This window comes from Salvelinus alpinus, chromosome 21 (assembly GCF_045679555.1).
Source record: "Salvelinus alpinus chromosome 21, SLU_Salpinus.1, whole genome shotgun sequence".
In the NCBI taxonomy this organism is placed as follows: domain Eukaryota; kingdom Metazoa; phylum Chordata; class Actinopteri; order Salmoniformes; family Salmonidae; genus Salvelinus; species Salvelinus alpinus.
Genome location: NC_092106.1, coordinates 9,557,563 through 9,610,696, shown reverse-complemented (window position 1 = coordinate 9,610,696; position 53,134 = coordinate 9,557,563). Strand labels below are relative to the sequence as shown.

The window sequence follows — 53,134 nt, the reverse complement described above, 5'->3', positions numbered from 1 at the left end:
TCTTTCTATTCTGGTTAGAGCTAGTTTGCGCTGTTCTGTGAAGGGAGTAGTACACAGCGTTGTACGAGATCTTCAGTTTCTTGGCAATTTCTCGCATGGAATAGCCTCAATTTCTCAGAACGAGAATAGACTGTCGAGTTTCAGAAGAAAGTACTTTGTTTCTGGCCATTTTGAGCCTGTAATCGAACCCACAAATGCTGATGCTCCAGATACTCAACTATTCTAAAGGACAGTTTTATTGCTTCTTTAATCAGAACAACAGTTTTCAGCTGTGCTAACATAATTGCAAAAGGGTTTTCTAATGATCAATTAGCCTTTTAAAATGATATGTTGTGTTAGCTAATCCAAGTTTGTCATTGGAACACAGGAGTGATGGTTGCTGATAATGGGCCTCTGTACGCCTATGTAGATATTCCATAAAAAAATCTGCCGTTTCCAGCTACAATAGTCATTTACAACTTAACAATGTCTACACTGTCACGATCGTTGGTTGAATTTATGGACCAAGGCGCAGCGTGCATAGAGCATAGAGGATGACACTCACAGAAAACAATAAAGCGCAAACCGAAACGTGAAACTAATGTAGTGCTCGCAGGCAACTAGACATAGACAAGATCCCACAAAAACCCAGTGGGAAAAGGCTGCCTAAATATGATCCCCAATCAGAGACAACGATAGACAGCTGCCTCTGATTGGGAACCATACCAGGCCAACATAGAAATGAAAAAACTAGACTACCCACCCTAGTCACACCCTGACCTAACCAAAATAGAGAAAAAAAAGGATCTCTAAGGTCAGGGCGTAACATACACTGTATTTCTGAACTATTTAATGTTATTTTAATGGACAAAATATTTGCTTTTCTTTCAAAAACAAGGACATTTCTAAGTGAGCTCAAACTTTTGAACAGTAGTGTATGTACGGTGGGGCAAAAAAGTATTTAGTCAGCCACCAATTGTGCAAGTTCTCCCACTTAAAAAGATGAGAGAGGCCTGTAATTTTCATCATAGGTACACTTCAACTATGACAGACAAAATGAGAAAAAAAATCCAGAAAATCACATTGTAGGATTTTTAATGAATTTATTTGCAAATTATGGTGGAAAATAAGTATTTGGTCAATAACAAAAGTTTATCTCAATACTTTGTTATATACCCTTTGTTGGCAATGACAGAGGTCAAACGTTTTCTGTAAGTCTTCACAAGGTTTTCACACACTGTTGCTGGTATTTTGGCCCATTCCTCCATGCAGATCTCCTCTAGAGCAGTGATGTTTTGGGGCTGTTGCTGGGCAACACGGACTTTTAACTCCCTCCAAAGATTTTCTATGGGGTTGAGATCTGGAGACTGGCTAGGCCACTCCAGGACCTTGAAATGCTTCTTACGAAGCCACTCCTTCGTTGCCCGGGCGGTGTGTTTGGGATCATTGTCATGCTGAAAGACCCAGCCACGTTTCATCTTCAATGCCCTTGCTGATGGAAGGAGGTTTTCACTCAAAATCTCATGATACATGGCCCCATTCATTCTGTCCTTTACATGGATCAGTCGTCCTGGTCCCTTTGCAGAAAAACAGCCCCAAAGCATGATGTTTCCACCCCCATGCTTCACAGTAGGTATGGTGTTCTTTGGATGCAACTCAGCATTCTTTGTCCTCCAAACACGACGAGTTGAGTTTTTACCAAAATGTGACATGTGATATGACATTCTCCCAATCTTCTTCTGGATCATCCAAATGCTCTCTAGCAAACTTCAGACGGGCCTGGACATGTACTGGCTTAAGCAGGGGGACACGTCTGGCACTGCAGGATTTGAGTCCCTGGCGGCGTAGTGTGTTACTGATGGTAGGCTTTGTTACTTTGGTCCCAGCTCTCTGCAGGTCATTCACTAGGTCCCCCCGTGTGGTTCTGGGATTTTTGCTTACCGTTCTTGTGATCATTTTGACCCCACGGGGTGAGATCTTGCATGGAGCCCCAGATCGAGGGAGATTATCAGTGGTCTTGTATGTCTTCCATTTCCTAATAATTGCTCCCACAGTTGATTTCTTCAAACCAAGCTGCTTACCTATTGCAGATTCAGTCTTCCCAGCCTGGTGCAGGTCTACAATTTTGTTTCTGGTGTCCTTTGACAGCTCTTTGGTCTTGGCCATAGTGGAGTTTGGAGTGTGACTGTTTGAGGTTGTGGACAGGTGTCTTTTATACTGATAACAAGTTCAAACAGGTGCCATTAATACAGGTAACGAGTGGAGGACAGAGGAGCCTCTTAAAGAAGAAGTTACAGGTCTGTGAGAGCCAGAAATCTTGCTTGTTTGTAGGTGACCAAATACTTATTTTCCACCATAATTTGCAAATAAATTCATTAAAAATCCTACAATGTGATTTTCTGGATTCTTTTTCCTCATTTTGTCTGTCATAGTTGAAGTGTACCTATGATGAAAATTACAGGCCTCTCTCATCTTTTTAAGTGGGAGAACTTGCACAATTGGTGGCTGACTAAATACTTTTTTGCCCCACTGTAAATTATGTAAATATTTTTTTTTTAATTTGCTAAAATTTCTAAACCTGTTTTTGCTTTGTCATTTTGGGGTATTTATTGTGTGTCGATGGATGAGGGGGAAAAAGCGTTGAAATGATTTAATTACAACAACAAATAATATTATGCCCAGCTCACGAGCCAGGCCCCTTGATAATGTGATCCTAATGGTAAGTCCACCATTGGTTAAACCTCCGCACTACAAAACCAGACAGAGCACTTTGCCAGGACCTGCCTCTCCCTCCAGGACCCCATGGGTAACGTTTGTTTTGTAATCAGTGTAACTGAGATACATTATTCTGTAATCGGTTTAACTGTATACATAATTCTCAGTATATTATCTTCAGCAAGGTTTTCACGTAAACATGTCATTGAAAAGGTACCATTTTACATTAAAATACATGGAAAAACGAGTTGTTGCTTCTCACAGCTATTTCTAAAAGTTTCACCATCACAATATTATATATGGATAACCAATCAGGTATTTTAAAAGTATTTGTGTGTTCTTGCCTTCCTTCTCTAATCTAGATTCAGTTGTCAATCCCAAAGAATTGCTTTGCAATTGTGTTGGCAATGTGATCTGCTCCATAGTCTTTGGGCACAGGTTTGAAAATGACGACCCAATGTTTCAGCTCATCCAAAAGGCTGTTGAGGCCTACTTCAATGTCCTCAGCAGCCCTATTGGAGCGGTACAGTAACTTTTCAGCTCATCTCTTTTCATAGAATCTTCCATTGCTCTCAACGCCCTGCTAAATTGAAGCTCTATCACAGTAATTGCACAAAATGGTCTTGGGCTGACCAAGCCATTGTTTTCACTAACAAAACCCCCCCCATCCTTTTTCTTTCAGATGTACAACATGTTCCCTAGAATCGTTTGGTGCTTTCCAGGCAAACACCATGAGGCGTTTGCTATCGTAAACAAGGCCAAAGCTTACATACAAGGGCAAGCAGAAATCCGTCTTAAAACCCTTGACACCTCTGAACCTCAGGACTTCATCGAGGCCTTCCTGGTTAAAATGCTGGAGGTAGAAAACACGGCATGATCCTCACATTGGAGGGTGAACCTCTTACACATTATGAAAATATGGAATGTGGCTGGAATTAAGATACTATCCATGTCCACTTATGCTAGTTCGGCTATCATGAGTAAATAGACAAGTGAGAGGCCAATCTCTGGTTTTCCAACGTAATTAGTGGCAATAGGTATGTGGAGATGGCAACAACTAGCCACCAGATGTCGATGTTTACTTACATAACTGATGGTGACTTATTCTCTTCTCTTAGGACAAAGATGATCCCAACACTGAGTTCAACAATGATAATATGGTGATGACTGCATGGACCCTGTTTGCTGCTGGAACAGAAACCACATCATCCACCCTAAGACAATCATTTCTGATGATGATAAAGTACCCTCACATTCAAGGTACCCTGCTACCCAAGTCTTTATCGATTGCGTCCAAATCTCCTAGACCTATTAGAAAACACTGTAATCCCCCAAAAAGTATAATTCTGGACTATGAATTGTTTGAAATGTGTTATTACGATGTAGTGACATGTAATAACTCCAACAACAATCTGTACATGGTATCAGTGGAACGTAATGTAAAGTGTGACTTAAATCTTCCTAAGAGAGTGTTCAGAAGGAGATAGACGAGGTGATTGGCTCAAGAGTGCCCACGGTTGACGACAGAGTTAAAATGCCCTACACGGATGCTGTCATTCACGAAGTCCAGCGATACATGGACCTCACTCCCACCTCTATACCCCACAAAGTGATGAGAGATACAGAGTTCTACAACTACCACATTCCAGAGGTGACCACAATTATGAAACTGTACAAACACTGAATGTTCAATTTCACTGTATCTTGTTCGACGTGGTGGAACTGTTGTTTAAAAAAGATGATTTACATTTTACGGATCAACATGCAGTTTTCATAGCAAGTGATGGGTGGTATTTTGTCATTCTTTCAGGGTACCATGGTCCTGCCTCTGCTGTCCTCTGTGCTTACTGATCCCAAATTGTTTAAAAACCCAGATGAGTTTGACCCAGAGAACTTCCTGGATGAAAATGGAGTCTTTAAGAAAAATGATGGATTCTTTGCTTTTGGAGTGGGTAAGATCATGCTCCAAGTAGTTTGTGGATTATGTGAGTTAAAAACAAGAAACCTAGTGGCCTGGGGTGGTCTTGCAGTCTACAGTAAGCCGCTGCCTCTCTGGAGGTACTATGTTCCGCTGCCAGCATGGGTTTGGTTTGAATCTGACCCGCTGCTTTTCAGCACACTCCTAATAACTTTCCTGTATCTCTCTATATCCTATCCACAAAAAACTTTAAAAGATATGAGAGGATTGGGCCTTTCCTAGCCTGGTGGAGCTAGCCTGATCCACCAGCCTAGGGTTTCCCCACTCATTTAAAAAAAAATTAACAAGAAACCTGAGAACCTCTGGTCAACTTCAATTCAGTTATAGGCTCAGCTGACTGACAATGACCTCTATCCTTTCTCTTGTTTCTCAGGGAAGCGGGCGTGTCCTGGGGAGGCTCTAGCCAGAGTGGAGCTCTTTCTCTTCTTTACCTCCCTCCTGCAGCGCTTCACTTTCACCGGCACCAAACCTCCAGAGGAGATCAACATCGAGCCAGCGTGCTGCAGCTTTGGCCGCATGCCACGTTCCTATGATTGCTACATCAAACTCAGGACTGAGGAGTGACCACTTTACTGTGGAGAGGTCACAGGCTCAGCTTCACAGGCAGCTGCTTGTCATTATACAGTAACCATAGCCTTACATTTACCACCTTTTTTCTTGTAGACAACTATATAAGTGTTAGTGAGTTGTATGCATCTTGCTATTATCCTCAGGTAGGATCTCTAAGGTATGTTTTGATATTTCAAGGCTAATTTCTGTCTACATTAACATCTTTTAAAGCTTGTTTTTGTTCAGGTTTCAAGAATTGCCATCAGAGTTGGTCACCATATGCTGTATATCAAACTCCCCTGCTTTGTACCCTTGTAAAATAGGACAATATTTTTGGCACAGACCTATAGGTTCATATTAAATTGTCTATTGAAACGTTATGGTGAAAGGACCAAATGTTTCAGGTGTTAAAATGTAAGCAACTGAAATGGGTCTTGTTTTGTAGGTTGCTATGTGGTTAGGACTGTACATCTATACTGGAAGAGCACTTAGGGGTACTGTACACTATGTATACTGTGGGGTCACTATGTTATTCTGCCTTTGTTTTCAACATGACTGATGTATTGTAACACAACATTTGGTTGTAACTTTTGCTTCAACTAATAAATAGTACTGCACACTTCAGCCAGATTCAAACAATATCTTGTGTGTCCAGACCTGTCATTAAAAACGAGCTTTGTGTTCGGATTACCTGCTCACATAGAACTGTCGTATTAGACTTGTGTAGACACATAAGTATATCCATGTACACATATATATTATCTGTTTCACAGAAGAAGAACGCTGTTACTGGAATGTTAGTGGTTACCAGAAAAATGTATCAATTAACTCATGAAAATAGAGACTTGGGCCCTGTACATTTTCGGAAAGTATTCAGACCCCTTCACTTTTTCTGAAAATGTTTACGTAACAGCCTCATTCTAGAATTGTTTCAGCGGACCAAGTAATTTGGCGTCACTCTAAAGCGGAAAGGTGGAATAAACGAGTCAGGAGTTGGTTTCTTGATTGAACACAGTTCTCTATTGAGGGATTTTGGTCAATACAAACACTCCAACATAATCAATGAAAATCTCCCAAGGAAAAACATACATCTTCTCCAGATGAAACAGGAACACAATACGATTATCTTTAAACTACAACAAAAGTCACGGGTTCTTCGTGGTTAGCTTCTCTCTCTTGGTAGCCTTCTTCCAGAGATAGGTTTTTCCTCCCTTCTTGCTGGTTCCCGCCTCTCTCTTGTAGGGAAAAGATCATAGGTCATTAGTACCATCAGCTGTGCTTAATTGCCTCAGGTCCCCTTGACTCACATGCCTAGTTGGGCTACTATCCGTGAGTCCAGCCTGCCCTCTGGTGGTCCTTCCACAATTGATTAACAAAAATCTAACCAATCTACACACAATACCCCAGAATGACAAAGTGAAAACAGGATTTTAGACATTTTTGCAAATCTATTTATCACATTACCTAAGTATTCATACCCTTTACTCAGTACTTTGTTGAAGCACCTTTGGTAGCAATTACAGCCTCAAGTCTTCTTGGGTATGACGCTACAAGCTTGGCACACCTGTATTTGGGGAGTTTGTCCTATTCTCTGCAGATCCTCTCAAGCTCTGTCAGGTTGGATGGGGACTGTCACTGCACAGCTATTTTCAGGTCTTTCCAGAGATGTTCGATCGGGTTCAAGTCCGGGCTCTGGCTGAGCCACTCAAGGACATTCAGAGACTTGTCCCAAAGCTGCTCATGTGTTGTCTTGGCTGTGTGCTTAGGGTCGTTGTCCTGTTGGAAGGTAAACCAGCGCCCCAGTCTGTCACGCCCTGGCCTTAGTTATCTTTGTTTTCTTTATTATTTTAGTTAGGTCAGGGTGTGACATGGGGGATGTTTGTGTGTTTTTTGTCTAGTCTAGGGTGTGTGTATTGTCTAGGGGGTTTTGGTAGAGTTCATGGGGTTGTGTTCAGTGTAGGTGTTTATGTAAGTCTATGGTTGCCTGGATTGGTTCTCAATTAGAGACAGCTGTCTATCGTTGTCTCTGATTGAGAGTCATATTTAGGCAGCCATAGGCATTAGGTAGGTTGTGGTTAATTGTCTATGTTTGACGTTAGTAGTTTGTGTCTGCACTTTCGTTTGTAGCTTCACGGTCGTTTGTTGTTTTTGTTTAGTTTGTATTAGTGTTCGTGTTTGTTTCATCTTCTCAAATAAATAGAAGATGTATCTATATCACGCTGCGCCTTGGTCCTCTCTTTCACCTAAAGACGATCGTGACACAGTCTAAGGTCCTGAGCACTCTGGAGCAGGTTTTTTATCAAGGATCTCCCTGTACTTTGCTCTGTTCATCTTTCCCTCGATACTGCGTAGTCACCCAGTCCCAGACTTATTTGGGGAAATGAGGGGATAAGAAAGTTGTAAGTTCATGAAGCAGTTATAAGTTATATTCTTCAAGAATCAATGGGTTCGTCTCATCTCTCATCGGCTCAGTAAGAAATATGGCTGTGTTTACTAGGCAGCTTCTATTTGATGTCCATGAAAAACCTCTGAATAGGATACAGGAGCCTCGAGTAGAGGGTCCAAGAGTAAGGTTTGTGTGTGCATGTGTGTTTATGCTTGTTTCCAAAGCATAGCTTGATTGCGTCGTAAGATTGCCTGCCAAAATGACAAAAGAATATGTGTTACCATTAAGTGATAATGCCTGAGAACCCGGTGTTTGGAGGACATATTGACATGGGTGTTGCAAACCGTGTCAATATATCCTCCAAACACCGGCTTAGAGGGCATTATCACCTTTATATAACAGGTTACCAACATATTTAAAATAATGATTGACATAGTTTCATAAACAAAATTATTTTGATGAATTTATTCATACTATTTAATTCTTCCACAAGATATAGTCCCGACACAAATCTAGGGTTGCTACCCAAGCCGGTTGGTCGTTAGTTCAATCGGTTCAGTTGCTAGAGACGCGACCCAGCAGTTCCTTCTAAATGCTCCATTGCCAAACTGGCTGGCAGTTTTTATCACTTGCTTGCTAGCTAGCCAACTACGGCTAACTTAGTCGGGTCAAAAAGTGCATCCAGAATAACAGCAAAGTCGCATCATTTGCATTTGTTTAAGCTGTTTTCTAGTGACATTTATTTGGATACATCCATAACAATGAGCTAATGAGGTGTGATTTCACCTGGCTTAGAAAATGTCCTCACTTGTCAGGACACTTGTTCAGAGGAGCTAGCCAACAACACAGCTAACACAATCCCTTGAAACCGAAGCTGTAAAGACTGAAAACTAGCTGCACTTCGTTTCGTTTGACCTTTTTTCAATTGACATTTTCTTTGTTAGTATCCATAAAAATGATGCCAGCTGATTCATTATTTCGACTGGCTGAGAAACGCTGCCTGCCTGTATGTCTCGTCACGACTCCCAAAAACTTGAGTTGTTGCATCTTGTGTTGTTGTCAACCGGTGGCTGGCTAGCTAGCTAGCTAAAATTGTCCCTTTCCTAAATTAGCCATTGGACTTGTGGTTTTACTTAATTCTCCGTACTGGCCAATGATTATAATGTCAATTCTGATCCAACTATTAATTCATACATTGTTGTGCCCCTGGCCTGAGAGGATGGAAGTTCAATATGTAGCTAGATGTTGAAGGCTAATGTTAACTAGCTAACGTTGGAAGTTAGACTAGCAAGCATGCATTTTAGCCAGATAGCCTAGGACAACAAAAATAAAAGTGTGTACTGTATGACTGTTTCGTCAACATGAAAGAGAGGAGAATGGCATTGGCATTTCTCTACAAGTAGGGGGAGTCCACATGTTTTTCTACTTGCGCGCACGCACACTCAGATTTAAAAAAAACAGATAAAAACTGTACTGTACATGCAATATGCTTTGTGGAAAACACTGGACAGAAGTGGAACAGAGCATGCTGGGCGATCTCCATCTCAGAGAAGATCAGCTTGAGAGAAGTCAAGTGAGAAAGTTCCAGCCATCCTTGTGTTTTCATACCATTTAGCTTTCATTGTATTAGCCAAGGCCAGTGTGCGTCCGTGTTGACATGTAAGTACATATTTCATATCTTTCAGGTGTTATGTTTGAAGATGCGCTCTGCGCCGATGTCATATTTATGGTTATGCTAATTAGCCATTTCTACCGCAAGCTAGCTATTGTGAGCTGGCTAGCTCTGTTTTGGTTGTCATATCATTTCAGACATTTACTAGTAACCCTGTAATTATTTGTATAGGATACTGTCCCCCAGTGCGTTGTTTATATGCCTTGTAATTGTATACGTATATGGTACATCATTATATGGGTATAACATCGTATTTCACTGTTTAGAGGTATTCAAGTAAATTGTGCAATTGTAGCCTTGTACTGAAGATGATGGTGCTATGCTTTGTAGTCAGTGGCTATTTTAGCATGTAAATCTTGGTGGGGCAAACTCACCGCAAAATGTTTTTAGATGGAAAGCAGCAACACAAAACTAAACAATACATTCATTTCACTATAATGGTGACAAATGGTGCCCACAAACTGTTAGGACCTACATAAAGATGTCCCAACAGCAGTCCCAACACCTTCAGCGGAGCCTTGTCTGGCAGCGAAACAGTTCATTCAGCCTCATTTACTGCCTTTAAAAAAAACATAGCTGATTTGGCTGACTTGCTTAGCAAATGTGGTTTCTACTGACAATTGAGATTGCGTAAGGGGACAATTGAGATAGCGTAAGGGGACGACGAGCAGATTAGAGGAAATCTTATTGATTCAGCCAGCAAGGACGGACATAGTCAATATAACTATTTGTTCAGCACTTTTGAAATGTACAGCGACAGAATTCCGAACATGTGCCGTTCATACAGTATTCATCCTGTACACCAAGTCAGAACCGTAGGATAAATAAAGGGGCCATACAAGCAGACAATGAAAGCTCTTACAATATTCAATGATTACATTTCTCTGAAACAAACTATGTGCACCATGAAGTCAGAACAGTAGGCGGAATTATGACGGGAAAGGAGACCAAATTACTAGGGTAAGGCACATGGGCTACTAACAGCTTACTACACAACATACACTTAATATTACTTTCTTAGCTACATATAGTATACATATCTCCCTGGCAATTTACTTCATTTATGCAGCAGCATACAAGACATTCTTGGACTCACCTTGTTGTGCTATGCTCACTTGAACTGGAAGGTGGCCCGGCGGTCCTTCGTGGGCAAATTTTGTCATCAAAGTCTGGCATTCTCTGGATTTATGGTGCTTTCAAGACAACTGGGAACTCAGACAAAAACAAGGTTGAATCATGATGACGTTAGAGATCTTCAGGTCGGAGCTCTAGAAAGAGGCCCGAGTTTAAAACTTATTTTCCCAGTCGGAGCTCATTTCTTTCAGAGTTCTCAGTTGTCTTGAACTCACTGAAGTCAGATTTCCCAGTTTCGAGTTTACAGTCGTTTGGAGCGCAGCAGAAGTCATGCTGGATTGACAGTGTTGAATGTTTATCCTTTTAAGCTTGGAAAAGAGACCCTTTAACCCAGACTTAGCACCACATACCCACTTCACTGAATAGCAGGCAAGTGATTGGTTTGCAATGTAATGCCACTGATGCCTTCCAAACCACTCATTGTTGAATTTGAGATTTCTAACTTTTTGTGTAATGTTTATCAAATCAAATTAAATGTTATTTGTCACATGCGCCGAATACAACAGTGAAATGTTTACTTACAAGCCCTTAACCAACAATGCAGTTTCAAGAAAAATAAGTGTTAAGTAAAAATTTGATAAAAAATAAAAGTAACAAATAATTAATTAAAGAGCAGCAGTACAAAGGTACCCCTATATACAGGGGTACCGGTACAAAGTCAATATGCTGGTGCACCGGTTAGTTGAGGTAATTGAGGTAATATGTACATGTAGGTAGGGGTAAAGTGACTATGCATAGATAATAAACAGAGAGTAGCAGCAGCGTGCAAGGGCGGGGGGGAGTGGTCAATGCAAATAGTCTGGGTAGCCATTTGATTAGCTGTTCAGGCGGCCTGTCAGGAAGTCCAGTTGCAGAGGGAGGTGTTTAGTCCCAGGGTCCTTAGCTTAGTGATGATCTTTGAGTGCACTATGGTGTTAAACGCTGAGCTGTAGTCAATGAATAGCATTCTCAAATAGGTGTTCCTTTTGTCCAGGTGGGAAAGGGCAGTGTGGAGTGCAATAGAGATTGCATCATCTGTGGATCTGTTGGGGCGGTATGCAAATTGGAGTGGGTCTAGTGTTTCTGGGATAATGTTGTTGTGAGCCATGACCAGCCTTTCAAAGCACTTCATGGCTACAGACGTGTGTGCTACAGGTCGGTAGTCATTTAGGCAGGTTACCTTAGTGTTCTTGGGCACAGGGACTATGGTGGTCTGCTTGAAATATGTTGGTATTACAGACTCTGTCAGGGACAGGTTGAAAATGTCAGTGAAGACATTGCCAGTTGGTCAGCGCATGCTTGGAGTACACATCCTGGTAATCCATCTGGCCCTGCAGCCTTGTGAATGTTGACCTGTTTAAAGGTCTTACTCACATTGGCTACGGAGAGCGTGATCACACAGTTGTCCGGAACAGCTGATGCTCTCATGCATGTTTCATTGTTACTTACCTCGAAGCGAGCAAAATTACTTCTATGCTCGTCTTGTAGGCTCGTGTCACTGGATAGCTTGCGGCTGTGCTTCTCTTTGTAGTCTGTAATAGTTTGCAAGCCATGCCACATCCAACGAGCGTCGGAGCTGGTGTAGTACGATTCAATCTTAGTCCTGTGTTGACTCTTTGCCTGTTTGATGGTTCATCTGGGGAAATAGCGGGATTTCTTATAAGCTTCCGGGCTAGAGTCCCGCTCCTTGAAAGCGGCAGCTCTACCCTTTAGCTCAGTGCGGATGTTGCCTGTAATCCATGGCTTCTGGTTGGGGTATGTGCGCACAGTCACTGTTGGGACGACGTCATTGATGGACTAATTGATGAAGCCAGTGACTGATGTGGTGTACTCCTCATTGCCTTCGGAAGAATCCCGGAACATTTTCTAGTCTGTGCTATGTCCAGTGGCCGACCAATACGTTTTATCTATAATTTCTCATAATTATTTCTCTTCATATGACAAGGATTGAAAAGGATTTGCCAGTAGATTGTCGACTTGATTCATGATGATGACTGCAAGCTTGCTTGTTAAGATTTTGAAAGTAGGATGTTGATATGATCAGTCCAATCAAAGCTACTGTAGATATAACATGATTTGACGTAATTTTATCTGTGGCCAATGACCTTGAGCCTTATTGGACAGGCACTTCTTTGCAACTTTGGGATGGGGCGCAGGAGCATCGAAGAACAGGTCCAAGAAGAGGCTAAAATGCTAGTGAAAGCTTTCAGTGAATATGGAGGTAGATTGTTTTCTGAGTATTTTTCTTGCATTTGAAATATATTTTATAATATTGGCAATATCCTCGAGCGGAGCATGGGGGGCCTCAAGCGTAGAAATGATTTAATTATACATTTATTTTTTTTGCCAACTCACGAGCGAGGCCCCTTGATTAGGGAATTGTCTCTTCTGCCTAATGGTAAGTCCGCCACTGGTAAAACCTCCCCAGTACAAAACCAGACAGAGCACTTTGCCAGGACCTGCCTCTCCCTCCAGGACCCTAGGGATAAATTACAAGGGAGTTTAACATTTGTTTTGTAATCAGTGTAACTGAGAACTGGGGCAGGGTGAATGTCATCACAGATAAGGAAGTAACTGTATACATTATTCTCAGTATATTATCTTCAGCAAGATTTTAACACTAAACATGTAATTGAAAAGGTAACATTTTACTTTAAAAGACATGGAAAAACTAGTGTTTAATTCAAACGTAGTTGTTGCTTCTCACAGCTATTTCTAAAAGTTTCACCATCATAATATTACATACTTCATGGATAACCAATCAGGTATTTTAAAGTATTTGTCTGTCCTTGCCTTCCTTTTCTAATCTAGATTCAGTTGTCAATCCCAAAGAATTGCTTTGCAATTGTGTTGGCAATGTGATCTGCTCCATAGTCTTTGGGCACAGGTTTGAACATGACGACCCAATGTTTCAGCTCATCCAAAAGGCTGTTGATGCCTACTTCAATGTCCTCAGCAGCCCTATTGGAGCGGTACAGTAACTTTTCAGCTCATCTCTTTTCATAGAATCTTCCATTGCTCTCAACGCCCTGCTAAATTGAAGCTCTATCACAGTAATTGCACAAAATGGCCTTGAGCTGACCAAGCCATTGTTTTCACTAACAAAACCTCCTCCCATCCCTTTTCTTTCAGATGTACAACATGTTCCCTAGAATTGTTTGGTACTTTCCAGAAAATCACCATGAGATGTTTGGTATCATAAACAAGGCCAAAGATTACACACAAGGGCAAGCAGAAATCCATCTTAAAACCCTTTGTATTTATGGAACTTCAACTTGAAATGTATAATATACAGCTACAGTATGTCGATGTGAATTGAATACTAAAGTATATTCTTTTCTGTATTTTGCAGTTTCACAACATAAACGTTTTCAATATATTAATTCAAGAAAATTCACGCCTTGGGAGTTTTATTGAAGACTTAGTTGTTTTGCATGGGAACGCAATTCAAAGGCAGAATAACACCTCTGAACCTCAGGACTTCATCGAGGCCTTCCTGGTTAAAATGCTGGAGGTAGAAAACACAGCATGATCCTCACATTGGAGGGTGAACCTCTTACACATTATGAAAATATGGAATGTGGCTGGAATTAAGATACCATCCATGTTCACTTATGTGAGTTTGGCTATCATGAGTGAATAGACAAGTGAGAGGCCAATGTCTGGTTTTTCAATGTATTTAGTGGCAATAGGTATGTGGAGATGGCAACAACTAGCCACCAGATGTCGCTGTTTACTTACATAACTGATGGTGACTTATTCTCTTCTCTTAGGACAAAGATGATCCCAACACTGAGTTCAACAATGATAATATGGTGATGACTGCATGGAGCCTGTTTGCTGCTGGAACAGAAACCACATCATCCACCCTAAGACAGTCATTTCTGATGATGATAAAGTACCCTCACATTCAAGGTACCCTGATACCCAGCTCTTTATCGATTGCATCCAAGTCTCCTAGACCTATTAGATAACATTGTAATCCCAAAAAGAATAGTCCTGGACTATAAATAGTTTGACATTTGTTATTACGATGTAGTGACATGTAATAACTCCAACAACAATCCGTACATAGTATCAGTGCAACGTAATGTAAAGTGTGACTTAAATCTTCTTAAATCTAAATCTTCCTAAGAGAATGTTCAGGAGATAGACGAGGTGATTGGCTCAAGAGTGCCCACGGTTGATGACAGAGTTAAAATGTCCTACACGGATGCTGTCATTCACAAAATCCAGAGATACATGGACCTCAGTCCCACCTCTATCCCCCACAAAGTGATCAGAGATACAGAGTTCTACAACTACCACATTCCAGAGGTGAACCCAATTATGTAACTGTACCAACACTGAATGTTACATTTCACCATCTTTTGTTTAACATGGTGGAACTGTTGTTAAAATTGTTTTACTGATCAACATGCAGTTTTCATTGCAAGTGAAGGATGTTATTTTGTAATTCATTCAGGGTACCATGGTCCTGCCTCTGCTGTGCTTGTTGATCCCAAACTGTTTAAAAACCCAGATGAGTTTGACTCAGAACTTTCTGAATGAGAATGGATTCTTCGCTTTGAGTAAGATCATGCTGCAAGTAGTTTGTGGATTAAGTGAGTTCCTGTATCTATCCTAGCCACAAAAAAACATTAAAATATATGAGAGGATTGTGACTGCCCTTATCATGACACAAGGCGAGACCCAGATACAGGAGGCAGATGGTTGGAGTCTTACAATATTTAATAATCCAATAGGGTAAAGCAAGAGAATGGTCATGGACAGGCAAAAGGTCAAAACCAGTTCAGAGTTAACCGAAGGGCAGGCAGAATCAAGGTCAGGGCAGGCAGTCCAGAGTCAGGCAGGGGTCAAATCCAGGAAGACTAGCAAATAGAGAATATCAATAGGAGAACAGGAAAAACACACTGGTTGACTTGACAAACATACAAGACAAACTGGCACAGAGAGACAGGTAACACAGGGATAAATACACTGGGGGAAATAAGCGACACCTGGAGGGGGTGGAGACAATCACAAGGACAGGTGAAACAGATCAGGGTGTGACAGCCCTAGCCTGGTGGAGCTAGCCTGATCCACCAGCCTAGGATTTCCCCACTCATTTAAAAAACTTAACCAGTTCTCAGGTTTCTTGTTAACTTAAATTCAGTTATAGGCTCAGCTGACTGACAATTACCTCTCCCTTCTCCTTTCTCTTGTCTCTCAGGGAAGCGGGCGTGTCTGGGTGAGGCTCTAGCCAGAGTGGAGCTCTTTCTCTTCTTTACCTCCCTCCTGCAGCGCTTCACTTTCACCGGCACCAAACCTCCAGAGGAGATCAACATCGAGCCAGCGTGCTCCTGCTTTGGCTGCATGCCACGTTCCTATGATTGCTACATCAAACTCAGGACTGAGGAGTGACCACTTTACTGTGGAGCAGTCACAGGCTCAGCTTCACAGGCAGCTGCTTGTCATTATACAGTAACCATAGCATTACATTTACCACCTTTTTTCTTGTAGACAACTATATAAGCGTTAGTGAGTTGCATGTATCTTGCTATTATCCTCAGGTAGGAGGATCTCTAAGGTATGGGTTGATATTTCAAGGCAAATTTCTGTCCACATTCATGTATTTTTAAGCTTCTTTTTGGTCAGGTTTCAAGAATTCCCATCAGAGATGTTGCTTACCATATCTCTATACTTTTTATCACACTCCCCTGCTTTGTGCCCTTGTTAAACAGGACAACATTTCTGCACAGGCCTATAGGTTCATATTCAATTCTCAATTGAAATGTTATGGTGGAAGGACCAAAAGTTCAGGTGTTAAAATGTAAGCAACTGAAATTGGTCTTGTTGTGTAGGTTGCTATGTGGTTAGGACTGTACATCTATACTGGCAGAGCACTTCGGGGTACTGTACACTATGTATACAGTGGGGTCACTATGTTATTCTGCCTTTGTATTCTACTTAGCTGATGTATTGTAACACAACATTTGGTTTTAACTTTTGCTTCAACTAATAAATAGTACTGCACACTTCAGCCAGATTCAAACAATATCTTGTGTGTCCAGACCTGTCATTAAAAAGCGAGCTTTGTGTTCGGATTACCTGCTCACATAGAACTGTCGTATTAGACTTGTGTAGACACATAAGTATATCCATGTACACATATATAATATCTGTTTCACAGAAGAAGAACGCTGTTACTGGAATGTTAGTGGTTACCAGAAAAATAAATCAATTTACTCATGAAAATAGTATTGTGATGGTACAACACATTTTGCAAATGCTTTTGACACAATGGTTTTGTTTGGCTCAACTGATATTGAGTTTGTTTGCAAACTTAAACCTACAGTGCTGTGAAAGTTTTTGCCCCCTTCCTAATTTTCTCTACTTTTACATATTTTTGATATTGAATGTACTCAGATCTTCAACCAAAATCTATTAGATAAAGGGAACACATAACACAACGATTACATACTTACTTCATAAACAAAGTTATCCAACACCCAATGCCCCTGTGTGAAAAAGTAATTGCCCTCTTACACTCATAACTGGTTGTGCCAGATTTAGCTGCAATGACTCCAACCAAACTCTTACTATAGTTTTCATGTACACTTATGTGTTTTGAAACACTGTCTTGCTGCATGATTCAGCTTCAGCTCACAGATGTATGGCCCGACGTTCTCCTGTAGAATTCTCTGATACAGAGCAGAAATCATGGTTCCTTCTATTAAGGCAAGTCGTCCAGGTCCTGAGGCAGCAAAGCATCCCCAAACCAGCACACTACCACCACCATGCTGATCGCTGGTATGAGGTTCTTACTGTGGAATGCAGTGTTTGGTTTTCGCCCGGCATAATGGAACCCATGTCGTCCATCTGTGAGCTGATGCGCAGCTGGATCATGCAGGAAGACAATGATCCAAAACACATAATCAAGTCTACACGAGAATGGTTAAAAAGCAAAAAAAATGACATTTTGGAATGGCCTAGTCAAAGTCCTGACCTAATCCCAATTGAGATGTGGCAGGACTTGAAACGAGCAGTTCATGCTTGAAAACCCACAAATGTTGCTGAGTTAAAGCAGTTCTGCATGCAAGTGTGGGCCAGAATTCCTCCACAGATGTAAGAGACTTATCTACAGGAAGCATTTGGTTGCAGTCATTGCAGCTAAATCTGGCACAACCAGTTATTAAGTTCAAGGGGGCAATTACTTTTTCACACAAGGGAATTGGGTGTTGGACAACTTTGTTAATTAAATAAAATAAGTATACATTTTGTTTGTTATTTGTAAATTCAGGTTTCCTTTATCTAATAAGATCTGATAATAATCTGTTTTTAAAAAATTGCAAAAATAGAGAAAATCAGAAAGGGAGCAAATACTTTTTCACTGTCAGTGATACTGGCAAGAAAATAGATTGGCTAGCTAACAACATCATGAAAACAATGTGCGCTTCAAATGGACAGAAAGCTGTATGTTATGGTTCTGGATGGCCAGATAGCTAACAACAATGACACGAAACTGCCATGTCGTGAACCGTAAGTGGCTCGTTTCAGCTCATTTGATCTTGCTGTTGATACCATATCTTGTTTTGAGGTGTTTTGACTGTCACATTTCTGCTAATATGGCTAATAATTAGCTATCTAGCTAGCTACCAACAACCATAACAATGTATTTAAGAGACCAGTGCTCACAAAATATAGTTTACATGTCATCAACAATCTAAGCCAATCCAGTCTGTTTTGGCCCATAGTTGTGCACACATCGGTTTTGTTGCTAGACAACCAACACCATAGTGCACTCCAAGCTCATCATTAAGCTTCAAGTTCCTCTGCGTCCACATCACTGACAACCTGAAATGGTCCGTCCATACAGACAATGTGGTCAAGAAGGTGCAAACTCAGGAGGCTGAAGAAATTTGACTTTGCCCCTGAGATCCTCACAAACTTCTACAGATGCCCTATGGCGAGCATCCTGTCAGGCTGTATCACTGCCTGGTGTGGAAACTGCACCATCCGCAACCACCGGGCTCTCCAGAGATGGGTGAGGTCACCGGAGGAAAACTGCCTGCCCTCCAGGACATCTACAGCACCCGGTGTCACAGGAAGGCCAAGAAGATCCTCAAGGACCTCAGCCACCCGAGCCACGGCCTGTTCACCCCGCTACAATCTAGAAGGAGGAGACAGTACAGGTGCATCAAAGCTTGCACAGAGAGCCTGAAAAACAGCTTCTATCTCTAGGCCATCAGACTGTTAAATAGTCACCACAAGCTGGCCTCCGCCCAGTACCCTGCCCTGAACTTAGTCACTGTTACTAGCCAGTCTCCACCCAGTACCCTGCCCTGAACTTAGTCACAGTTACTAGCCAGCCTCCGCCCAGTACCCTGCCCTGAACTTAGTCAATGTTACGAGTCGGCTACCACCCAATACTTTACTCTGCACCTTAGAGACTGCTGCCCTATATACAGTTGAAGTCAGAAGTTTACATACACTTAGGTTGGAATCATTAAAACTCCTTTTTCAACCACTCCACAAATTTCTTGTTAACAAACTATAGTTTTGGCAAGGCGGTTAGGACATCTACTTTATGCATGACACAAGTAATTTTTCCAACAATTGTTTACAGACAGATTATTTAACTTATAATTCACTGTATCACAATTCCAGTGTGTCAGAAGTTTACATACACTGAGTTGACTGTGCCTTTAAACAGCTTGGAAAATTCCAGAAAAGGATGTCATGGCTTTAGAAGCTTCTGATTGACTAATTGACATAATTTGAGTCAATTGGAGGTGTACCTGTGGATGTATTTCAAGGCCTACCTTCAAACTCAGTGCTTCTTTGCTTGACATCATGGGAAAATCAAAAGAAATCAGCCAAGACCTCAGAAAAAGATGGTAGACCTCCACAAGTCTGGTTCATCCCTGGGAGCAATTTCCAAACGCCTGAAGGTACCACGTTCATCTGTATAAACAATCGTACGCAAGTATAAACACCATGGGACCACGCAGCCGTCATACTGCTCAGGAAGGAGACGCGTTCTGTCTCCTAGAGATGAACGTACTTTGGTGTGAAAAGTGCAAATCAATCCCAGAACAACAGCAAAGGACCTTGTGAAGATGCTGGAGGAAACAGGTACAAAAGTATCTATATCCACAGTAAAACGAGTCCTATATCGACATAACCTGAAAGGCCGCTCAGCAAGGAAGAAGCCACTGCTCCAAAAACGCCATAAAAAAGCCAGGCTACGGTTTGCAACTGCACATGGGGACAAAGATCGTACTTTCTAGAGAAATGTCCTCTGGTCTGATGAAACAAAAATAGAGCTGTTTGGCCATAATGATCATCTTTATGTTTGGAGGAAAAAGGGGGAGGCTTGCAAGCCGAAGAACACCATCCCAACTGTGAAGCACGGGGGTGGCAGCATCATGTTGTGGGGGTGTTTTGCTGCACGAGGGACTGGTGCACTTCACAAAATAGATGGCATCATGAGGTGGGAAATTATGTGGATATATTGAAGCAACATCTCAAGACATCAGTCAGGAAGTTAAAGCTTGGAAGCAAATGGGTCTTCCAAATAAACAATGACCCCAAGCATACTTCAAAAGTTGTGGCAAAATGGCTTAACGACAACAAAGTCAAGGTATTGGAGTGGCCATCACAAAGCCCTGACCTCAATCCTATAGACAATTTGTGGGCAGAACTGAAAAAGCGTGTGCGAGCAAGGAGGCCTACATACCTGACTCAGTTACACCAGCTCTGTCTGGAGGAATGGGCCAAAATTCCCACAACTTATTGTGGGAAGCTTGTGGAAGGCTACCCAAAACATTTGACCCAAGTTAAACAATTTAAAGGCAATGCTACCAAATACTAATTGAGTGTATGTAAACTTCTGACCCACTGGGAATGTGATGAAAGAAATAAAAGCTTAAATAAATCATTCTCTCTACTATTATTCTGACATTTCACATTCTTAAAAGAAAGTGGTGATCCTAACTGACCTAAGACAGGGAATTTTTACTAGTATTAAATTTCAGGAATTGTGAAAAACTGAGTTTAAATATATTTGGCTAAGCTGTATGTAAATTGCTGACTTCAACTGTACATAGTCATTTAACACTGGTGACATTAATAATGTTTACATACTGTTTTACCCACTTCATATGTATATACTGTAGTCTAGGCAAGGCTCATCCTTATAGAACAGGTGCTGTTCACACCTTTTCACTCCTTTTCTATTCATATACTGTCCATTGTCTATACACACCATCATAAACATATATATTTATATTCTGGAGTCTGACGTTGCTCGTTCTGATATTTCTTAATTTTATTTTTTGGCTTTGTATGTATTGTTTTGTATTGTTAGGTATTACTGCACTGGTGGAGCTAGAAACATAAGCATTTTGTTGCACCTGCGATAACATCTGCAAAATATGTGTACACAACCAATACATTTTGATTTGAACCAGTCTATTGTGCGGTTTATTTTCTTAACTGATTTTGTCTGCGTAACATTTTTACAAATCAGTTATACAAGTTGTCTGTTAAAATAGGCTACATACAGTGCAGGAGAGCGTACTCTACATACCCCGAGGGTGTTGTGAGGAGCCCTTAAAAGAGTCACTATTTTTTCTGACAGTCGTCAGACACATCTTTCTTGTTTATTAGTCATTCATTAAATGATAGTTCCTGTTTACCCTCCAACCACAGCTTACCTGTAGCATCTTGCACACAACGTTCCACTTTCTCTCTTTGCCTACAGTACATAGCTAAGAGTAGCTGCCACACTGCTCAGACACATCTTAGTCCTTAAGTGACTTCAACATGGATTTACTACATGTACTGCAGACTAACATTTTGTCCATAATAATGGCTATAGTGGTTATTATTTTACTTTGGAAGTACATGGGGAAACAGAGCAGCTATGGACGTTTGCCTCCGGGTCCTTCACCAATTCCTCTGCTTGGTAACTTGTTACAAATGGATCTGAAACGACCGGACATGTCCTACATGAAGGTCAGTTAAAAGCTACAATCTGTTTGATTCTCTCAACGTCATAGATGTAGCTACGGATGCAAGTACTGCAGTCATAGATCAATAGTATAGTTTTAATAATTTGAAGCTACAGTATACATTGTTTGCAGTGTTGAGGATTAACTGATTACATGTACTGTAATCAGTTACATGTAATCTGATTACAAAACTAACTAATCAGTTACGTACCACCAAAAATATTGTAATCAGATTACAGATACTTTTGAAAAACGAGATGATTACTTATTGGATTATTCAGAAAGGATGTTTGCAATAAAAATATATACTTTTTTGTCAATGACATTCAATTCTGCATTTAAAAAAGGCACAAGTTGAAGTTTGTTCCACCTGAGCGAGTCTGATCATGAGTCAGAGACCACTATGAAGACACACCAAATTAGTTTGATGGATCATTTGTGTCTTTTTCTATTGCCTCTTGAGGGGAAAGTAATGTTACTGAGTTTGGACATTTCAAAAGTTACATTACTGATTCTTATTTTGGACAGGTAACTAGCAACTGTAACAGATTATATTTACAAAGTAATCTACTCAGCCCTGATCATTTGTTTAAAGACAATGGGATAAGATGAGGGGATAAGACAGTTGTACTAAGTTCATGAAGGAGTTATACGTTATATTCTTCAAGAATCAATGGGTTCCTCTCATCTCTCATCAGTTCAGTAAGACATATGGCTCAGTGTTTACTGTATGGCTGGGCTCCAAACCTGTAGTGGTGATCTCTGGCTATCAGGCTATCAAGGATGCTTTTGTCAACCAAGGAGAAGATTTCAATGGAAGAGCCAACTCTGCCATTACCCTGAAACTTGTTAACGAACACGGTGAGTAAAATGACTGGAAGAGGGATGTTGTAAAATACATGTGTCATAGTGTTGTAATCTGCGTGGAAATTGATTTTGCTTAGAAAAGGGAAGTACTGTGCATGTTCATCCTATATCTCTGTCCTGTTGTACTCATCAATCTAGGGGTGGGATTGAGTAATGGGCAGAGATGGAAAACTCTTCGCAGTTTCTCCTTGATGTCCCTGAAAAACCTTGGAAAAGGATGCAGGAGCCTCGAGGAGAGGGTCCAAGAGGAAGCTAAGAGTCTAGTGAAAGCCTTCAGTGAATATGGAGGTATGTTGTTTTTGTCGGTGTCATCTGTACGTGTGTGTGCGTGCATGAGTGCATCACAGGAGGCTGCTGAGGGGAGGACGGTACATAATAATGTCTGGAAAAGAGTGAATGGAATGGCATCAAACACATAGAAACCATGTGTTTGATGTATTTGATACCATACCACTTATTCCGCTCCAGCCATTACCACAAGCCTGTCCTCCACAGTTGAGCTTCCACCAACCTGCCTCCACAAGTGGCACAGTGGTCTACAGACCCAGTTCGATCCCAGGCTGTGTCACAGCAAAATTGGCCCAGCGTCATCCGGTTTAGGGGAGGGTTTGGCCGGCCGGGATATCCTTGTCCCATCGCGCTCTAGTGACTCCTTGTGGCGGGTCGGCGCATGCACGCTGACTTCGGTCAAGAAGCAGTATGGCTGGGCAGGGTCGTGTTTCGGAGGACGCATGGCTCTCGACCTTCGCCTCTCCTGATTCCGTACGGGAGTTGCAGCGATGGGACAAGTCTGTAACTACCAATTGGATATCATGAAATTAGGGAGAAAAAGGGGTAAAATGTTTTTTTAAATATATAATTTGCCACCAACCTCCTGTGGTGTGCAAGCATGCGTGTTTATGCTTGTCTGCTGTCTCTATTCCAGATTCCACTGTCGACCCCAAAGAACTCCTGTTCCATTCTATCATCAACCTATTCTGGTCCATAGTCTTTGGGCGCAGGTTTGAATACAACGACCCAGAGTTTCAGATCCTCTACAAGCCTGTCTATACATACTTCGACATGCTAAAAAGCAAAGTGGCAATGGTATGGTAGCACATACAGTGCCTTCAATTATCTGTAAGGTCCCCAGTCAAGCAGTGAATTTCAAATGCAGATTCAACCACAAAGACCAGGGAGGTTGTCCAATGTCTTGAAAAGATGGGCCCCTATTGATAGATGGGGGGGAAAGAAGCAGACATTGAATATCCCTTTGAGTATGGAGAATTTATTAATTACACTTCGGACAGTGTATCAATACACCCAGTCACTACAAAGATACAGGTGTCCTTCCTAACTCAGTTGCCAGAAAGGAAGGAAACCGCTCAGTGATTTCACTTTTTTTATGGTTGGTTGTATTGATACACAATCTAAAGCCTAATTAATAACTTTACCATGCTCAAGGAGATATTCAGTGTCTGTAAAAAAACAAAAAAACATTTGTATATACCAATTGGTGCCTTTCTTTGCGAGGCATTGGAAAAGCCAATGTGGTTGAATCTGTCCTCAAAAAACATTACTCAAGTGAAGGTACTTACAGATACTTGTATGTGTGGGGTACAGAGATCGTGTAGTCATTCAATAAATCATGTTAACCCCTATTATTGTCCATGCAACTTCTATGATTTGTTAGGTAAATGGACTCCTGAACCTAATAAGGCTTGCCACAACAAAGAGGGCAAATACTTATATAACCAAGACATTTGAGTTATTAAATGTAAAAATGTATAGAATGTTATTTTCACTGACATTATTTGGTATTTTGTGTAGATCAGTGACAAAGAAATTATAAGTATATAAATGTCAAACCCAGTTTGTAATGCAACAAAATGTGAAAAAAATCCAAGGTGGATAAATACACTGTATGCCTGTTATTTATCTATACACGCTCTTCCAAAGCATGACTTGATTGTGTCTATTAAGCTTGCCTGCAGAAATGGATAATGATAACAAAAGTATGTGGGTCACCATTTGAATATAACAACCACCCCTTCTTTCATTCCCATGTTTCCAATGTTGTGTCTCTTCTAGCTGTACAACATTTTCCCCAGAATTGTTGAGTGCTTTCCAGGAAAACACCATGAGCTGGGTAAGGCCATAGACAAGGCCAAAGCTTACATACGAGAGGAAGCAGATCGTCGCCTTAAAAACCTGGACACCTTTAACCCTCAGGACTACTTCGACGTCTTCCTGGTTAAAATGCTGGAGGTAAAACAGAATTTGGAATTTGATGTTGAACCTCTTACACAGTATCAAAATACTGTAATAGCACCAACTAGCCACAAGAAAATATATGATCAATGTTTACGTGGGTCTGAATCTTTGTGCAAAAATCTTACTTTATCACAAATCTATCAGTGTAAGATTTAGAGGTATCTTCCAACTTTCCTTAGGAGAAGGGTCACCCCGAGACCGAGTTCAACTATGACAACTTGTTTCCGTGTGTGTGGGATCTGTTTGCTGCCGGCACGGAGACCCAGTCCTCCACCCTATCACACGCCTGTCTGATGATGATCAAGTACCCTGACATCCAAGGTATTCTCTCTTCTGCATCACTGTTATTGAAATTATACAAATGTATTGCAAATAGAAAATAGTACTGGTAAACCAGCCAAATAGCTGCAACAGAGAGTTTACATTACACACCATGTAAGCAGCACATACATGCGGGCATTTCTTCATTCCCAATAGACTGTAAACACTGTATATTAACCCAAAAGCTATGAAGGCCTATGACTGTCTTTCTTCCTCAGAGAAAGTTCAGAAGGAGATAGACGAGGTGATTGGCTCAAACAGAGTCCCCACAGTTGACGACAGACATAAGATGCCCTACACGGACGCTGTAATCCACGAAATCCAGAGAAGTATGAGTCTTGCTCCCATTTCTTTCCCTCACCAAATGACCCGAGACACAACGTTCCACAACTACCACATCCCAAAGGTGACCACCATTTCCGCAGACTTATCCTAAACGTCTATCATTTTGACTTGTTAAACTGTCAATTGTTTTATGTAAGTACTCTTTTGTAATTCTTCCAGGGAACCACAGTGTTTCCGCTGTTGTCATCTGTGCTGTTTGACCCCAAACTGTTCAAGAACCCAGATGAGTTTGACCCAGAGAACTTCCTGGATGAAAACGGAGTCTTTAAGGAAAACAACGGATTTCTTGTTTTTGGACTGGGTAAAATGATGTTACAATTGGCTAATAGTTGGCTCATAATAATATGAGAATGTGAAAACAATAACCACTCTGTAGTAGCTCTCGTTTGATAGGTTTTGCATATCAAGCAAGGCCAATGTGTAGGTTTCAGTCTCAGGAGTGTAGGTTGACTGCTGAAGGTAACTTCTCTCCTCTCACTGTCCATCAGGGAAGCGCTACTGCCTGGGAGATGGAATGGGGATTCCCAGGACGGTGCTCTTCCTGTTCTTTACTTCCCTTCTTCAGCGCTTCACCTTCAGGGGCACCAAACCTCCAGAGGAAATTGACGCCAGTGTAGTATCCTACTTTCATGGTCGCCTGGCGCGCCCCTACACCTGCTATGTCAAACTCAGGACACCAAATATTTAATTGATCAAACAGCTTTTAATCTTGATGAAATTCAATGTGATTTTTTTCTGAATAAGGAAGCTCAACAGCAAAGTTGTCATGTCATTATTAATGTCCATTTTTTTGTTAGATACAAAAAAACAATAGACAAATACTGTCAGATTAAGAATAATTTAATTTAAATAACAAACACGTAAATAAAAAGTGAGTAAAAATAGTGTCCATTCATGTCACATAGTCTTATATGTGAGATTTAGTGCTGCTCTTTGTACTGTAATCTCCCGGTGATGATAACCTACTCACACAGAGTTAAATATCATTTGAGTGTCAGTGCGCCAAGTTTACCTGTTGACAGGTATATAGAACATGTGGAGTCACGTCAGAAGGTCATGTCCGTTTATGTAACACGTTCCACCTCTGCCCCAATGGACCCAATGTATTATGGGTCCAGGGTGACAGTACAGTCCTAACCCACTGCACGGTTCTAACATAGGCTTCCATTGAATCTACCTCCCTTTGACCTCAATTTACTGGATCCACTCTCTAGATCCAGGTCACGGCACCCCTGTAACACATACTAACAATGCTAACTAACATATGCTACATCTGGTCATTTTTTAATTGAAAGGTCAATGTCTGACATAAGCAGTTTTACAAACAACACAGTATTTTGTCATGTTTGCCAAAGAGATTCCAAAGGCTACGCGTGCTGTTGCCAAAGGTACATTATACTAGAAGATATTTGTGAAGTGCAATGCTCAGTTCGTGAATGCTATTTCAGTTGTGAGGATCAGCCAAGCCACTCTGGAAATTAAGATAACACACACACACACACACACACACACACACACACACACACACACACACACACACACACACACATATACCATTAGAGTAATGATCTATGCCACCAGAGGCATTGAGGCCCCTCTGTCAAGCACCAGTAATGATCCTATTAGGAATACTCCTGGTGAAAAAAATGAATGTTCATTTGTATGACATGCTGCATTTTGTTGACACAGAGATGGTGGACATGCTTGGGTAACGGGTTCCCATTTGGAGTGAATAGGAAGACAGAAAGACAAGGCTACCTCATTACTCCATTGGTATGTGTGAAGATGGGGCCTCTGTGTATGTTGGTTAGAGGAGCTATTTCAAAAGTGAAGTTGGAAATTGCCTGGTTTAATTGCCTACATTTATACAGAACCCCTGTTCAACCGGTGGGGAGCCATTAGGTGCAATGTGACCCTCAAGAAGAGACTAATTACAAACAGTAAAATGAGTTGTGGGCTCTGGATGCTCAGACAGATCCATACACACCGAGTAGTCAAGCTATATCTGGAGAAGTTAGGGTTGTGCTGTACTAGTTTTAGATTGAAACCCGTCTTTAAATAAGAGTGGGGGATTGTTAGCTGGGTTAAAATAAAGCACTTTTAGCTAAACTCATATTGGGTAATTGGTGTTTCAAAACTTCACTGAGGGTGAGATCAGTGCAAAATATTTTGTTTCTCACAGATTCCAGCACGGAGAACTGAGTTTTTGGCAACCTTACACAGATGTATGTAACGTACCAGACGTCTTCACAGAGGATGAACAGAATGGATCCTAGCTTTGCAAACATGACGTCAGACATGTAGACCTACAGCATACCATCAACACGCATGCAGCAGAATACTAAATGTGTATTTTGTGGCTGTGGTCTATCGTGTAGAGAGCCATTTCCTATTGAACCATAGTGGTTAAGCTACATGGCCGCAGGGGCGCTGGGACCTTAATCCCCAGAAGCAGAGGAGAGATTCCCTCTTGGCATGTTACGACCTGTGCTCAGCGGGATGTAAAACCTTCAGCTGGGTGGTAAGTGGTTGTGGCTAGTCTGGAAAAGCTACAAGAAAAAAACGATTTGTGGTGAGTAACAGGCTATCATAACTCACCACGAGAGATCATTTTCATCCCAGACTCCACAAACCTGTGATAAATGGAGAATATTACAGAAGGTGCCGCAGACTGCACCAAGGCCGCTGAGGGGAGGACGGATCATAATAATGGCTGGAACGGAGCAAATGGAATGGAATCAAACGCATGGAAACCATGTGTTTCATATATTTGATACCATTCCGCCTATTCCACTCCAACCATTACCATGAGCCTGTCCTCCCCAATTAAGGTGCCACCAACCTGCTGTGGCGTATAGATACAGCGCTTAAAAGACCTCTGGATTATGGTCACCTTCCATTCTGTGATAGTTTTCACTATGTTAATAGGACATTACAAATCATTCAACCCCCTTAGACAGCGCATTAAAGGAACTCCCCTTCCCCCACTGACTCCATTTGAAGAATACACCTCTTGCTAGTTATCTTCTATATAGTGCATGTGATCGAACCCTCCTTAGATGTTTCTGATTACGTGCCTGTCTTTCTCAGCCTCGAGTCATTTTGCAGGAGTCATGCCTCACACACAGCCGCCACCATGAAAGTGTTCCTGCCTTCCTTGAGGTCTATGATATTGGTATTGCGTAAGAGCGCGGTTCCTTTGCTCACTGTATTCAGCTACGACTATAAGGTTGCGATAAACGTATGGCTAGAGAGCAAGGGGCATGAGAGGTTTTCAACGGTTGGGTGAGAGGAATTCAAAACACAGCGTTGCCTAGGGAAACCATAGTGTGTGTGTGTGTGTGTGTGTGTGTGTGTGTGGCTAACTCACTGGGGAAGACAATATTGGTTTGCTCACCTCTTGCCTTTTCTAAGTCCCTCACAGAGACTTTTTCCAATACCAACATATAAAACACACTATTGTTATAATATCCATTGCACATGAAAAGACGGTCCACGGTTGGCACGTAACTTTTCCACTTTGTCCACAAGTAGAGCAAGAGGTAGAGAACAAAGAGGCTAACCCCCCAAAACAGTCAAATCTGAGCAGATAAGGGTTGGACGGTGTTCATTTCCTAATTTAAGTAGCTTTCCTCAACATCTGGGTCGATTGAGGCAATATTTCACTTGGGATGGGTCATCTTATCTGCCACTGGAAGCCTCTAGGAGTCACAACACACAGTGCAGAAAAGGCATTCTGGCAATCATCCAAAGAGTCCCGGATCATGTTCACACCATTATTAAGACATGGGTTCGACGAAAACACCAAGTAGGCCACATAGATCTGGAAGTACACAACTGAATCGGAAGCAGGTGATTGTCTGGTTCGGATTCCTTCCACTAGAAATTACAAAGGTAGCCAGCTACTCGTTAGCCCTCGTTAGCCCCCAACAGGGCCACTCAGCAGTAGCTCTCAGAGTATTTGATGGCTCCTTCTCCTCCCCCGTTGCCCAGCGGAGCTCCATCAAGGCCGTTCAGCACCTGCTTGCGGGCGGAAATGTAGCAGTAGGCCTTGCCCTTCTTGGCCCCTGGGTGGTGGTGTGGGCGCGGGTGGGCATGCGGCCCCGAGGCGGAGGCGTCCGAGGAGAGGTTGTGGATATCCTCCTGTGGACAGTCAGGCTGGCAGGGCGGGTCGTGGTGGCACTGCCCGCCGCCGGTGCCCCCCTGTGGCGTGTTGCTGCCGGTGTTGCGAAGGTCGTCCAGGACGGTCATGCCCAGCTTCCATCGCTGCCACTTCTTCTTTATCTCTGACTGCACCTGGGACAGATGGACAGAGGGAGAGATGGAGAGAGAGGGATGAACGAGGGAAAGTAATGTTTTTTTCCTGACCTTTTGATCTGGTCAGATCAAAAGACAAATTATATCAAATTTGATCATTATTCTCTTTACTCACTACTCTGTAGGCTACCTCAACCAAACTAGCCCATACCTCAACAGGAGATACATTGGACCCTTCATGTCACAGTGGCATATACACTTCTTGACTCTACACATGGCTGGGTCCCTCATTGACATCCCGTTGCCCCGTTGACGTAGGTAGTGAGCTTCTCTGTGACAGCTAACCCACAGTGACAAGGTGACATACCCAGCAGGTCACAGAAAGCGCTGGCTTCTCATAGGAACAAACAGAGACGAATGTGCCATCACCTCAGGTGTTTGCTACTGATGTTCAAGTGCACTTGTTTTGCCCTGGGCTTTGTTGAGAGCACACTTCACTTCGTTACTCACCTCTTTATTGACGAAGCAGTACAGGATGGCAACCAGGAGACCCTGCGGGAAGAGAGAGACAGGTATCAGAAGAAGAGTGATCTCTCCATTTTCCCCTTATCTAACACACACCTAACAGAAGCACCACAGAGAGAAATAACATGCAGTAACAAGAAAGAATGCCTGCACGCACGGGACACATGCATGCTCCTGCGGACGCACGCACGCACACACACACACACACACACACACACACAAATGCATAACCTATGTACCTCATCATATTACCTGGAAAGAATTGAAGAAAAGTTCAAAGAAGAGGTTGATATTTCGGAGGATGCCCTCTGTCTGTTCCTCTGACATCACGGCAAAGACAACCTCATGGATGCCCAGGAGAGGGATGAGGGTCAGAGTGGACTTAGCCAACCTGCACACACAGAGCATCCTTTACAGAGCCAAGCAAGGGCAACTATTAGAGAGGTCTGTTTGGTCCTATATGGTGAATCTCTTTCACAACAATGACATCAATGGATGGTTCACGTTTCACACAAACGCATAAAAGACAAACAAGGAAAGCCACAACTTCCACAGAGCAGGGATGATAAGTAACGGCTTCAAACAAAGCATCTTGGGAAGTCAAAAAAGCCTCCTCTTCCCATGACTCTTTGGTGGTTCAGAATCTGTGTATCAGCTGCATTTGTGCTTAGATTCCAAGCAGACTCATGTTGTCCAGTGTGCCTTGAGGCCAGGCTTAGTTCAGAGCATTAGGTATGCGACTGGTCTCCTGGATGTGGCTGGTTTCCTAAAAAAAAGTCTATGCCGTCTCAAAGGACCACGGCTCACAATCAAAGGATGGGAAGGCCCCTTTGAATACCACAGAAACATCAAAGGATTCCACAGCTCCCTTTACTCTGCATGCCACAAAGTGTTAGTAGAAGTGCAAGTCAATTTAGTGATGAATTATTGAGGTAATGGATGTCAACTGAGTTTGAAGCAAATGCCTTTAGTGTGGATAGTGTTAGGTCATCACAATGTCTTCTGACTCGCACAAGAGCAGAGTCCTTGTGTGTTCACGCCAGACGATAGTTGACAACATCGCACGGCAATGTTCCGTGAATGGAAGGGCGTTTAACAAGGTATGACATAGACAAAGTTACGTGACAAGAAACACATAGACAAGCAATGAGTTGACTAAATCAGTGTCAGAAGCTACAATACGGTGTTTGTTTTGTGTTTTTATTCTGGTTTGCTTTTATGCCATTAATGGATTAGAAGCTGCTGTATCTTTCTTACCTGAATTTATAATCTGTGTACCTCATTTGGCGCGCCTTTAATTTGGAGACAAGGATCTGTATGATCCGAATAAATATGAAAAAGTTGACCTGGAATAAAAAAAAAAATTAACATCAAACCACCCAATATTATCTTTATTGACACCAACAAGAAAATGTAACAATCTGACATCAAAAAAGGATATATATCCAAATAGGCCTGCTCTGCGGCATTTCAGTATTATATGAGAAAGGGAAACAAGGATAACTGCTACTGTTGAAGTAGGGTGAATATGTCAGAATTCCACAATAATGTGAAAAGCTAAAGTTTGAGTTCCAAAGTCAGACTGCAGCATGTTAGGGGTATTAACTGCAAAGTCCAGGTGACAGAGTGTAACTGCACGCCATATTAAGTATGAATTACTCCTTTTATTTATTTAACCTTTATTTTGACAGGGAGTCATGCTGAGACCAAAGCCTCTTTTACAGATGAGCATTGTAATTACAAAAATATACACATTAGTACAATATGAAAGGTGAAACAGAAATACAAAACACTGTCTTTTTATTTATTATGTCAAACCATGTTAGGCATTTTGTCCCGAGGGGAAATGCAAGAGTTGTGGGACAAATGGCAAGTCATATGTGAATCCTCATCTCTTCTGGCATGTTGCTTCTGATGCAAAATACCACAGAAAAAGTATATTCTCTTCCTCTCAGAGTTTCACTGAGAGATGCTAATTAAACACTCATAAGTATTAAAGGTCTAGGTCCTTATTTCTAAGTGTTACTAAGAAAATAAAAGAAACCAGGTGACATTCATTTTATCTCTTCTGGGTTTATGAGTCATCCATTAATTTTAATGTACAGTACATTCCGGAAACCAAAACATGCCCACTCAGCTTTCACGTTCGCACAATTTCCCCAGGTTTGTCACGGTCTGCTAACTTCAAAGAGACAAATCTGCAGGGGAAGCAGGGGGAGGTGTGGGGGGTGGAGGAGAGGAGCGGGGCGTTGACGAATGACTCACCCATAGGCCCCCATTGCTTTAGGGCGCACAACACAGTCGACACACATATCAACACACACTCACCAGAATGGCCAGGAGGATGGGTGTGCGGATGATCCACCAGTACGCCATGTTCTCGTTGATCTCCCAGCACCTGGGAGGAGGTGAGTCACAATCTCTCAGTCGGAATTCTGTTTCTAGTAACAGATGATGAGGAAATAAGACTGAATGGAAATGAGAGGGACTCACCGTGCGTTCTCATACAGGTACCGCACTATAATCCAGGGGACCACAAATAACACTGGGGTTCCTACACACAGTGTCATAAACCCATACATTACTGTCAGGAAACAGCATTTATATAATTTATCATATGTGTGTGTGTGTCCATCTGTATGTGTGAGTGTGCGTGTGTATCCACCCCAGCCGATGAAGAGGTATCCACAGAAGTAGCTGTTCTCAGAGAAGACCATGAGCACCAGCAGGTTGTGAAGGTACAGGCCTTCCACCAGCAGCCAGTAGTAGTTAGCGCCCACGCAGTACTGCATCAGCACCTGGGCCACACGGCAGCCAGAGAGAGCCTGGGGGCAAAGGTCAGGGGAAGAGGTCAAAGATGGCTGTCTAAAGTACGAATGATGAATTGAGTCTGTAAACTGTTCGTTTGTGTGTGTGTGTGTATTTCTGTAACCTGCATTAGTGTGTATAGCCTTTAGTTCCCGACCTGATCACTGAGGACGTTGGACACGTCTCTGTTGTCTCTGAACTCGGGGGTGTCCCTGGTGAGAACAGCATCTCTGGTGAGGATGGATATGGCTCGCAGGATGAAGGACGCAAACAGATTGGTGTGGATATAGTTCCTGGTGCACCTTAGTTTCCTAGGGTACAACACTTGACATTGAGATGACTGTATCACAAAATTCTTTCCAGCATCATGTATATGTCATATACAGATGTAGGGTCTTAATTTGATCACGCTTTTGTTACTGCGAATTGTCCTGCACAGCAGGAAATGCAAACTTGTAGTGTATCCAAGGTTCTAAAGTTTGTAATTTACACTTTAAAATGTCAGAATTTGCAGTAACAAAAAATATCCATTAATTACAATCCACATAATAATTCAAATTTCCTGTTGCTGAAGGGTTAGTTTCCTACTACTGTATGATTTACATTTGCCTAATTCACATCAGAAGACTAGAAGTGAATCCATTGCCGTGTCCAAACAAACAGTCCCATAGAGTCAAATCCTGACATATTAAGATGTACTGTATGCTGTTTATGACTGTGGTCAGAGCCAGTATTTACCTGAAGATGAGCAGTATGATGAGGGCCAGGGAAAGGCTGGCCAGGGACAGAGAGTAGCCCACAGTGTACATCACCCGGAAGTAGGCCAAGATCACCATCTGGTTCTCCTGTGGACACACAAAGACCTGCACTCAAATCCCAAGTAGACGAGGGAACAACATGACCCTGTTTTCACCTATAACTCTCTGACTCTCTTATGGATGTGCTGTACTGAATGAATGCCCTGTCCTTTTAGTAGAGTGCAAACAGAGACACAGATACAGACGAAGTAGATGCACTGACCGCAAGAAGTCCTCTTGTCTTGTTGCCTATGCCTTGGAAAATGCTCATGAATGCTTTAATGACGTTCAGTACACTAATAAGCTCCTGTTAAAAATATGTGACACTCCATTATTGTATACTCTAGGCTTATGAATCTCACAGATTAGAACACGTGAGTGTAACTGGTGTCAAACAATGGTGAAGTGGAGCGTAAACGCACATTTACCCACCTATCATGGAAAAATGCATTGGAAATATAGGGAGCGTTATTTTATTCACGGCGAATGGCCGTGAACGGTGATCAACGTTTACCCACCTATTTTTCTTATCATCAGAAGGTCTGGCTGCAGACTGGAGTACATTTCAGTTGTGGGGCCAATGAGGCAAAGCAGCGTTGCATCATCGGTTGCCAGCAACAACATAACCCCTAGGTGACGTCTGTCTCCCTCTTCATAAAGAGAGGACTGTGTGTCTTTCAGAGCTCACCCCTCACACTCTGTAGCCCTGGCAGATCTATAACCCTGTATGTAATACCGACTAAGTAATGAGATCTTTTATATTTACGTAGTAAACGGGCCATTTCATTACTGAGCTCGTAATGGAGTGCAGCACTAGATGTGATATTAAGAGAGGGTAAGGAGGACGCGAGTTGAGCATGCTGATAGGGATGAGTGGAAGTCAACATTAGGGCACAGCAACGGCTGCTGCTGCTGCTAGCCCACCTCAACAGTCATAAGCAATCAGAGCACTCTAGCATTATCGTAAAAGTCCCCTACAGGTGGTTTCCCATTGGAGTACCTACTCTATTAATCCTTGCTATTTGAATGGCTATTCATTAGTTTACTTCTCAAAACATCTGTCAGTACTTGGAGGGTCTCCTAAGACTACTGGTGTAGTTTTCTAAAAGTCACATTCAGTAATTAAAAGCATTAACCCTTTGAAAGTCTACTGTCCTACTCTTAGCAACGCATGTTATTATGTGCTCTGAGAGGAGGGTCTACTTCAGGAATGGTGCATGATGGGTATTACCTGTGCCACCTGCTGGTTATTGTCTGCGTTGCACTGGGAGTGGTCCCTCCAGGTGCTACTGGTGTTGTTAATGGCCCATTGGCCATCAGGCCCACACTCCCGCAACACATATCCATTACGAACTGCACAGACACGAGGAGGGAGAGATAAAGGAAGAAGGCAAACAGATGAGACATATTCAATTCTGCACATAGACATTAAAACCAGCAGATAGTGATAGCGCTGACGTCATCTACGTATTCCCGATGGCGCATGAAGCCGGAACTACTTGAATTTTAAGCACGCCATATCGCTGAATGGCACCACAAAATTGTTAAGGATCATGGTGAAAGTGGCAATAACTAGCTAAGGATCATGGTTAATGTAGTCGTTTTCATCCTGACTGAGCGTTGACCGGGAGCCTCCTAATATGCCTGCCGGCCCGTGATTGGTCTGTGTCAGCACATGGTCATGTGTGACGACAATGTAGTAGTCAGAATGAATCACTATTTAATTTAATATCTCGATTTGTAGTGGCCTTTAAAATAATTCACAATGGGGATCGAACTTGATCATAACAAACTAATTTTAGAGGCCAAAATAGTCTGAACATTTTAGCTGGGGCCATTCTGGCGATCGTAATTTACATAGGCTTTTTAGGGCAGACCAGGGGCCTCATTTATAGACTGTGTGTATGTACAAAATATAGCCCAAAATGTGTGTGCGCAGGTTTTCACGCAAAAGTAGGCATTTATTTAAAAAAAATACTTGACATGAGAATGTGTTCACTTTCCCGCAAACTTTAGACCATGCAAAAGCACATTTGCTAGTGGTTGAGATATTGTATGGCAAGCTGGCAAGTAAGTGTTTTGTGCAAATGAGGGATGTGATGAAAAGCTTATTAATAAAAAAACTAAAAACAGGAAAACATATTAACAAGAATGCAACATTTTCCATTAGTGAGAAGAGCGAAAATCTGTTAGATTTGTTTTGTAAAAAACAATTTGACATAGGAATCTTATAACTAGACATAGAAATATCTTCCCTATTTTCATAACCATTGCAGAATATATTCCTCACTTTTCTGTCCGTGATAGGTTCATATTACCAAAGGAGCCATACAACAATTACCATGTGCATCTCTCATTTAATTGGACCTAGTAGCCATGTAAATAGGCTATATGTATTTCAAGATTTGCAATAGCATAGGCAGCGCAGTTTATAATACAGAATTTAGGCTACAGTCGAATTTAACAGCCGATCGTTTACATTGAAGTAGGCCTACAGTATGAATCAAGTTTCACATTTTAATTGTCACTTGCACAAGTACAGTGAAATGCCTTTCTTGCATGCTCTTTCCTAACAATACAGTAATGCATATCAGTAGTACTATAATAAAAAAAAAAGCCAAATAGAACAAAAGTACACGAGAAATAGAACTGTAAGTACTGTAATTTAAAAAATGTAGTAGCCCTACCAATGTTTCAGAATGGGTGGGCAGTCCATCGTATTTAGGTTGGGGGAAAAGTCGATATAAAACATTGTTGAAATCAAATGTTCTGCTGACAGGTCCATGACAATTTGCCATTGTTTTCACGTTCAGAAACGGACACAGTCCTGTTCCAGGCACAGCATAAATCACTGCTAAAGATTAAAACGTTTTGCCAACACAGTAAATAGGCTGGTAGTTTATGTAAAATATTTGACAGGGTAGGTTACAGTATTGCTGTGCGATAGGAGCGCGACATCATTGCTTATTTAATCTCAGGGTCTATACCAAGGCAGGACAACCAAAAACCCAATAATCTATTGATAAACTATTAAACAGCAACGTGTCTCTTGTATGCCATGGTGTAATTCCAATAGTTCCAAATTATACAGCAAATCAATGGCGTTATTGTCACCATAAAAGGTTAAGCGTTTTCCAGGCGAATTTTTTATGCTCGTTCACGTATCTACAGTTTTACGACAGGGCTGATTTATAATGGGAGACATGCGTACGTATGGCGTGCGTCAAGTTTATAAATCTCAATATTTTTGTACGTGCGCAGATTTACAGAAATGGCGCACGGTTAGAAATAAGGCCCCAGGGCTTTTGCCCCCTCTAGGTTTCTACGCAGTAGCCGAATAGCAGAGCTTGTGATTTCACGCACCAGACCAGACACCGGGGGCCTGATTCTGCACGGCTTTAGATAGAAACGGTGTTAGCATTAACCTCCTAGCTGGAAGTTGGATGAAACAGAATCTCATTTGTTCTACCAAACCATAAAGCACTAACCAATGCCACACCAGTACCTTGGTTGTACCAGGGGAGGTACCACGGGCAGGGCACTTTAACGGTGGTGTTGGGGATGCCCTCCGGCCAGCAGGCGTACATGTCAAACATGCGGCCGCAGAATAAGCCTGGGGGTAGAAGTAAGTATATAAGCAGTAAGCAGACCCTGAATCCCTAAGATTTTGTCTTAAACTAAGTAGGATAGAGAATGTTTATTGTTTGGATGAAGACCACCTGGGAAAACAGTAGTAATGATGCCCTGCAATGGATCCAGTCCTTTGGGTCAGACATTAAGTCGAAGCCTTTCTCATGGTACTTAGTCTAAGAATTGGGTAGATTCTGTGGACTCTGAAATATATATTTGTTTGAGGGAAAGGAGAGGGGTGATGAAGCTCCTGTTTTTTTTTTTTAATTGTGAAGCCAAAGGCATATTTCCACTGTCTACACAATAACGTTTTAGATGTTATTCTATTCTATTGGTAAACCCACAATCAGGTGTGCCTGATTAGGACATAGGACAGGTGTATGTCTTTGAGTCTTACCTGGGGGTGTGGGGTCCGTGCTCATTCTCAGCAGGCACTCGCTCCTGTATTTGTTCCATTCCTCCACTGTGTGCTTCACCGACTTCGTTGACACAAGCTGCCGGTCACAAATCACAAGATGGAGGGTCAGGGGTCAACCCCAGTGGGTTCTTCTGGGTAAGCCCCACAATACCTAACTGCAGTGGGCCTGATTGGGTGTAAAATCTGACTGGATATAAAACACAAATTCCTTGGCTTACTGTAGTGGTGTAACTTAAATTCTCCATAAAAGCTGACACATCCACTAAAACCAGCTGCATCGATTGAGGATGCAAAGCACATTGCACTGCTGTTCAGATCAGCTTCCCAGCACTCTGATTGTGTTCTATATAGCACACTGAGACCATTATGACCTGCAGTGATTCAGAACAGTGAATCATCTTCACATGACTTACATTTCATAACAGCTCCTAAGGATAATCCAACAAACGAACGACGGCAGCGTCTAATGACCTGACACACTTCTACGGATGGATTGAAGGTGGAAAGTAATGTTAAGCACAATCACTACTGCCGTAATGAGCAGAAACAAAGTCAAAAGTGCCTACCACAGTTCTGCACAGGACAGACAGGATGAGGAGGAGGATGGCAGGGGTCTTCATCACTTAGAGGAGTGCCAGGGCCACTCATCATCTCAGGGCTACTGGGTGTTGTTCACCCAGGGGGGCCAGAACCAGGCCATGCCTCAGACCTCCACCCCATAGCCCACACCCTGCAAAACAACACACACAGTCAGTTAGACCTACTGTATACAGTACAGAACAATCACACAATATGGGTTTGGGTTACAATTCTTATCACCTATTACGCTAAGACAAGCGTGTGGTCCACAATGGGCATAGGATTTGGCATTTGATTGGGGAAAGGAAGTCAAAACGTTGGCCAATTAGACCATGTAGCTGATTAGAGCACTAGAGGTTTCAGCCCTCTATTTCCCAATGACACAGTGACAACAAGACACCCATTTTGTTGCTACTGTAGTGTAGGCTAATTTCTGGCTTTCTCTGTGAGCATGACACTAATGGGGACACTTCGTTACTTGGGACTGGATTGGAGACAAGGGCATGCGTCATTAGACAAATGGGAGCACAATTTGAGCATCGATGTCATGTCCACACCCACGTCTCCCAAAGACTTCTCAATGAAACCTAACCAGAGTGCTATCTGACAATCTGATGGGAGAGCCAATCATTGTAATGTTGTAAACATCTACATAAAGAAGCCCAGAGACATGTACTGTATTTGGAGAGGACCTTGAGGTTTCTGCATTAGGATGCATTTGCATGACACTACAACATTCTATGGCAGCCATGTTTGCACCCCATTATCATTACATGGGGAATATTTAAACAAGTAAGGGATAATTAACACGGGGCTACTGAAGTAGCTAGCAAGTTTACTAGATATCTACAGTAGGTGCCTTGGTAACCATACATACAGACTTGCTAGTTTAGCTAACCAAACCATCAGTCCTAGCTTGCTATCATACACTGTATACCGTGCGTTATAGGGAAATAATCCTCACTCTGGAATGCCCTTCAAGCTAATCAGCAATGAGTATTCAACAATGCCATGGTATAATGTTATATAACTGAATATCTAAAAATTAAAACAATATTCAGAATTCAAAAAGTTGGCCTAACTCTCTAAATATAGCTCTGAAGAAGCCGCATGCCTGTATCCAGAGACAAAGTGTTCTGTTAAATCATGTATGACCGGGTTGCAGTCAATTATTCATAGTTTTGTGTGGGGGGTGTTGTGCTAAACAGTGTAAGAACCTGTGATTTCTCTTTAAAAAATACAAACACTGAACATAACATATTGTTCCCATTGTCCCTGCTATGTTACTTAAAGAGCTGGAACACATTGGTCTATACAGCAACTCCCTCAATGTACATACTGTACTGTGATAACGTCATTGTTTGTGCTTTTGAGGTTGTGCTTTTAGGACCATGCTTCATGCACGCAGAGGATCCAATGAAAGTGTTGTAATCAAATCAACTAATCTAATCCATTTTTACAAGGAGTCCTTTATGACGGGTCATTTTCTTCTGTACAAGGAATTTGGAAATTGTATGCATAACATCAGTCACATTGACAAGATGTATTTTTCTCTGAATTCAATTCTTCTCTTGCTAATGCTCTCATGGTTTGAAAAACGTTCTAAGCCTACAAAGATAACCCCAACTGTGTACATTTATCGAACATGACATGTTTAAGTTTTAGGCCAGAAAAGAGTTGAGGGGGACCCAGCAGGTGTCTCTATGTTGTTCCTCTGTACAAAAGAAAATCCAGTAAGTCTGCAGTCAAACACTGTAGCATACACACAACATCAAGAGTAGCTACTCAAAACACAGATTGTGATCCACAGTACACTGTCGGTACTTTATTCCTTCGCAAACTATGAGCAGCCATTTCAAAACACCCCGAAAAGCTTTGACTTCACTTCAGAAGAACGCTCTGAAAATAACAATTAAGATCCAAAGCTGGAGATGCCATTGGATAGCCATTGGATTAACTTGTTTGGTAACTCCTGAACAAGCACACTAACTGTGAGGGTTTTCTTGACCAATGAAGGTATTAGACTAAAACCAAGAACCGACATATAACAGCGTGATAGGTCATTATTACCATGTCATCTCATCGTGATAAACACATCTTTGTTTAAGTCAACATGTCAGCCAAGCTACTGAACCCTAATCCAACCCTTACAGGTACTATGGCCGCACAAAACAGAAAAGGAAGTTCCGCATTATCCAACAGACAATACTTTACATCGTAACACACAGTGGCGACCCGGCAGAGCCCCACATTGTTTGCTAAATAAATAAAGAATATATCTTTTTTGGGGGGGGGGGGGGGGGCAGCTCCAAAATGTAGGTGTTTCAGCCTAGCTCAGTGCTTTCTGTGATGGTGGTGCAGGCCAGCAGAAAATAGGAGCATTGCACCGTGATTGGCTCAGTGTTCTGTCACTCAAGGCTCAAGGTCATTGGCCATAGATAAAATGATGTCAAATCACGTTATATCTACAGTAGCTTTGATTGGACTGATCATGTCAACATAATACTTTCAAAATCTTAGCTAGCAGTCATCATCATGAATCAAGTAGACAATCTACTGGCAAATCATTTTTAATCCTTGTCATATGAAGAGAAATAATGAAGATAAATTATAGATCAAACGTATCGGTGCTCATCGGCCATTGGATATAAACATTACTGTCACGCCCTGACCATAGTTTGCGTTGTATGTTTCTATGTTTTGTTTGGTCAGGGTGTGATCTGAGTGGGCATTCTATGTTGTATGTCTAGTTTGTCTGTTTCTATGTGTTTGGCCTGATATCGTTCTCAATCAGAGGCAGGTGTTAGTTGTTGTCTCTGATTGGGAACCATATTTAGGTAGCCTGTTTTGTATTGTGGGTTGTGGGTGATTGTTCCTGTTCGTGTGTTCCTGTGTTTAGTGTTCACTATTTCGGGACTGTTGCGTCTTCGTTTATTTTGTCAGTTTATTGTTTTTGAAAGTATTCTAATAAATATGAATACTCACCACGCTGCGTATTGGTCCGATATCTCCTACTCCTCCTCAGACGAGGAGGACAAAGAACGTGACAATTACACAATAAGTTGGAAATCGCAAATTCAACAATAAATTGTTTGGAAGGAATTGGTGACAGTGGCTAACTGCAAGCATTGCAACTGGGAAGTCGGGAATAAACCCGCTCAGACAGGGAAAATAAGTTTTGAACGGTCATCCAACTCGGAATTGTAAATCTTTCTCTTTCTTTGATGACAAAATTTGCCCACGAAGGACCGCCGTGCCACCTTCCTGTTCAAGTGAGCACATCACAACAAGGTGAGTCCAAAAATGTCTTATACTGTATGCTGCTGCATAAGTGATGTAATATGCCAGGGAGATATATATACTGTAGCTAAGAAAGTAATACTAAGTGTATGTTGTGTAGTAAGCTGTTAGTAGCCCATGTGCCTCACCCTAATAATTTGGTCTATTTTCACTTCTTAATTTCACCTAACGTTACTGTTCTGCAGTGCACATGTAGCCTATAAACTGTTTTTGAGAAATGTCATCATCTAATATTGTAAGAGCTTTCATTGTCTGCTTAAATGCCCCCTTTATTTATCCTACGGTTCTCACTTGGTGTACTTGATGTTCTGCATTCTGTTGCTGTACATTTCAAAAGTGCTGAACACATAGTTATATTGACTATGTCCGTCTTAGCTCGCTCATTAAATTAATGTCCTAATCGAAATTACGGAATGTCTCTTATCCGCTCATCGTTCCCTTATGCCATAGTTTGTACATCTCAAATGTCAGTATAAACCACATTTGTTTAAGCAAGTCAGCCATATCAGCTGTTTTAAAAAAGGCAGGAAACGAGGCTGAATGAACTGTTTCGCTGCCAGACAAGGCTCCGCTGATAGCCAGGTGTAGCGGTGGTAAGGATTCACTCCATTGGTGCTGAAAAGAAAGTTATGCTGTTGGGACAGCTTTATGTAGAAGGTAACAGTTTGTGGGCATCGCTTGTCGCCGTTATAGTGCAATTAATGTATTGTTTAGTGTTGTGTTGTGGCTTTGCTGGCATGCATCTAAAACATTTATTTTGAGTTTGCCTCACCAAGATTTACATGATAAAATTGCCACTGGTAACATATGAGGAAATTATCGCACGTCTGCTGGGTGACAGCCTGCTCGTTATGTGGTGGGGGATATTTGCACATTAATGAATCCTAATTAAAACCCAACTCGTTAGTGAGGCCTCGGGCCTCGGGCAATTCCAGTGTACCATGGTGAATAAAACATGACTTTTTATGAGAGTTCACATTCTGCCAGAATATTCAGGATTTAATTATCTCATTATTGGAATTGGTCTCACAAAACATCCAAGATTCTACCGTTGAAGCTGCTGAGGTTTTAGGCAAACAATTACAGCATTATCATCTCAAAAATACATATTTTCTGTAGGGTCTCAGTGGAATGTACAGCTACAGTATGCACATAGACTGTAGCTATACAAAGAGCTAGCCTACACATGTATACTCTGCAAAGAAAGTGAAAAGATAATTGAAATCCAGGCATGAGTTGGGAGTAATGATAACCTGCCTCAATGCCAGTCATACCTGGCAGGAAACCACTCAAACTCAAACCCATCTGACGCCAGAGTGTAGACAGGTAAGAGGCAGCATCATGAGACAACCTGGGCTGCCATAACAGGTTTGGACAACGTTTGTGAGACGTGAGCAATAGGGAGAAAGCCAACATAGCAAGGATGACTTACTCAATATCAAGAAAGGAATTACTTCTCAAAAACCAAGCTACGGTACAGACACTCGTGGTAACATGTGATTTTCAAAAAGTGATAGAATCTAGAGTATTTTATATCATTAGTGGCATGTTTATCATGCCTCTTTTCATGAGGTGTTATACGCTTGCAATGTTTTGACATATCTGTGTAGGTTTAATCCATCCCTGTACTGTGTCGGCAGTGACAAGTCTGGCCTATTGAAGGAACACACATACGCTTCCATCCACCAGATGAAGTGGTGAGTGAAATGTCCTCCGTTTAAGGTCCCTTCAAACATTGGCTCAGGTTTTCCCTGGCGACACGCTTTGAAGGAGACAACGGATCCTATTCCCGTGTCCTTGGCAAACCTCTGTCAACCCTGCTAGAGCCAGGTGTAATGATAAAAGGCTTAGACTAGAACGCAACAAAAATAATCTGCAAAGGCTGTTGTGAAACATCTGGCTTACCTTTAAAGAGATCCAAAGCTCTGACTGACAGTTCACTGCAAAGAGTGAATCATGCACTCAGTGATTTGGAATCTGGTGGGCAATATTACATCAGAATGGAGCAATTTTCAGGGATAGTGTTATTTTTAAACACAAATGACATCTTCATGACATATTTGAGGGAAAACACACAGGGCGTCTATGACTAGATCCATTAGAGGAAAATTCAAAAAAGAACATCGCTTTGGGGCAGAATGGCGCTTCGCCTGGAATCAAATAGACACAAATATAAGCAGGTGAAGAGATGTTGAAGAAAGCCGTAAAATGGGACTGTCAGGTGGAGTAATATTCACCAATGACAGCCTGGAGAATTGGCTGATATAGTGTCTATAGTGGACAGATCTAGACGGTTATTTATTTAATGTATTTCAGGTCTACTTAACATGGCAATGACCTCATGTATCAATGCCAGCCCTGTGATATAGAGTAGAGTCACAGTCTTTTGAGGATGAAAACAAGGGAAGACCAGGGTATAAGGATATGTGGTCAGTTGTGTTATCTAAACTGCGCCACAGTTTTTCAGTTGTTTTTTTCCCCTATTTCCCAAAGTTTCTACAATACAGTTAATCTTGTGTCCATGGAAGCTGGCATCTTTCACCGACAGTAATAGGAAGCACATGAGCCAGGGGTTGGTTGCGTATAACTTGCAGTAGAGGGACTGTCTCTTACCAGTTCTGTCACAGTTTTTCTGTCCTCAAAGGCAGATATGCTTTTAAAACAGGGTGGATGGCGTGTGACCCTCTCCATCATGGTCAAACGGGAAACGGTTTGGGCAGGAGGTATAAGAGGATCAGAGCTAGGCTACTGGGTCTCCTTAACACCAGGGCTATTTCAGGCCAGTCCAGTGGCCCTTGTGGCCCCTCCAACTCATTGTCTGTGACTAAGGTAATAACACTTACCAAGGTCTGGAAGCACGGCAGCGTCAAACGGGGAAAGATTAGAACTGGAGATTTGAGCTTGTGTGCATAACTAGGGGAAAGACGGGTGGGACCTGATCTGATCGGTTTCAGACAGACAGAGGCCGTCTAGCTACGGCAAGCTGGTGCAAGCCAGCACAACCCACTGCTCCCTTTACACTGCTGTAGACACAGGAAGCGGGGAATAATTCAACCTCCTCTATGCATCAGCACTTTGACATGTAGCCAGCATATTTCAAACATGAAATGTGTGGTGCATGGATGATGGAATCTACAGCGATAAAACGGATGAATGCCTTTTCAAATTCAGATTCAGTACTATAGCCTGCAAGAGAAGAGGAGAGGAATTGTTGTTGAATTCCTGCTGCTGTAGTATCTCTGAGGCAGATCAGAGCTCTGATGAGCAGTGGAAGGTTACAAGAAGCTGTGGACCCATTGGCCCCTCTCCCTGTGTGACATCCATTTCTTTCAATCATCTTGTTGTGTAGAAAAGGGGAGGGAGGGATTGGGGGGGGATCTACATAGTAAACACTGAATGATTTTTACTTCAGAGAGAGAGCTGTCATTTCCACATGGCACTGTTTGCGCACAGATACCGGTATACTGTATGGCAAAGTACACAGAAATGGGCAAAGACATGCATGCAGATACGCACACGCACGCACCCACCCACACAATAAAGATAAAACACAATGTCTAACATCTCATAATTTGGGCAGGTGTTTTGGGGCACTTTTGAAGCATTGTGCTTTTACTGGTATTTCCAGCATTGTCCACTAGTATTGCTGCAGGTATGAAATCCTAGGAAACATTCAGTAACGGTTAAGGTGTTGGCATGATAGTTACTGGACCTGGGTTCGAGTTCTGGTTGGGACTACCCCTGGAATTTGCTCCAATATACCTCCATGGTTGGTTTTATTGACTCTCCACTTTAACTGCCCCAAATTGACCTATTTTTTTGCGACATCTTCTGAGTCCATTGGAGAGGATCAGCTTGAGCAAATTGAGAAGTAGAATCACTGATCTACAAATAGTATTAACCGGACAAATAATAGGTTACGTGCGATTAAGATTCGCAGAGCTACGCCTCCTCTGGCTTAGGCAATCCCCCCACCGAACACACACGCACAACCAGACATTGATTAACTGATTGTGTCAATTACAGAACGTTTCCTAGGATTTCTTACCTGCAGCAACACTAGTGGACAATGCTGGAAATACCGGTAAAAGCACAGTGCCTCGGGCCTCCCGAGTGGCGCAGCGGTCTAAGGCACTGCATCATAGTGCTAGAGGTGTCACCACAGACCCGGGTTCGATCCCAGGCTGTGTTGCAGCCGGCTGCGACCGGGAGACCCATGAGGCGGCACAGAATTGACCCAGCGTTGTGAGGGTTTGGCCAGCCGGGATGTCCTTGTCCCATTGCGCTCTAGCAACTCCTGTGGCGGGCCACGCGCATGGACACGGTCGCCTAGTGTACGGTGTTTCCTCCGACACATTGGTGCTTCCGGGTTAAGCGAGCAGTGTGTCAAGAAGCAGTGCGGTTTGGCAGGGTTGTGTTTCTGGGGATGCATGGCTCTCGACCATCGCCTCTCCTGAGTCCCTATGGGAGTTGCAGTGATGGGACAAGACTGTAATTACCAATTGGATATCGCAAAAGGGGTAAATAATCATCTTGGCCCTAATTATGAGATGTCAAATATTGTGTTTTATCATTATTGTGTGTATGCATACATAATAGATTGAGGTTACATCATATTATTGTTCTGATAAATCATGATACAACCCAATGCCAAAGAGGAAAGGGTGATTCAATTACAATTTCAACCACACTGGGGGAGCATCGATGGCAATACACCAGAGGTTGTAGGTCTACAGAGAACCGGACTATGATACACAGATTCCTCTCTGTCTGCTTTCATAAAACATATCTCAACACAAAGTTCACCAGGGCTGATAACATTCCAAGAGAATGTATACAAAGAATTGGGGAGGACGGGCTCATGGTAACTACTGGAGCGGAATTAGTGGGACGGTATCAAATACATCAAACACATGGTTTCCATGTGTTTGATGCCATTCCATTTCTCCATTCCAGACATTATTATGAGCCGTCCTCCCCTCAGCAGCCTACACTGGTATGGATGAAAGAGAACTTCCTCCAGATGAACAGTAGCAAGACTGCGGTTATGCTTATTGGGACACCCAAGCAGGTCGCCAGTGCTGGAAACATCTGCCCTACAATCAGCGGCCAGGCTATCCACCTGTCTTCTGTCATCTCCAACTTAGAAGTCAGTTCGTTTTGTTCGTAAAACCTACCAGCATTTTCCCCCTTGCTCCTGTCTTGTCTAAGTTCCTGTTTTCTAGTTTTTCCCGGCTTTGACTATTCTCCCTGCCCTGACCCTGCCTGCTTGCAGTCCTGCACCTTTGCCCCATTACTCTGCATTACCGGCCTCTGCCTGACCTGACCCGGAGCCTGCCTGCCGTCCTGTACCTTTGCCCCTGTTGTTGTAATAAACATTGTTACTTCGATACAGTCTGCATCTGGGTCTTACCTTGAAATGTGATAATAATGATAAAACAAACAATAGCAATGTCTGACATCTCATAACAGATAGGTTACATTAGGATCTTTCCCTGATAAATCACGAGGTAACCACAATGCCAAATAAAAGAGGAAGGCATCATTCAATTCCCATGTTTATTTTTCTCTGTCCTGAAGGCTTGATGATAGACAGACGTTTCCTCATAAGTGGGCCTTAGTCCTTTTAATTAGTACTCAAACACATGACATGGCAGCCATGACTTGGCAAGACAGTCAATCAATCATTAGGCAGACATTCCCTGGGAGTAACTTAGGCTGTAGAAACCATAGATCAGTACATTCAAAGGTGAAATATGGAGGACTGAGTAAACATGACGAGAAATGTTTCCCCATAAATGCAATAGCCTACCTACTGTGAACAGAACAAACAGAACTTCACCTACTCTGTCAAGACCAAAGACTCATAGCAAAGAAGAATCGAACATGAACAATTGGTGCGGCAAGAAAAGAGGCAGTGAGAGACACAGTACATTCACGAGAACTCTGTAGCTTCTAAACACAAGCTTGGACTACTGGAGCCTTGTGTGTTCCTTCACATCCCAATATCGTCCTTAATAGGGTAAAGAGATTCAGAGCTCATATTTGCACTAATACCTCAGATTCCCTCTCTACACGACGCAGATAAGAAAAGCTCTATGCGCCGTTTGCCTTCAGCCCGGCTGCAGCAGGGCTATGCCTTGGCACATCCTCAATAGAGGAGGATTAGAAACAAACCAAAACCCTCAGGCCATTTAGAAGTCTACCTAAGTTAGAGGGTGAAGGAAAAGAGGGGATAACTGTTCGTGGGGTTCCCATGTACTGTAGAAGTGCCAACAGAAAGACCTGCAACAATAGCATTCCAGTTAAGGTATTCCCTTCAAATCGAGACGCGAACGTTCCATAGTGAATAACAGGATTGGGTGTTTAAAGCGAGCTTTTCAGTTTTTGTTGTTGTCTGTTGTCTTATTGTTTTTGTTGATGTCTATACCGGGTGTTGCCTCATAAGATGGTCATAGATGCTTTATGTATGCTTATCTGACTGAACGTTGGTGTTACTGGCCTTTATCCTGCTATGATCAACTGTCTGTACAACTTAGGGACTCCATAGACTTCAGCCAATTGATGCTGACCTCATTGACCAAATTTGATTTGTTGTACCTGAGGTCTTGATCAGATCATGGGTATGACTGAATGAAAGGTTATACTGCATGCGTAATTTAAATCAGGAAAAGTAATCAACTAACCACCGACAACATGCTTGTGTTGTTTACTTGTATTTTCAAGACGGCAAACAAGATAAAAAGGAAATCTCCCTCTGAGACTTTTCCCCGTCTTGATGTCGGTACATAAACCCTATTCATTACGGAAAATCACAAACAGAATCATTGAAAACATGTTTGGAAGATCATTGATATTATTCAAGGACAGGTACATTTTATAATCTTCAAAAGCAGAAAACCTTGAACAAGCATTGACCATACTCCCTAGATTTTACGTGTACATTTTTTAATACATTCTATTAAATGAAATAAGAAATATTGGAATTTTGGCTCACAAATAGGTCAGGACTCAGGACACAATAAGGCAGTAGAAGAATGAAAATATATTTCATCCAGGTGCCATAGGGCAATGCCACACACACACATACACACAATTTACTTTGTACTTCAGATAACACTATTTTATTTGCTCAAGACATCTATTTTGTGTCTGTCTACACTTAATCCGGGGGATTCTCTTTAAAGAAGTTGCAAGCCACTGATGTTTATTTACTTTTATTTTATTTATGTTTTACCCCTTTTTCTCTCCAATTACGTGATGTCTAATTGGTAGTTACAGTCTTGTCTCATCACTGCAACTCCCGTATGGACTCGGGAGAGGCAAAGGTCGAGAGCCACGCATCCTCCGAAACACGACCCCGCCAAGCTGCACTGCTTCTTGACACACTGCTCGCTTAACCCAGAAGCCAGCCGCACCAATGTGTCATCGGGAAACATCTTACAGCTGGATGACCAAAGTCAGCGTGCATGCGCCCGGCCGCCACAAGGAGTCGCTAGAGCGCGATGGGACAAGGACATCCCAGTCGGCCAAACCCTCGCCTAACCCAGACGACGTTGGGCCTGTTGTGCGTCGCCTCATGATCGAATCCGGATCGGTAGTGACGCCTCTAGCACTCGGGAGGCCCCGAAGCCACTGATGTTTACCAAGCCAACCAAAGCATTACAGTAATGTACTCATGGACTCCTTGTAAAGTATAGGAGCTGTGGCATATCCCCCAGCAACCAGATGCCCCTGCTGGTATGAAATTCCTTTGCTCTAAACCGGGAACCCCTTGACACCACATTCATGGAGCGCCTGATGTCACAACCCTGTCATTCTGAGTGGTGTCAGGTGCGTGGGCCATTGACAGACACACGGCACAACTGTTTGTGCCTCTAACAGAGGAGCACACAGAGCCATTAGGTGCCAGCCCAATTAACACTGACACCCCCGACAGAAAGAGCTCTCATTTTACATAACAGGACTGTTACTACAAATGGCTTCCGTGATCCTCTCTCTCAGAGAGAGAAAGACAGAGAGAGTGTGTTTGAGAGAGACGGGTATGGAGAGTCAGTATATGTGTATGTGATTTGCTCAGTTGATGTTTGTCTGTGTAGCCTGTGGTGATCTCTGTGAATATGAATACATCAAGATGTCCAAGTACCGTAAAAATATGTGTATATGCGCTGCATGTAACAACTTTCTGACAGCACCTGCTACCAAAGACGAAGCAATGAGCCATGCTGAACTGTTACCCAGTGCTTTCTTCTCACATGTTCAAAAAGTAAAAGTACTATCATCTTGCTTGCATGCTTTACACGTAAGAGGCATTGGTAGTGAGGTGATTGTGTTTGGGGATGATGTTAAGGAAACAGCACTGGTCTAAATAATAATGAACAGTACTGTATGTTACAGCATGACAATGGAAGCCAAGGTTTGTGTTGCATAAACCCCCTACCGCTAACAGGAGGGTGGAGAGCAGAGGTTGAAGGAAAACACATGTAACAGTCCATCAATACTATCATTCAGCCAAATCTGTGATTGCCTATCAGCAATGTACTGTACTGGACACTTTACTTTGAAATAACATCTCTAAACATAAATCATAGTGATCATAACAACTAATCTAATCAAAATGATGCAAGTCAGTGCACAGTTGTCTTTTGTCAGGAATTCATCATTGCCTCTTGAAGAAGAATTCACCTGTAGATTTCTTGCAGCTACTTGCTATAACAACTTGGATAAATGTAAAATAATTAACTCTTATTTTAAAAAAATGTTACGATGTCATGTGTTCAATAACCTCTGAACACACCTCAAACCTCAACAAAAAAGCAATAACGTTTTATTTGCTTTCCCGTAAAACGCCCCGGAGGTTTCCGTTCTTTGTTGGTTCAAAGATCTTCTCCACATTCAAAGCTTGTTTACCACGCCACACAAATAATTGTACAGTCTATGACAGCAAATAGGTAAAACCACACTCGGGCCTCAAACCAAAGACATTTCAGCTTTTTGTCCAACCAATACATTTAAAACGGTTGACCAAGTGATAAAATGACACCAGACTAGCGCCTTCCAATCATTCTGCACTAGTGCTGTCAATAGCAAAGTCATGGGTAGGGAGCGCTAGTTGTGCGCAAGGCACAGAGATGAAGCCTACCCGCAGCCGGCATGCACAACCATGATTTGTTATTTCCAACGTATCAATTTACGACCACTTATCATAATCTTGATGTGACAACAAGCCTACTGGCGTTTGAAAACCTGTCATTTTGAAAATGAAACAAACATGTAACCATCCCATATCAGATAAATAGGCCTAATGGAAAGGAAAACGAAAAACCCTAATAAGAAAACGAATAACATGTAGCAATATAAAATATTAAGTGTAACATATACAATATAAAGTCTACTCTAATAATATATATATCACTAGGCCTACTACTACTACTACTAATAAGAATAATATAGCCTACAATTTATAATACATTTTCACTGTGATAATGATCAATATATTTTGTAATTAGGTCGAATATCAATTCTTCCAGGCGCAAGTCTGCTTTCTGATCATGTTAAATAGCATTGCATAATCCTGGACGCCTGAATTCCCCGAATTGTAATCATGTTACACATAATTGGGCAAATGATGCACAATTCTTAGCAAGTGGCTTTATGTGCCTCACACTGAGCTAAACCACTTAAAAATAACAATATTTTTAGACAACTCTTGCTCAAAAAGTATCTCACGCATTTCTTTATCAATGCAGACTACAAAGTTGCCAATGCAATAGAGACCATTAATAAATACTATCACTGAGATTAATACTGAAAGCAGAATCTTACCGTTCGGGGAATCATTTTTCAGTTAATTGTCTAGATCCCGTGTGCAAGTGAAATGGCCTTTAAACGCCAAATATAGAGCGTATTTCAAAATTACAGGTTTGTAGCGGAATCCATAAAGTTTGTAGGACAGAGGCGCCTCCACCCGTAGCACTGCGATACATGTGAAGCGTAAAATCACTCTGCAGGGAATTGAACCAAATTAGCATCCGGCCTGCCCACTGTCTGTCGACTGCGCTGTGAGCTCGGAAACACGGGCGAAACATTAAACTCTTGGAAAATGATGTCTGGCGCTGACGCAGTCGAAACAATAACAAAGCCTTTTCCCATTGCCCGCCACTGTTTCGGTAAAAGATTAAGCGATTTGCCTGGAGAAATTTCAACACACTCAAATGCATAGACCCAGCTATGGATGCAAAGATATCAAAATGATAGTTTTAACCATGTTTTGAGGCTATACAGTGTTTGTTGACATATACTTTGTTTACAAACATTGAACAAACAAGCTTATAGTTTGGCTTCTGATGGGTTACAACAGTTGAACTAAACTAGTCTATATCATTCACTTATAATACCATTAGTGGATGTAGTAACTGCAGATTGCCCCTTTAAAAGGTACAGCGATGGGTCTAAAGTGTTCATTTTCAAAGCAAAACAATTTGGAAACGACCAAAGATTTATGTGAAGTAATTTTTTTATTCAAAGTTTATCAGAGAATGACCCTGGATAAAGGATATTCAGAGGTCAAAAGAGAAGAATACTGGACTATTTACTGCCTTACTAAACCAACAATAATTCAGTGAATATTAACTGTGTAAAATGCGTGTGCCAGAATCACACTGTTTGATAAGCAACCTATTGTTTCGATGTTTGTTCCTGTTCTCATGCACACACAAAGGTACTGTGACTGTTTATCCTTCAAAACCTATATCTCTCCAATCCCACATGACTGCCCAAACTAGACCCAACACCCCAGCAACAAACTGGATCAGGGTTACAATGGACAAGAGTGCAGGGTTCAATGTCAACCAGTTGGGTGACTTTCCTCACACTCCACCCTCTCATTCTGGGACATACATACAGGGAGACCTTAGTGCATTGCATTTATTGTGAAGTTGGCCCTCCACCCCTCATGGTAAAGAAGTGACTAATTTATCCATGAACCTTGCTTGTGAGCATGTTATACTAGCACACAATTGTTGTCATAACACTCCCAACTAGCAAACGCTACCAACGTGTACTCTGAGTAAGTGAGTGACACCCTAAATGAGTGACACCCTCTCTTTATCAATGACATCATTCTCTATCCATCTGACCTATTGCCCTGTGTTCTGTCTATAGCCCTCTACTAGGAAACATGCTTTGTGTGTGACTGTAACGCTCGTTGTCAGAAGGAGTGGACCAAAGCGCAGCGTGGTAAGTGTTCATGATTTTATTTAATATCAAAAAAACACTTGAACAAAGTAACAAAACAAAAAAAGCGAACAGTTCTGTCAGGTGCAGACACTAAACAGAAAATAACTACCCACAAATGAAAGAGGGAAAAAGGACTGCCTAAGTATGATTCCCAATCAGAGACAACGATAGACAGCTGCCTCTGATTGGGAACCACACTCGGCCAAAAACAAAGAAATAGAAAACATAGAAATAAAGAAACTAGAATGCCCACCCTAGTTACAACCTGGCCTAACCAAAATAGAGAATAAAAACCTCTCTATGGCCGTGACAGTGACCACCATTATCTCTGACAGCCATTATTTGTCTCAGCACACCTCTGGGAGGACACTGGTTGATTCTTTGATAAGCTGTATCTGCTGTTGTTT

At 42.0% G+C, this 53,134-nt stretch overlaps 3 protein-coding genes and 1 pseudogene across 5 annotated transcripts in view; 3 read left to right on the top strand and 1 right to left on the bottom strand.

Moving 5' to 3' along the window:
• Nucleotides 1-5,845, top strand: part of LOC139547765 (cytochrome P450 2M1-like) — a 9,978-nt gene extending 4,133 nt beyond the window's left edge. For both annotated transcript variants that reach the window (XM_071356829.1, XM_071356830.1), the window contains exons 4-9: nucleotides 3,057-3,217; nucleotides 3,377-3,553; nucleotides 3,813-3,954; nucleotides 4,161-4,345; nucleotides 4,505-4,646; nucleotides 5,046-5,845. In XM_071356829.1, the coding sequence (XP_071212930.1) occupies nucleotides 3,057-3,217; nucleotides 3,377-3,553; nucleotides 3,813-3,954; nucleotides 4,161-4,345; nucleotides 4,505-4,646; nucleotides 5,046-5,236 (998 nt within the window). In that variant the 3' untranslated portion in view covers nucleotides 5,237-5,845. The remainder of the gene's footprint in view (nucleotides 1-3,056; nucleotides 3,218-3,376; nucleotides 3,554-3,812; nucleotides 3,955-4,160; nucleotides 4,346-4,504; nucleotides 4,647-5,045) is intronic.
• A 6,067-nt stretch (nucleotides 5,846-11,912) lies between these two features.
• On the top strand, nucleotides 11,913-16,414 carry LOC139547767 (cytochrome P450 2M1-like; annotated as a pseudogene).
• A 4,694-nt stretch (nucleotides 16,415-21,108) lies between these two features.
• LOC139547764 (cytochrome P450 2M1-like) lies at nucleotides 21,109-25,935 on the top strand. Its single transcript, XM_071356828.1, has 9 exons — nucleotides 21,109-21,393; nucleotides 22,088-22,250; nucleotides 22,395-22,544; nucleotides 23,182-23,342; nucleotides 24,327-24,503; nucleotides 24,689-24,830; nucleotides 25,049-25,236; nucleotides 25,335-25,476; nucleotides 25,664-25,935. The coding sequence occupies exons 1-9, from the start codon at nucleotides 21,202-21,204 to the stop codon at nucleotides 25,861-25,863; spliced, it is 1,515 nt and encodes a 504-aa protein (XP_071212929.1). The 5' UTR covers nucleotides 21,109-21,201; the 3' UTR covers nucleotides 25,864-25,935.
• On the bottom strand, nucleotides 25,741-51,533 carry LOC139547763 (glucagon receptor-like). 2 transcript variants are annotated; one of them, XM_071356827.1, is made up of 14 exons: nucleotides 51,315-51,533; nucleotides 38,177-38,340; nucleotides 37,590-37,686; nucleotides 37,068-37,175; nucleotides 34,794-34,915; nucleotides 33,504-33,610; nucleotides 32,923-33,076; nucleotides 32,623-32,782; nucleotides 32,451-32,511; nucleotides 32,286-32,355; nucleotides 31,215-31,303; nucleotides 30,210-30,348; nucleotides 29,943-29,984; nucleotides 25,741-29,471 (listed from the first exon to the last, which is right to left on the bottom strand). In XM_071356827.1, exons 2-14 carry the CDS (start codon nucleotides 38,228-38,230, stop codon nucleotides 29,115-29,117), a joined length of 1,560 nt encoding a protein of 519 aa, XP_071212928.1. In that variant the 5' UTR covers nucleotides 38,231-38,340; nucleotides 51,315-51,533; the 3' UTR covers nucleotides 25,741-29,114. The 2 variants fall into 2 exon arrangements, with proteins under 2 accessions (XP_071212928.1, XP_071212927.1); XM_071356826.1 differs by having other exon boundaries at nucleotides 32,451-32,782.
• Nucleotides 51,534-53,134: the final 1,601 nt, after the last annotated feature.

Coding starts and splice junctions, on each gene's coding strand:
- LOC139547764 (XM_071356828.1), top strand. CDS start 21,202: ATGGATTTACTACATGTACTGCAGACTAACATTTTGTCCATAATAATG. Junction 23,343..24,326: donor TAAAAAGCAAAGTGGCAATG/GTATGGTAGCAC, acceptor TGTCTCTTCTAG/CTGTACAACATTTTCCCCAG. Junction 24,504..24,688: donor TCCTGGTTAAAATGCTGGAG/GTAAAACAGAAT, acceptor AACTTTCCTTAG/GAGAAGGGTCACCCCGAGAC.
- LOC139547763 (XM_071356826.1), bottom strand. CDS start 38,230: ATGAAGACCCCTGCCATCCTCCTCCTCATCCTGTCTGTCCTGTGCAGA. Junction 33,077..33,503: donor ATCATACTGCTCATCTTCAG/GTAAATACTGGC, acceptor GTTGTACCCTAG/GAAACTAAGGTGCACCAGGA. Junction 30,349..31,214: donor TACACAGATTATAAATTCAG/GTAAGAAAGATA, acceptor CTGTGTGTGCAG/GTTGGCTAAGTCCACTCTGA.